Source organism: Diospyros lotus, chromosome 12 (assembly GCF_014633365.1).
Source record: "Diospyros lotus cultivar Yz01 chromosome 12, ASM1463336v1, whole genome shotgun sequence".
Classification (NCBI taxonomy): Eukaryota; Viridiplantae; Streptophyta; class Magnoliopsida; order Ericales; family Ebenaceae; genus Diospyros; species Diospyros lotus.
This window is the reverse complement of record NC_068349.1, coordinates 29,596,667-29,668,755: the sequence shown is the minus strand read 5'-3', so window position 1 is coordinate 29,668,755 and position 72,089 is coordinate 29,596,667. Positions and strand designations below refer to the sequence as shown.

Genomic DNA, 72,089 nt, shown 5'->3' with positions numbered 1-72,089 from the left:
TTGTCAAAACGATTTTATTCACTTGTGCTGGTGTATGTATCTTGTGTCTCTTGTATGTGTATTCTCATGTATAGCTTATAAGTACTTGAACTTGTCTTCAAAGAGCTACTATATATACCAAGAGATATAGATTTGACTGATTACAGCCGTTAGAGACAAGATATTAAAGTAGGTTTCGAAACACAGCTTATTAGTTTCAAAAAAACACAATTTTACACTATGGTTTCGAAACATGCATCACATGTTTCGAAACATCCAAACTTTACAACTGGTTTTCCACTGGGAGACAACATAAGTAAGAGACAAAGATAGATGCTTACCATGATTTTGCTTTGTTCTCTACTTTCAGAATTTGAAATTGAAATTATGGAGATTAAATAAAAAGTAAACTTTTTGAAAAGCTTTTGAATATAAAAAGAATGAACAGAAAAAGTATCGCGGGGTTTTAAATATTCTGCTGACAAAGTCAGAGGTTTTGAAACATGCTATGAAGGTTTTGAAATATACTTTAAAAATTGATTTCAAAACATATTCATCTTAGATTTTAAATGCTATGTTGACAAACTATACAGAGGTTATGAAACATACCATATAGGTTTCGAAGCATATGCTTAAATCTCAAACAGGTTTCGAAATATGGCATATAGACTTAGCAAACATTGAAACCTTTTCAAAAAGCATTTTGAAACAAGTACAGAAACATGGTAGAGCTATGTTTCAAAACATAGATACTAGGTTTCGAAACATGATGCATGAAATCTATATTTTTCAAACATTTGAACATTCGCACCAAACACTATTCATGCATGTTTCGAAATATGAAAAGCTTATTTTGAAATATGAGATTCACATAAAGGATTTTCACATTTGCTCATATATAAAAAAAAATGACACAACAGCTTTGTGTGTATTAGGGTTGTGAATGGAGTCCATGGGTATATAATAATAATATAAAGAGATTGGAGGAAGCAAGAGGAGAAGGCAATTGGAGACTGGGGTGGCGCAAGGAATTAATAAGAGAAGAAGGCAACGACAGAGTAAGGAGGAACAAAGGAGAAGTGGATGCCGCATAGCAATCAACTCCTCGTGCACGCATACCAAGTCGCAAGGCTTGGCCAATAGAAGCAGTAGCAAGACACGAACGCAAACGACATATCTGTTGGACCCACTCTCAACCAGATCTAATTTTAGATCTGGGTAGAGGACTTCTTCCCTTCCTTCTTTTGAGTTTTCGTTTTTTATTTTTCCTTAATTGTTTAGGATTTCAATTATGCAGCAATTCTTGATTGATTTTGAGAATATTTTATTTCTTATGAATGGCTAAATAATTGTTTAGGGTTTTTAAAGGATCCTATGCGTTGAAACTTTATTAGTTTATTAAATTTTTTCTTGTAATTGTTACATCAACTATGTTTATTTTGTTCTAAATTTAATGCTTGTAATTGCTTGATCACCAATTACATGATTTGAGAATTCTTATGATGCTAGACATAGATAAATAAGGAATAGACTTTGAACAAAATAACATATGTTAATTAGGGTAGACATTCACTTGATTACAAGTGCAATTTTTTATTATATTTGTAATGAATATTTTCATATAATGAGTCCTTATGCTTAATGTGTTCTCTAATTCTAATTCATATAGACATATAGTGAGTTAGGTTAGTTGAATAAACTTGTTAGACCTACATAGGCTAACAAATAAATTAGAGTGCTCAATTGACATAGTTCGTAATCTAATCAACCAAAAATTGAGGTGATTTGATAAAGTGGATTTGCTAGGTGAATTTAGACAACCCTAGATCTTAACCAATTGATTTTTAATTCTTAGGTAATTGTTAGTTATACATTAATCAATTATCTAAATATATTTAATTGTGAATAATTTTAGTATTTAAAAGGTTAGTAACCAATCTCCATGGGAACGATATTTTATTCATCACTTTACTTGTCTCGACCGCGTATACTTGCTTGTTATTCGTAGGTTATATAAAACCACAAACATGCATCATCTCACATCTTTATAGATTAATCATAGTATACATTATATGGACTTCTATCTAGTCTTATTCGGTCATTACAATAATAACAAGAAACAAATAGAACGACTTCTTGTGAAATTGAATAACTCCTTATTCAATAATAAATATGATTGCAATTGTCAGTGTACAACATGCTCAACCTGATTGGGTTTAGAGCACCTACACTAACAATTATCAGTGTCGTAGACATCGGCTTGACACCTCTATACACGATAACCGACTGCTAAAGTAGCTCAAAGTAAATCACCTTCCATCAACAGTCTACCTTAGCATAATGCCGTGATAACCATTCCATACCCAGAATGAGATCAAAATCCTTTACATCAAGCACTATTAAATCACCAGGTAATTCCTTGTCGTGCACCCAAATCTCACAATCCTTGAACATTTTATTACCCATCATTATCCCATCTATAGGCGTAGTCACAACCAAGTTATATGGTAGTATAATCCGAGGATGGGGAACAAAGCATATCACATGTCGTGCTATAAAAGAATGAGTGGAACCTGTATCAAAAAGTACGTGAACATCATTATTATGCAAGGAAAAAATACCTTGGATGGTGTCGTCCCCTTTCTCTGGTTCAGTCGCTATCAATGTGAACACTCTTCCTTGAACTTGGGGCCTATCGGTAGCAACAAGACGCGGTGTAGATGGTAAGGTCAATGGTGGGGTCGTTCCCTACACTCTATGTACTGGTGGTCTCCCTAGAGGTCTTTTCCCGAAAGAATATGACACGTTCTTTGATTGATAATGTCCATGAATTCTCTAAGGGACATATATGTACCATTTTGGGGGAAATGGGGTGCTTGTTTTTTCTTTCATTAAAGCATAGTAGGTGAATTCCTTTATTATACTATACTTTCCAGTTTTGAGCCTATTTGATGTTTCAGCATTCTATGGCAAATATAATCTCTTCATGAAGGGAAGATACTTTACTATGAGTTATGCCATTCTTTTCTGCGATTCCAAGATTTTATTGAACTCATAAACTTGAGATGTGTGTTTATAAGATAAAAGAGATTATTGTGGGGTATGGGGAAAAATGAAAATAAAATGTTAGCTATTAAGAGGCATGTTTGGCATATTCCAGTTATCACTAGAATCTGGAAGATATGCAACTTTAATGGAAGTTGCCTATTTTTTTTGCTTAACACACTAGCCATTCATATTCCATTGACTAGCAAATTGAGGCATACTTTTTCTAGTCCCATTGGGTTCTAAAAGAGTTGCTTGAGTCTCATAGATTCTCATCATGAATAACTGTGACAGTTATCCCATTCTAGTCAATCTGGTATTGATTGTATAGTTTGAATAAAATTGGAAGTGTACCTTTGCTACAGGGTTTGATTGTTTTCATAACAATAGCAATATTGAAGATAAAATGTCTTTAAGGAAGGCTGTAACACCCCGTTTTTTCAAGGTGTGTCACTATGTTGGACTCAACATAAAAATATACATTCTCTTTCCACGATACATTTCTTAACACCTCAAGTACCGTATTTCAAAGAAAATCCCTAACATATCATTACAAATGTGGAAGCAAGAATCGAAACCTAATATGGTACATAACCGAATTCACTTTATTCATAACATTGTAATACGTAACGCTCTTACATTTAAGAAGATTGTTCATCAATAGAGCATAAGTTTCTCAACATGACTAAAACATATCCGAATCCTCATGAAAAAGAAAACTACCGGAACAACTTGCCAAACCCATCGGGCACGTCATCATGTGTTGTTATGTGTCATCCACTTCCTTACCTTAACTGCAAGTCCCAACTGGAACGTTTGAATGTTCCAAGAGCATAACCTAATTAAAAGATGAACCTTATAATGAGGGTTTAAAAATAGATCCATGAATGCATAATGCAAAGATATAATCAAACATACGCCCTAATGTAACTTCCCTGGCAATCCAGACCAGCACGGAACCCTAAGTAGACATCCCGGCATAAACACAAAGCAATGGGATACTTCTATACATTGTTCCGACAACATCATTGGGGAATTACGGCTACACTATTAGGGCAACATCCCATTCCATTCAAAAGTATCGATATGCCAACAATATCATGCCAAGTAAAAAATTATAACTAACGATGCAACAATACATGTACAAATATGTCAAGATGCACATAAATTACATATAACTTAGCACCCTTCGTGAATAACATGCTTAATATAGGCAAAACATAACATGTATAAGATTTCGGGAAAAACCACTCACAACAAAACCATTTTTAGGATAGAACCACTCACTTATAACTATCTTGGGGCCACCTGGGAACCTCCACCGACGCCGGATACTTAGTCCCATCACTTGCAGACGCACGACGCATGCATACAGGAGGACATCTCCTCCTCTTATATCAACCAGCTCTTTTCAGAGCCAAGATATGTTATGCCTTTTGACCTATTGATGCATTACCTTTTCCTTACTCTCTTGCTCACTTGAGCGTCGGAGTGCTTGTAGGTGCCAGTCGCCCACCGGACGGATCCGTTGCCAGAGCCCATGCCTTACCGTTGCGATCCCGTCTCCGATTGCTACTTTGGTCAGGAAGGAACATCTGGCACCCATCGTGGGACTCGGTAAAACTTACCTACCCTATAATTTCACTGAGAGCCTTCCAAGCCAATCTCATCGTTGTACCATGGTGCAAACTAGAAGCACCCCCGCCCAAGAACCAAAAGACGTCGATCGTCCTCCGCAAAATCCAACTATCATAGAAGTCTTTCTCCAAACGGTCCAACAACTCCAAAACCAAGTTGCTGAGTTAACCCAAAACTAACAGCGTAACCAATCCAATGAGTGGGTTGATTGCGACGCAGAAGGTAGCCGTCACCAACAACATCAGACCACTCACACCCCCGTTCCTCCACCTTTCATGTCCTTATATTCCCACAGTCACCCTTTCTCAGAGTTCATCATGGCCGTCCCTTTACCTGACAACTTTTGCCTTCCTAACACTCTGGAGCCTTATGACGGCACCACCGACCCTTAGGACCATCTCACCATATTTAGTGCTGCCATGGTGCTAAGTGGAAGCTCAGACCTGATCGTGTGTTGATCATTTCCTAGCACCCTAAGGAAGTCGGCCATGTTGTAGTTCTCGTTCTTGGAGCCGAACTCCATCCATGACTTCCCCGAGCTAGCCACTCAATTCCTTACTCATTTCTCCACTAGCCGAGTTCATCATAAGACATTAACCATTCTTATCAACTTGAAGCAAGGCAAACACGAGCCACTATGGGCCTTCATGAATAGGTTCTTTCAAGAGGCCTTTTAAATCAAGGATCTCAACCCAACAGTCTCCTTACACCCCATCATGGCCGGATTAAGAGCAGCCCCTTCACCAACTCGCTAGCCCGAAAGCCTCCAGCCATCTCGGACGACCTCAGGACACGTGCAACAAGGTACATAAACATGAAATAAGCCTCAATCGCCCGACGCAATGAAGTTGAGCTACAAGCACAACCGCAATCGGTTCCCTAGTCAGGACCTCCCACCAGGCATCAGCACAACCCTGGGAGGGACTCCTACCGAAAACAAGAAAGTTGAGATCACAACAAAGGGCGGAGAGAGCCACCCTAGCTACACTACAATGCATATACTCCTCTCACAACCAAACGGGATCGAATTTTTCAGGAGGTTTACAACTCCAGGGTCATCCCCCTCCCGAATATCAGAGAGCAACAACCCTCTTATGGCAATGCCGACACCAGCAAGTGGTGTGATTTACCACCGTATGTTTGGGCATATGACCAAAGAATATGCTGCCCTAAATGACCAAATAAAGCGCTTTGTTAGGGAAGGTTAACTCCGCCAATATGCTTATAGACCGAATTGAAGGCAGGTCCTCACAAGGTAACTCAGATAGGCAAAGGAGTTGCAGCCCTCAGAGATGGCCCCAAGCAGGCAACAAGCAAAATGCTCGGCCACCCCCAGTGGAATCCAGTAGCTGGGGTCATTGACACCATCTCTGGAGGTTTTGCAGGTGGGGGAGAATCAAGCTCAACAAGAAAATGACACCTCAGGGCTGTAATGTCAATAGATAGCACCGAGAAGAAGCCGAAGAAAATGTCCCGACACCATGCAATCTCTTCATCGATGAGGACTTCGAAGGCATTGATAAAAGCCTCGATGATCTCATGGTAATCTTGGTCGTCGCCGCAAAATTCCTCATAAAAAAAGTCCTCGTGGATCAGGGCAGCTCTGCTAACCTGTTGTACCTGTCAACCCTAAAGAAAATGGGTATCCTCGAAAAGGAGCTAAGACCCTTCCACGGGAACCTGATTAGTTTTTCTGGAGAATAGGTAGGCATTAGTGTTTATGTCGACTTATTGACTTCATTAGGAATGTCTTCCCTCGTCAAAACAATTCGTATTCGGTTTCTAGTTATTGACTCCCAAACACCATACAATGCACTTCTCGATCGCCTATCTCTCAACAACTTGGGCGCAATAGTATCCACTCCCCATCTGGCCATGAAATTCCCAGTGTCAAATACTAAGGTCAGAGTCATTCACACCGATTAGAAAGAGACTTGGCCATGCTTCCATGATAACCTCAGGGTTAGGGGCCTCGAGCTCAGCAAGGACGATAAAGGAAACAGAACCCTTAGAAGCAGTAGACAAGCAGTAAGAACAGGTAGCCAAGCCCTACACCATAGCGTGCACGCGACGAAGCTAGATCAACAAAGCTAACCATCAGATAACCATTGCCAACCCGTCGAAGAACTCCACCCCCAAGGCCTAGGCCCTCGCTTGGAGCATATCGTCCACGAAAAACCTACCTCACTAGATCACTAACAACATTGGCAGCGGAGTTTGCCACTTGGCCCCAAACCCACAAGGAAACCTCTGCCCAGACCATAGAACGCAGCCGATGCGTAGACATACCATAGCTAAGCAACCATCTTTTCAAGGACTCACTGTTATAAGACGCTTCACTAAATCAAAGACAGTTGCTTCCACATATTACTTATTATGTCTTCACATGGGGTAAACCCAAGCTCTTTTTTATGGCAGTCCCTAGGAACCCTCGATATATCCTCGTCTTCCCATCACCTTGGTATCGCCTCAACCTACCTTGTATCAAATAGGCACGACAGACCCTGGATCACCCCGACCCCACTTGACCCACTCAATACAAGACCAAGACATCTGTAATCTTGGCTCACCTAGTGCTCACAACAGATGCTTAAAAGAACCACTGGCCAAATCGACAGGGTAGCAGGGCATTCCAAGGTACTCCTAAATCCCATATTTTACTAAGAAATTCAAATACAAGTATGGATAGGCACACCTCATAGCAAAGTCACGCCTTATAGCAAAAAGGCACGCTATAATTCAAATCTGACCTCGGGCACAGCATCGCCTTTGCTCTAGGCGCCTTGAGCCTAACTCGGCCCTATCGAGCCACGCCTTGTATTAGACAGGCACACATGACCTCTAGCCAGACTCGGTCCTCCTTTAAACTGTGCTCGAGACCCAGACTGACATGGTTAGTCTGCCCCACGTGGACCTCGGGCAAAGCCCCGCCTTTGCTCTATGTGCCTCGAGCCTGCCTCGGCCCTATCGAGCCACACCTTGTATCAGACAGGTGCACAGGACCCTGAGCCAAACTCGGTCCTCTTTTAAACTGTGCTCGGTACCCAGACCGACTTAGTTAGGAGCACAGGACCTCAAGCCAGCTTAAAGTCGTGCCTTGTAGCAAACTAGAACATCAGACCTCGAGTCTACCTCGGTTCGATTCCAAAGTACCTTATATCAGATGCAGCCAAAAAGGATAGGAGACACTATCGCCAAAAGAGCATGCAAGACACAACAAAAAAATAAGGTACCCAGAAGACATCTACATTTCATTATGAAACTTACATCTGATTACAAGCACTATAATAATTTTACGTTACACTCGCTTATCACGTTACAACCGCTACAAGACACAAACATCTAAAAACAGACCCAAAGTAAAAGCAAGGCTAAGCAGCAGTTGTTGTAAGACGCACTCCCTCTATAATCGCCAGTAACAGCTCCCCTCACAGGCCGCTTGGCAAAGGCTGAAACTCTTTCATACCACCTGACATCCTCTCCCCAAAGGAGTCAGATTTCGCCAGCTCAATAGCCGCTCCTGAAGAAAGTCCAAGAAGACCTAGCACCCAAGTGATGACGAGATTTCCCACTTTCAACCTTAGAGCAATCAAATGGCCCTCCCACCTCCAGCCTAGTGATGTTGACATCAAAGAACCAAGTACTCGGATGCCGGAGCACGGTGCTTCCGCCGAAGGTGAACTCCAAGAAAGCCACATCAGACATGTCTCACCCATTCTAGTACTACTCTCACCTAAACATGCTTAACCTCATACCTCTTAACCCCTGTTGCACTGATTTCAGCCCTATCCAAGACGTCGCCGATGGAAATACCCTTCTCAGATAAAAAAACCCTACTACAAACCATCAACCCCATTTCCCTAGTCTCTCAAAAGTAGGGCACAAACGAACATGGACAGCATGGAAAGGAACCAAGGGCTTTCCTTCCCCTATTTTATAGGCGCAATTGCCTAATGGTCAGAAGATCTTCATCGTCTCCTAGAAATTAAATACGGTCAGGCTTCGAAAAATCGTGCCATCAATATGGTCATACCCCTGCCTCGACAATTTAAAGTGCACTCCCACCATGACCAATCAACTCCTTGTAAAACCCCAAATTCTCCCTCAAAGCGTCACCTCATTTATAACCTCAAATCTCACTCCACACGCTCGATTCCCCCGAACCCTTGCAAAACCCCAAATTCTGCACTCCAAAACACTTTCCCGCAAACCCTGAGATCGGGCACCAACCCTAGCTAGCACTTAACTCAGGAACCACTGCGTCAACGTTTAACGGCCCCGGCCCAGTTAGGGAAAAAGCATGGCAGACTAGAATCAAAACAAAGGAGAGGTCTTACGAAGAAGAAAAATAATTAAACCTTTATTTCGATTAGTGGAAAAAAAATAACAGGCCCCGATATCACAAGCTCTAATAAAAATGGGCTACCAAAAAAAAGACTAAAAACCTACACTACTATAAGGGGAGAAAATAGTAAAATCAGCTTGACTCGGCGTGGCGCTTGATGTTGTCGGCAACACCGTCCTCAGCTCAACCCATCTCAATTCTAGGAGTTCCCTTTGAAGTCCTGCGCACGTCTCTTTGGTTGGATAAACAAGTCGGCCCCCCTCGACCCTCATATAGGGCTTGCAAGGTTGCAAGTCTAGGCCTAGGAACAAAGTCTGAATATGGAGTAAGGCTTCCTCGTAACCCTCCAAATAATCATGCCCAGCCTCCAACATCTGAGCCTTGTCGACTTTCGCCTTCAATCAGGTCACCTCAAGCGTCGCTTTCAGATGAGCAACCTCTGCCCTTAAATCATGAAGCTGCACCCTGGCATCCTCGCACTGACGGCCGAGTCGATTTATGACCTCATGACAATGAACCAACGATGCCTCCGCCTCCTCTAGCCGTTGACTTAAGTCGGTCGTCACCCTAGCTACTTCATCCCCCACCTTGCTTTTTGTCACCTCCTAAACGCGTCTTATCTCCTCTCGATGTGACCACTTGAGAGCAGCTGATAAGTGTCTTTTATACACTTATTTTTTGTCTATAAACTTAGCATTTATACATTCAATGAGCATGATTTCTACTTGATTTGGTTCTATATATGGTTATATAGATGTGGAGCATGTGTTGAAGAGAATAGGAGCACAAAGTGATGATAATGTCGCATTTTTGGAGCTAAAATGGCAGTAAAGGCAAAGTCAAAGGTCCATTCAGGATCGAGGTTGATGATGTCGCAAAGAGCCAGAAGAATGATATCATTGGTGAAGTGTTAGAAATCAAAGAGAAACGGCTCACGGTGCTATCAAGCAAAGCATTGCGTGGTAGGGTCGTGGTAAGAATTATTTTCTGTGGCTCACGGCCTTATCGCGGAAAGCATTCCGTGATAAAGCCGTGGTTAAAGAAGTATTATGTGGCTCATGACCTTACTGCGGAAAGCATTCTGTGGTAAGCCCGTGACAAGATTTTCATTCTGTGGCTCACAACCTTACTGCGGAATGCATTCCGTGGTAAGGCCGCGGTGAGGCTCTAAGCTTCGTAAAAAGGCCGTTTTGAGCCAGTTTCCTTTCAAATCAAGTGGAGATGGGCTCTCTCAAGGGGCACGACTTTGAAGACCTAAAAAGCACTATATAAGGAAGGATTCTTGATAGATTGAGGAGCTTTTGGAGGAGGAGAAGATGACAAGTCTAGGAAGAAGAGGGAGATTTTCTTGAAGATCTTCGGTTTGGTTGTATTTTTTCCATTCTTTCTTCTCTCCAGCATCATGAACTTTGTTTGTATTATTCTTTCATTGGTTGAAACTATGCTAGGCTAAGTACTTTGTTGGTAGGGTGATTGATGAAACCTAGTTCAATGATGATTTAACTAAAAGTATTTGGGTTTTATTATATTTTTGTCTTTCGGGTTGATCGTTTGTTATGCACTAATTCTGTTTTGATGCTTGGCCGCCATTAGAACGTGTTTGTGATTTATATTGCTTTCGATAGATTCAATATAGATTAGCACTTGGTAATAAACGACATAAGGTTCAATAATAGGTAGAGATACCGTTATGCCTTGTGAAATCTTATTTTGATGATCATTGTGGATAAATGCATGTTTGTATATTTACAGATTAATTAGAGATAATTAATCTCATATGTAAGCATAGATTCAATCGACCATCGAGAGAGGCTTTTGATTAACTTAGGATCATTGATTTTCAGTTTCAAGCAAGAATTATAAAACCCGATCACTGAAAGATTAAATCAATTAAAGAAATACGGTGGATTCATAAACCCTAGTGCATTAGATTTCTACATTTAAAACCTAAAGAATTATTTTATGTTTTCCATTTAGTGAATTAGTTTTAGTTAATATAGAACTTCCATTGAGTATTATTTTGATTATGTGTGACTTATTAAAGTTAATAATGGTTAAAGTAGGGATTGAAAGCTAATCCTCGTGGGAACGATACTCTATTCATCATTATATTAGTTGTTACGATTCCGTTCACTTGCGGGAAAGAATACGCGAACAGCAGCCATCTCTGTTTGGAACCTGAACTCCATCACACTGCATTTCGCCAAAACCCCCAGAGTATGATCCTCCACCTGGCGGTACACCAATCCCCTAAAGCAGAAGGGTCAAACATGCCCATAGAAGGTGTACCAGCAGATGGCTCAAACCCTCCGGCATCCCTTAGGCATTTTCCAATCAACGATTGCCCTCTTATTGGTAGCAAGTCCCTTGGAATGCAAGGCCAGAATGACACTAGAAGGAGTCGGAAAAACTGGCGCAACGATAGAAGATACCCGATCGACAGTCGAAAGAGTGACATCTCCCTTGCCATTACCGCTAGAGACCTTTCTCTTTCCCTCAAAACTAGCCTTCAACATTTCCCTACTAAGATGGGGAGCCATTTTCACCCAAGAAACGATTATAGAGAAAGACTTAGAAAACAACGCACCTTTAACGCAAGGAAGAAGAAGAAGTAGCAATGGAAAACCCAGAAGAGAGGGGACACACCTTTTATACTGTTCCCATACGTTGTGTCCAAAAGAAAGTAAAACGCCATCAGGCGCTTAGCAAGCGCTAGGGGCATGCCTCTTATCACGTATTCAAAATCTCTCGAAGGAAATCATGAGTCGTCGCTCATACCTACGGCACTGTGTCTCCCTAGTATGACTATCCATACCCCGAAGCTCCACGCGTCGTATACTAGAACATCGAGGGGACTTTCCCCGTCGCCAGATCCGATCCCGATCTTGCGAGGATTGGGAAGTCGACCATAACCAAGGCATCACTCCCAAAAGCGTATTCAATCCTCAATAAGGGTAGCTTAGTCTCTCCCTCTGCCTTCCAAGTCTGGGTAGCAAAAACTGAACGCAACCTTGGCTATGTGCCAAGCACATCCCAGTGGCAGCATGAAACTTTGATGGCCCGCACTCAAGATAAGCTAACCGGCCACAACACCCAGATATCACCTCGGGCCCTCCCAAGCATAACACCTTGAGCCTCGAAACCATGTGCACCACATGCACCATGAATCAAAGCATAAAAGAAATGCTTGACTTCCAACGCCTTTAGAACCAGCATCTGTTCAAACACGACTATGCATTAGCTCAGCCGTTCACCTTGGCTAGGTCCTAATGACAATCCAACTCTCCCAAACTAGTGTATGCAGCAAAATTGCCCAGGCCTCCCTTCTCTAGCTCGAATGCTCGTTTCTCGAGCATCCGACTTGGGGGGTTGTGAACTATCTAAGCCCAACCTGGCCCATCCTTCTCGTCCCAACCTATCTTATCTCTCTCGGCCCAACCTGACCCATATCTCTTAGCCCCATCCTAGTCCTATGCTAGCCTGCCGCAACATCATTGTAGCCTCTACTAGGTATACGTGCGTCTGCCTCAGATCCCATCCTCATTAATGGCGGATCTCATCCACATTAATGGGGGTCCCGTCACCACCATCCCGCCACCTGGGAATCTCCATTGGCGTTGGATACTCAGTCCCATCACCTGCAAGCGCATGCATATAGGAGGACATCTCCTCCTACTATATCAGCCAGTTCTTTTCAAAGCCAATGTATGTTATGCCTTTTGACCTATTGATGCACTGCCATTTCCTTACTCTCTTATCACTCGAGCGTCTGAGTGCTTGCAGGTGTCAACCGCCCACCGAATGGATCTGTCATCGAGGCCCGTGCCCTACCGTTGTGATCCCGTCTTCGATCACTGTTTTAGTCAGGAAGGAATAATATGATATATGTAAAACACTAGTTCTAACACTCCCCCTCAAGCGGGCATATATATATCATATGTGCCTAGCTTGGTATAAATGTAGGCAAGCTATGGACCTCGTAATGCCTTGGTAAGAAGATCATTCAGTTGGTCATTAGAGCCAACATATAAAGTACTAATCTCTACATAAATCAATTTATGTCTCACAAAGTGACAACATATCTCTTTGTGTTTGGTCTACTCATGAAAAACTAGATTAAAGACAATATGAAGAGCAACCTAATTATCACAAATAAGCTGCATATGCCATGAATCTCCAAATTTCAGCTCCATAAGAAGTTGCTTGAGCCAAATCAACTCATATGTGGTTAAAGCTATGGCCCGATATTCTGCTTCTGTGCTAGATCTAGTCACAAAATTTTACTTCTTACTCTTCCAAGACACCAAATTTCCTCCAACTAGAATACAATAACTCGAGGTATAATGCTTATCTATAAAACAACCAGCCCAATTTGCATCATTATATCCAATAACCTACTTGTGTCATTTATGCTCAAACAACAAGCCTTTGCCAGGAGCACTTTTAATGTATCTCAAGATATGCACTAAAGCATGCTAGTGACTATCAAAAGAGGAGTCTAAGAATTAACTTACCACTCTAATAGCAAAAGAGATGTTTGGCTATGTATGGTGAGGTAATTAAGCTTCCCAATCAATCTCCTATATCGCCAAGGATCCTCCAATGGCTCCCTCTATCCTGGTATAAGTTTAACATTAAGATCCATAGGAATATCTATAGGTCGGGAATCAAGCATATCAGTCTCTTCCAAAATATTCCTTAAAGAGATGTACACACCATGGGCAGATTGAGCTACCTCAATGCTAAGAAAATACTTCAACCTGCCCAAATCCTTGGTCTGAAAATGAGAATGCATATGAGTCTTTAACTTCCCAATACCAACCTTATCATCTCCCGTAATAACAGTGCCATATACGTACACCGCCAATAATATGACTCCACTAGGAGAATGTTAATAGAAAATAAAATGATTAGCTTCACTTCTACTCGTACCAAAAGACTGGATAATAGAACTGAAGCGACCAAACCAGCACCAAGGAGATTACTTTAGGCTATATAAGGACTTCTTTAGGAAACAGACCAGTCGAGACTCCCCCTGAGTAACAAAACCAGGAGGTTGCTCCATATACACTTCTTCTTAAAGGTCGCTATGAGGAAAAGTATTTTGAATATCCAATTGATAAAGAGGCCATTGCTGAATAGTGGCCATAGCAAGAAAAACACAAACAGAAGCAATCATAGTCACGAGAAAGAATGGATCACCATAATTTAGGCAAAAAAATTGAGTATAGCCCTTAGCAACCAATCGAGCATTCAAACGATCAACAGAGCCATCCGGACCAACCTTAACTATAAACACCCATTGACAACCAATAATAGACTTCCCCGAAGAGAGAGGAACTAGATTCCACGTCTCAATAGCCAATAAGGCTTTCATCTCCTCATCCATAACACATCGCCCAGGGTGAGAAAGAGTTTTAGCATCTGTCTTGGGAATAGAAACAAAAGAGAGAGAAGATACAGAAGTAGAATAAATAGGTGACAAATGATGATAGCTTACAAAAGTATAAATGGGATGAGGATATGTGGAATGACCCTATTCAGAACAGTGGATGGCATTCAGTTGATCAAATAACTAGAAGTATGAAGAACGACATCCTAAAAGATAATTGGAACATGCATGTGAAGGAGAAGTGTCCGAGCAACCTTAATGAGATGATGATTTTTACATTCAACCACCCCATTTTGTTGTTGAGTATAAGGACAAAAAAATTGATGAACAATACATCGAGATGAGATAAAAGCCTGAAATGCATGAGAAGAATATTCCTTGGCATTATCATTGTGAAGAATTCAAATGGTACAACTAATTGAGTAGAAATTTCAATACAAAAAGAAGTGAATAAAGATTGAAATTCAATACAATCTTTCATTAAGTAAAGCCAAGTACAACGAGAATGATCATCAATGAATGTAGAAAAATAGGAGAAACCCTATTTAGACTTAACTCTACTAGGATCCCAAATGTTAGAATGTACAAGATCAAAAGGACCATCAGCTCGTTCATTAAGACAACTAGAATGAGAAGAATGAACATGTTTACCTAGCTGACAAGACTCGCATTCTAGAACAATCAACGAAGATAATGAATGAATCATCTGTCAAAGAGTAGATAAATGAGGATGACCAAGCCGAGAATGAATTTGAGGAGGAGATGCCCCTGTAGTAGCATAAGTAGATGTCATAGATGACGGTAAGGCAGATGGTAAAGTCCCTCAAACTCATGTCTGATGCCAATCATTCATCCTGTACCCCGATCCTGCATAAGAATAGAATCAGGATCAAAGATAACACAATAATTCAAAGAACGAGTGAGACAACTAATAGAAATGAGACTATATGGACAACTTGGAACATGTAAAACAAAATTAAGAGATAAACGAAAGTGGATCAGCCCTACTGATACTAGTGGGAAGGGTTTTAGACCCATTAGCCACAATGATAGGAGAAAGGGATGTGGAGGAATAAAAAATGAGAGAATAAAGATTTATTACCAGAAATATGTTCTGAAGCAGCATAATCTAGAATCCAAAGACTAAGCTGAGCATGAGTAAGATATATATGAGGAGTACTAGTGGGTGACCGCACAGAAGAAAGAGATCCCCAGGCAATAGAAGCTATGGGGGTTGAGGCTTGCTAAGCTGCTTGAAACTGATAATACTCAACGAACTCTTTAGCAAAGATCGTATATGTAGAAGCTGGTCTCTCAGTAAAGGTACTAGATACCAAGGACTATGTGTATGCACCCTCAAGAATTGCAACATTGGCCTCGAGAGGGAAACCATGGAGTCCATAACATGTATCCTTATAATGACCAAGGCAATGATAGTAATTATAATAAGGGCAGTTACCATTGTGACCACACCCAACACCTTTACCACAACCACCTACAGGATCAATCTTAGAGGAGTCTGAGAGGCAAGTATAGACCGCCCTCCAACTGAAGCCTCAGAAAATGTTTGTGTACTACGAAGGATCTAGGCAAACACCTCTTCCATGGTAGGTATAGTGGGACTACTTAGGATTTGAGTGCGAAAAGCCTCCATATCAGGCCTAAGGCTTGCAAGGGTAAGCACTATAAACAACTTGTCTCTTTGCTTCTTTTGCTCATTGAGATAAGCTTTAACTGGGAGCATAACGTTAAATCTATCACAACAGATTAAATACGACTCAAGTAGGCACATATGAGTCCTCATTTTGAATACTGAACAAATTACTAACGATAGTGTATAAACATACAATATCATTAGTATATAGCTGTTGAACATGAGACCAAATATCAAAACAGTTCTCGTAGACACAAAATAAGGGGATTAAATCAACATCTATTGATTGCCACAACAATGTAGCCAATTGTGCATCTATGCAATCCCATACAATCCTATCTGCTTCAGCGATGTCAGAAAGCTTCGTAGTCAAATGGTCACTAACACCATGCCCATGAAACCACATTTGAACAAACACTGACTATAACATATTAGTCATATAATTCTTACCATTCAATTTGTCAATGGTAATGGATTTAATACCAGAAAAACACGGTATAGGTATAGGAATGGCCACAGGTACAGTTACTGTCGGAGAAAAACTCATCACTCTAGAATTTAAAGAGGCTATAGTGCATAAAACCCAAACCTAACCAGCAATAACACAACCTCGATCAGAATCAAAATCTTACAAACCAAAACATTGTGAACTATATCTAAACCTGATGACCCAAAACAAATTTGAAGCTACTGCAAACCAGATTTGAAACCATAAAGCAAGTAGCTAACGATGATGGACGTGACTAACAACGATAAATCTGAAGCTACTGCAAACCAGATCTAAAACCATAAAGCAGGTAGCTAATGATGATGGACATGACCAACAACGACAGAAGGAGAAACTGTGGCAACAGCTGATCGGCGAGACAGTGGTGACAGACGTGAGATCTGAAAAACTAGACAGCAAATCAATGAAACAACCACGCGAGATCTAAGAAATAGTTGTAATGGAATGAGGAACAACAACAATGGAAGATCGACGACGAAGAGACAGTGATGACAGATGGAAATAGCCTCGCTAGATCTGAGAAACTGGTGTTAGCCAGAGGCGACGATAGCGACATACAAAGGGACTGATGGTGGTAGCGTCAGCTGGAGCTAGGGTTGGGTTAGGGTTTGTCTAGTAGTTCTCATACCATATTGTATTTTGAGAGGAGAAAAGTATATTCTAATATTTTATTCACAATGAGGAAACACCAATCTACAAGTTACAACCATGAGACAACCTATCTTTTTAATATATATGTACAACACTATCTAGCATATATATGATATATGTACAGCATTAGTTCTAAAAACTTTAATTTTGCTTTTATAGGGAGCATATTGTTATATAATGAAAATAAGTATTTTTTAAATTGATATACTAAATTGATATTGTAGAGGGTACTCCTAGTTGCCAAAACAACTTAATGGGGTACTTTGACATGTAAGCCTTGTCATTTGATAATTCACTTAGGGTCGTTCCTCTTTCTGTTAAGTTTGATATGAAATAGCCCTCTGTATTCAAAGACACAATGTGGTATTTTGATTTGCTACTACATTATATTTTATCAAAAGAATTACTGGAAGTTTTGAGTGGTTTAGAGTATGGAAAAGAATTCTAATCCCATTACATTTTAGGAATCCTGGATATGGGCCATGTAAGCATGTGTTACCATATATACGAGTATAGTAAAAACATACCCATACTCTTCCTAAATTATTGGATATGTAAAAACCATGCTAAAACTGATATAATTGAACCTCATGAACAGTTAAATGTATTCTACTTAGAATTTTCTTTTCCTTTCATACCCTTTCTGTTTGGCTGATGTTTGATGAGTGAAATGAATGTGGATTAGAGCCAAAAGTGAGTACTGATACATACAATAAACTCTAATGATAAAAGGACCACAAAGCTTTTGAACAGTCTCCTTGCTTCATGCTTTCTTTTTGTTGTAACGAGCAGAAGACCCAAACAAACAAATTACAAAATATTCCCAAAATCCAAATGCTTCGGCAGAAGAAAACATACACACACTTACGTAGAAACTAAATCGCAAGCAAACCAAAGAAAAAAATACAGAACAGAAAAGTAACACAAAATTTTTACCGTGGTTCACCCCAGAATAGGGCTACGTCCACATTGAGCTCAGGAAGAAAGAGTATACTGCACTATTTCGAGAAAGGTTACACCCTAGTCACATACAATTTGTACATCAATGGTTCTTCTAACAAAATGGCCTCACAATCATCAAATACAGATTAAAAGCAAACATAAGAACCAAAGATTACAACGAGAACAGAAAGCTACAAGAATGAAAGCTTTGCTCACCAAAACAAAAAACCCTTCTCCGATCGTTCTCCCTCTTTCTCTTTTCTTTCTGTGATTTCTCTCTTCTCCTTACCATTCCAAGGCACTGTAGAATATATATGAGATTTGAGCGTCTGAGATTTGATCCGATAAAGGCAACATCAACGGCAATGAAAAGATCGTATAACACGATTAACAGAAAGGCCAAAGGACAAACAAAAGGCATATTGAAAACTGAGGTTACCAACTTTACCCTCCATCAAGACGTCACCATATTGATGCTTCACTCATAATAATCTCCACCTTGAAGCACCAAGAGGAGGATGAACCCAATTCCTAGAAAAATAGTGCAACATGGTTCAATTTTCCACCATCATAACTTATGTCAGTTGATGGATCAACCAACTTCAATGTGCAACAAGCCCAAGCAGTGCTTGAACTTAGTTGCAGTCAGAGCTTTGGTCCCCATATCAGCTAGATTATCCTCGGTTGATACGTTCTTAATAACCAAAGTTTCATTTACTACCATTTCTTGGATAAAGTGATACTTAACATCTGCATTCTTAGTCCTTTCATGGTACACAAGATTTTTACAAATGTGGATAGCACTTTGACTGCTCGAGAACACCACCACTTTGCTTTGAAGCAAATTAATTTCACTGAGGAGGCCTTAAAGCCATATGGCTTCTTTAAAAGCATCTGTAATGGCCACGTACTCTGCCTCAATGGAAGACAATGCAACCAAAGGTTGCAATTGTGACTTCCAGTTGATGCAATTACCTCCCAAAGTAAAGAAGTATGCTGTAATGGATTTTCTGGAGTCTTTATCACCTACAAAATCTAAATCTACAAATCCCACTAGATCAAGTGTATCATATCTTCTTTTATAACACAAACCAATATTGACAGAACCATTAATGTATCTTAACAACTATTTCAAGGCATCCCAATGAGGTTTCCTAGGGTTTGACATAAATCTGCTTAATAAAGAAATTGAGAGGTCGAGCTTGGTACTGATCATAGAATACATAATGGTTCCAATTGCATTTGTATATGGTACATTTTCCATCTTAATGATTTCAGAATTTGAAGTGGGACACTAGGCCTTAGAAAGAAGAAAATGACCAGCTAAGGGGACCGTTACAGATTTACAATTATTCATTCCAAATCTTTGCACTGCCTTTAACAGGTAATCATGTTGCTGTATTTTTAAACTGAAACTGCTTCTATTTCTTTCTATTTTCATTCCTAGAATTTTCTTAGCATGCGCCCTAAGTCCTTCATATCAAATTTCATATTTAACATAGATTTTAATTCACTGATTTTGGACTTGGATTTGCTAATTAACAAAATATCATCTACATATAGTAACAAATAGATAGGAATATCTGAAAGGGAAAAATTGAAGCAATTATCATACTGACTTTTAACAAAACCAATTTCTTTTAGAAAATGGTCAAATTTCTTGTACCATTGTTTAGGTGACTGTTTTAGGCCATATAACAATTTCTTTAATAAACAAATATGCTGAGGTTTGATTGAGTCAATATATCTAATAGGTTGAACTCTATATATTTGTTCATCTAAGTCACCATGCAGGAAGGCAATTTTAACATCTAGTTATTCAAGTTCTAGATCAAAATGTACAGTAACTGTTGTGCCAAAGAAATCGGGGCAAGAAATTAAGCAAAGAAGTTGTGCAAAGCACGCGGCAGTGTGCGGCAAGTTCGCGACACACTGCCGCAAGCCCCTAAATCAATTACATAGGCTCGCGGTAGTGTGCCGCAAGCTCGCGGCACACTGCCGCAAGCTCTGAGCTCGACCGCTTGCTTGCGGCAAATGTCGTGATCTCGCGGCACAATTAGCATTGGCTCGCGGCACAATGAATTGTGCCGCGAGCCCGGTCGATTAAACTCATGGCAATTGCGGCGAGCTCGTGGCACAATGAATTGTGCCGCAAGCCCAACGCTTAAGCTCGTGGCAAAATGCCGCGATCTCGCGGCACCATGAACATGGGCTCGAGGCATAATCCAAGTGTGCTGCGAGCCCAACCTCTTGTACTCATGGCACACTTGCCGCAAGCCCCAAGCTTGTGGCAAGCCAAAGTCATACGCGCCTCACAAGCTTGCGGCGAACCCGACCCTGCGGCACGCTCAATGGTTTGCGGCAGTGTACGTCTCCCCAAAAAAGCCAAGAGCCCCACTCGGTGAGTGCCATGTGTCGACACCAGCCACCCTTGAAAATCGCGCCCTATAAATATCCAGCTAGAAGACAGTGAATAGGACTTCAAACTTCGGTAAATCTTATCACTTTGAATACACTTTGACTATTTTTTCGTGAATATTCATCGAGATTCGGGACTAAATTTGGCATCGGAGGGCCTTCGTGGGGAAGATTCCCGCGAGCCTTCTAACCCATTTTCTTAGCATTAACAGGGTCGAATCCTTGCGGCGAGCCTAGCGGCGAAGCTAGTGGCAAAAGCTAGTGGCGAGAGCTAGCGGCGAGAGCTTGTGGCATGAGCTAGTGACAAAAGCTAGCGGCGAAGCTAGTGGCAAAAGCTAGCGGCGAGGGCTTGTGGCAAGAGCTAGCAACGAGAGCTAGTGGCAAAAGCTAGCGGTGAGGGCTTGTGGCAAGAGTTAGCAACGAGAGCTAGTGGCAAGAGCTAGCGGCGAAGCTAGTGGCAAAAGCTAGCGGCGAGAGCTTGTGGCAAGAGCTAGTGGTGAGAGCTTGTGGCGAAACTAGTGGTGAAGCTTGTGGCAAAACTAGTGGCGAAGCCTTGTGGCAAAAGCTAGTGGTAAGAGCTTGTGGCGAAGCTAGTGGCAAAGCCTTGTGGCCAAGCTAGTGGCGAATCCTTACGGCGAGCATCCTAGCGACAATTTCCCTTGAGGCGACATCTCTTACGGCAACCTAACTTCACCCAACACCAAGCTCGAGTGGACCCCACATCATAAATTTTAATTGTTGTATTTTGGCAACAATAGTAACAACAAGCATTAAACAGATAGTTTTAAACTTGACAATTGGAGAAAAAAATTTATTATAATCTATTCCCTCTCTTTGGGTAAAACCCTTAGTAACTAACCTTACTTTGTATTTAATTGGTTCAGAAGGAGACATACCTTTCTTAAGTTTGTACAACCACTTACACTGAATTAACTTTTGATTCTTTGGTCTGGGAACCAATTCCCAAGTTCCGTTTGCAGCAAGAGATGCCATTTCCTCATCCATGGCTTGCTTCCATCTAACACTGTCTTGAGAGTTGACAGCCTCCTCATATGTAGAAGGCTCACTATTCTTCAATTCATAAACTGCAACGAATGCATAATACACTAAATTCGAATAAGCATACCTAGATGGTGGTCTTACCATCCTCCTGCTCCTATCCCTGGCTAGTTGATAGTCACTAAGATCTTGTTGGGGAGCACTAGTTTGTTCCTCCTCAATCTCAGGGACATCTGTTTGTTCCTCATGATTAGAATTATGATCAGAGGCATGATTAGTAAGGGATGCAATATCTCCCAAATTTGGTTCAAGTATGGCTAGGGCACCAGGCATGTCATTTCCTACAGCTGGTTGCTCCACCTGAATTTGAGTGTCCTCCAGGATAGCATGATCATCTAATTTTCTCTTCTCATTAGGTTCTTCTGTTTTTGTTATCTTACAAGGGAATTTGGCTTCATTGAATATGACATCTCTACTGATGATTATCCTAACTCCACCTGAATGCCTATCCCATAACCTATATCTCTTAGTACCTTCTTGGTAGCCAACAAACACATATTTTTTTGGATCTAGGTTCTAACTTACCTTTAGATTGATGAGCATAAGCCTCACAACCAAAAACTCTTAAGTATTTGAAGTTTGCTTTCTTACTAGTCCATATTTCTTCAGGGCATTTGAAGGGCTTCTATTAATTAGGTGAGAAGCAGTTGAAAGTGCCTCACCCCAAAAGGATTTAGGCATACTTGAGGTAAATAGAAGGCACCTAACCTTTTCAAGTAGGGTTCTATTCATTCTTTCAGCCACCCCATTTTGTTGGGGTGTATTTCTAACTATCATATGCCTAAGTATGCCTTGAGAGTTACAATATGCATCAAATTCCATATTACAGAATTCCAATCCATTATCTATCCTTAACACTTTAATCTTCTTATCAATTTGGTCTTCTACTAAAATCTTCCAGGTTTTAAATTTTTCTAATGTTTGATCCTTGGTTTTTAGCAAGAATACCCAAACTTTTCTAGTGTAATCATCTACAATGGAAAGGAAATACCTGTTACCACCATGGGAGGGAATCTGAGAAGGCCCCCACAAATCAGCAAGTATTCTAGGCATACCTTCACCAGGTGAGCCCCTTGATGAAAACTCAACATGTGTTGCTTGCCCAGAATACATGGCTCACAGAAATCCAAGGATCCGGCAGACGCTAGTCCAAGGTAGCCTTGGTTTTTTAGTGCCTGCAGACCTTTCAGGCTCATGTGACCAAGTCTCAAGAGCCATAAGTATGTCTCATCAGAATTTATAGTGTAAGCAGAATGCATATTAACATAAGGATGATAACAGCCATTTAAAATGCACAAGCCATTTTTCTTGGTACTAGACAAGATTAAATTATCACCTTTAAGAACATGCATGAAACCATTTTTTGCTTTATATGAAAAACCTAACTCATCAAGTGTGCCAAGAGATATTAAGTTTCTTTTTAAACCTGGTACATACCTTACATTAGTTAAAATCCTCATTTTGTTATCATGGAATTTTAAAGATATGCCACAAATTCCTTGGACACTACATGATTGATTAGTACCCATATAAACTGTACCAGTTTCCTTTTGGTTAAAGTTTTGAAACCATTCTCTATTAGGGCACATATGAAAAGAACAATCGGAATCCATTACCCATTCATTTTCGGCAGATGAACTAAAGACAATATGCACTTCAGCTAAATAATTAGAACTCCCTGCATTTACATTTGTGTTTCCCCCCTATTTTTGTTTCCTAAAGAAATCATAACAGTACTTTTTAATGTGTCCCTCTTTCCCACAGTGATAGCATTTTCATTTTGTTTGTTTCTATTTTTGCTTCTTATCCTTTTTTTTCCTTTAGACCCTGTTCCATTAGATTGATCAGTATTTCCTATGTGACTTCTTTTTATCATTTTTAGCTTTCACAAATATATTATTTCCTGATTTCTTTGATGAATTTAATTCGAGTTCTCTTGCTTTAATACCTAAGATTACAAGGTTTAAGCTAGGAATTATACCAGTATATCATAGGGCATGTTTAACAACATCATATTCATCAGGCAAGGAATTCAATAAAATCATTGCCTCACTAGTGTCTCCCAGTGCTTGGTCAGTACCTCTCAACAATAGAGCTAATCTAGTAAATTCATTTACATTTTCATCCATTGATTTAGAGGTATCCATTTTAAAGTTAAACAACATGCCTTTTAAATATACAAGATTAGGTGCAATCATAACAGAAAATAGAGAATCAAACTTGTTCCAGAGATCAATAGGGTTAGACATACCATCTACCTTTCGTATAACGTTGTCACCAAGATGGAGAAATATCAAATTGTAAGCCTCCTCTCTTTTTTCCTCAGTCCGAGCAATCTAGTCTATAGACCATTTTCGATCATCTGATTCCAGTGCTATCAGTACTTTGTGATGAGAAAGTAAGACTCTCATCTTTTTTTTCCAACTATCGAATTCTCCTTTTTTGTCAAATATTTTGATTTCAAATCAAGTGGACGCCATCTTCTCTTTGCACGAAGGTAACCTAAACCTCTAGATTATGACTCACTCAGCACACACCCACTGACAGAGAATCACAGAAACCCTAGAGACACGGTTTGATTTACAGAGCAAAGAATAAAACCCAATCCCAGAAATCGAACAACCCGGATTCTGACTTAAACCCTACAGCACGATTTATATAACCGTGCTTTGATACCACTGTTGTAACAAGTGGAAGACCCAAACAAACAGATTACAAAATATTCCCAGAATCCAAATGCTTCGGTAGAAGAAAACATACACACTTACGCAGAAACTAAATTGCAAGCAAACCAAAGAAAAGAAATACAAAACAAAAAAGCGACACAAAATTTTTACCGTGGTTCACCCCAGAATAGGGCTACGTCCACGTTGAGCTCAAGAAGAAAGAGCTCACTGCACTATTTCAAGAAAGGTTACACCCTAGTTACATACAATCTATACATCAATGGTTCTTCTAACAAAATGGCCTCACAATCATCAAATACAAATAAGAAGCAAACCTAAGAACCAAAGATTACAACGAGAACAGAAAGCTATAAGAATGAAAGCTTTGCTCACCAAAACAAAAAACCCTTCTCCGATTATTCTCCCTCTTTCTCTTTTCTTTTTGCAATTTCTTTCTTCTCCTTACCATCCCGAGGCCCTGTAGAATATATATGAGATTTGATCCAATAAAGGCAGCATTGACGGCTATGAAGAGATCGTATAACACGATTAACAGAAAGGCCAAAGGACAGACAAAAGGCGTTGAGCAGAGGCAATGCCCTGATGGTTTCCAAGTGGCCTTCCATCAGCCGTCCAAAGTTGGCAACTGAGGTTGCCAACTTTACCCTCCATCAAGACGTCGCCGTATTGATGCTTCACTCACAACACTTTTTATTGCATTGTCTCTTTCCTTCTTATTTTTTTTTCTTTTTTGTTCATTTTCTTGGCTTGGCAAGTCTAAAGATGAAACTCATTCCTGCAACTAACGGACTTGTTTCAATATATCTGAATGTTCTTGTCACTCAAATTTGATTATGAACTATATCTTGCTTGAGTGTAATCTTGTGAACACTATTTTTGACATTTCTGTCAGTGACGCCCCTTTGAATGTAATCTACATCCATTTGTTCTCTCAAATATACTGAATGGCTCACACAATCACGTTGACCTGTTACTTCAACCCTGAAATGTTGGTCTTTAATTGTAGCAAACAAAATTTCAGGTTGAATGTAGGAAGTGCTGGAAAGTGATAGTTTCCCCTCAATGTGTAGGTGTCAGAACAAGATGAGGTTACTTTAATAAAGCCCTACAACTTATTATACGTGGTAGCACGGGTGAGAATAATGTCTTACTTTTATTGCAATGCTCATTTCAAGGCAAACTAAACATGGAGGATTTTTATTGTCTTACCACATCTTCAACTGATTCAATACTAGTCATATTTTCAGTAATTTTGCACTCCATTTTGGTGCAAACGGATGCAGTTGTCATTTTATAAAGAAAAAAGAAACAACTAAAATTGCTTTGGACGACAAATGTTTTGTTGTATTTTTGGCATTCCCATTTTGTGATATTTCATATCATAGGCAACAATAGGTATGCTCTCCTCGGCTAGTACAATTCAGGTTATTTCCCGTTACAGAGTTGTGGTCTGTCAGTTTATTAGGTATGCAATTAGAAAGAAGTTCTACCTGGCTTGTTTTAGTTTTTCTTTCTTTTCTACTCCCTCTGTCTATCTGGCCCAATACAGCTATAATCTGCTTAGTTTTGCTCGACACGAAGGATTACTTTCTTTCTGCCATATGTTTTGATGTTTTTTATATTTCACAGGAAATCAAAGCTTATAGTGGCCTTGGAATTTGTTTTCTATCACATAAATCAATGCCTCTTGTTTACTAATATGAGAAATACATGTAATGATGGCCGGTACTCTCCAGCATCTTTTACAGAGTTATGTAATTTTCCACTCATATGTTTGACTTGTTTTTCAACAAATCTCATGCAACTACTTCAACCTCTCATTTATAATTACAATTGCCTAGGAGATGCAATAAACATTGTACTCCTTATCAATATTCTACTAGAAAAGCAAAGACATGCCCCAGACTCCAGAGACCTTTTCGACTTTTTGGTTTAACTAATAAACTAAATATGTTATAAGATGGATATTATCGCCTTTTGAAAAATTTTCTGTCCAGGAGCAAGGATTGCTAAGGGGTCATAAGCTGATTTCCTTTGTTTGAGGACTTCCCAATGTTGTCCAAAGTGAACCCGCCACTCATCCTCTGTTGTGTAGTGGGGAAGATATTGCTTTACGCCTAGGTGGGCTGCCTCACAAAAATCTAGAATCCTTTTGTTCTGGGTTAGTATGTGTTCTAAGCCATCAGTTCCTGTGGAAGAGGGAACTGCAGAAGAGAGGAATGCCACCAGATAGAAAATATCTTCATCTGGAAGAACAACTGAAGTTCTATTGTTCCACCTGAAAGCAAAAAATGCTAATTAGTTATTCGTCAACAAAACTTTTGAGTATTTTGAAAGAAGTTTCTTTATGAACTGTTACTTTGACTTGTTGACCGGGTAGATGAGGATTGGGCCATTGCTTGTGGTCGTTAAAATGTTGCCAAAAACTTCTTCAGCAAAATTGTGTATTTTGCTTCTTGGAATAAGAAGATTGAGCCATGGGTGTGGGACTTCCCACAAGCCTTTTGATCTTAGTTTGACCTCGGATACGTGGACTCTATCTAAGAAGTCTACATATGGAACTTCCGATAGGAAAAGCGTCGATGAAATATAACTTAGTTGAGATAACAAGTTCTCTATTTCCTGCGGGAAGCAAACGAAAGGTGTTAGAATCATTGCATATGCCTACTTTACCATATGTTCTATCAGGTCAATAGTCAAAGACTTGTTGATCATAGCATGCCTTACCTTCTCTATCGTAGCAATTTCATCTGGGTTGAAGTACTTGGCTAATTCAAGACAGAAGAGTGTTTTTCCATCTGACTCAAATTGGCTGGCTTGGACTGGTTCTTGTGGGTTGAAGGTTGATCTCCAGTTGTTTAGGAGACCGGTCCTGTTTATTATTACAAATCCTTCGATGTAATTGAATGTGTTGTCTGCAGATATCAAATGCTCCTGATCCCTTGCAAATTTGGAAAAGTCTGAGTACAGCACTCTTATCCATTTTACCTGTTCAGATGGGATCAATGGTGTGTCAAGAAACTGGTAAATTCTACTATTCTCGAGCTTAATTTCGGAGTTAAGAAAAAAATTGAGTTTTAACCATCTTTGGTGCCGGTCCCAGAGAAATTCTTGCTCGGGTGATTATTCCAAACTGACCAAGTCCTCCAAGGACACCATGAAAGAGGTCTGCATTCTGTGTCTCTGAACAATTAACTATCTCCCCTTTTCCTGTACATAAAACTTGGCTAATAAGTAACATAAATATTGAATCTCTGAGCATATGAACTGTAACCTCCAAGACCAACGTTTATATATCTGCTATGAGAACAAGGTTAGGATCCAAAGGCAGTATATGATGAGGAAACCTGGCAACTTGCAGTTCCACCTTCTAATGAATAAAATATCAGATGCGGAAAAGTAAAAGCATCCAGTTGTATGACTAGTGCATCTTAATGTACGTGTGTCATGTCTTAACCTTGACTTCATTGGATTTGGATGCTTAAAAAAGAGACTTTGTTCTCATATTCATAATGCAGTCCATTACCAAACCATGGTCCTCACTAAAAGTTATTGGACAAACCTGTCACAACCTCCAGCTGATGGACATTACTAATCTGGGGGCCATGCTGAAATGCCTGCCCACTAATCCCTGCGTTTGACAGAGTACCACCAACCGATAGATGTAGGTAATCTGTCCATGATTTTGGTGCTAATCCATACTTTAGGCTCTCGTGCAGGATATTTATCCACAACTCGCCACCAGAGACATCTACATAAGGATCATTTCCAGTGTAAAGGTGCATTTCCGGTCCTCCAAGTGATTCCATGTTGATCACTACTCCCTGGTGAGCTTGTGCCTGGCCGTGGAGTGAGTGCCCACGGCCTCTTGCTGCAACTTTGAGATCTGATCCGGGGCCAAGTTGGAAAATATGCTTAATTGTTGTGGCAATATCGGACACAGACTTTGGATGGAGGACTGCCAAGGGGAGGAAGTGGTACTGGTTGCCAAAGTCTCTGGCTGTATGCTGGATCCCTTCATCAAACCTGAAATACCCGTTGAGAGGGAGTGTCTTTAATGAAGATGGGATACCAGAGAAACAGAGGTCAAACTTAATAGTCAGACAACTTAAGAACAAGATCACGATGCTTCTTATGAACAGAATGTTTTTTTCTCTGAGGAAGCTAAGAGGTTGGTATCCCATTTTTCCTTTTTTTCCTTCTCTATTTGGAAGAGGAAGCAGAAGCTAAAAATGAAGTCTCTAGTCGTCTCTCAGCTGCTTCTTTTGTGAGCAAAAGAAAAGGCAGAGGTGTAGAAGAGTCAAGTAAATGAAGGGTTAAGATGGGAGTTTAAATAGAGAGGCTTGAGGGCCAGGGTCAACCTATCTTCAGTGGTAAGAATCCGTATGAAGACTGCCTACTGAGGTGGGATTGTTTTAGAATTTTCATTTCACTTCCCCTTTTTGTGCTCTTTTGTTTTTATAAGTGAAGCATCATATATGTCAAGTTGAAGAGGTAAAACACAAGCCAAAAGATTTCTCAAATCTTTGCACTTTTTCCTAACAGTTGCATCCACATTCTACCTTTCCAACGAAGAGATGAATCAAAATGCTTTCTTGTTAACCAAAATAGGATACTTTTGCTATTTTTAGAAAAGGTGGAGGATTTATTGGAGCGTGTATTGCTTTCCCTTCGATAACAGTAGGATTATAATTGTGACTTACATTGATTAATGAGCATATTCATGGAATCAATTGTTATTGAAAGCTAGCATTGCATATCTTCTTTCAGATTGGATAAATGAGGACAGGCGGACCAGCTTTGATTTGCTTCAGTTAGCAGAGCATTGATGGGTCCACGGGACACGTGAAGTTCAAAGAAATGTGTGCTTTGGAGGGGCAAGGGCTATGATTAGCTATGTTCGGAACCTCTGGTCCATTGTGATGGCCTAAGGTGGTGAAGAGTGCCCTTGGTGATGACAACTTGGAAGAAACACTGAAAGACCCCTCTTTCCTTCTCAAGCAGTGTCGTGAACCCTCAGTTCCCAGCAATGGGACAAGGTAGAGTTGTCCTTTTCTTTGCATGCTTAAGATCGAGTTCACATTGATAAGATCTAGCTACTATAGTTTAATTGCGGCACTCTACTTTTTGGTTTAATTTGTTAACAAAACCTTTTAGGGTATTCATCGGTACACATGATTAACCTCGGTTTCGTATTTTCTTCGAGTGCTATAACAAATAAAACCGTCAGGTATTATGCACTCATATTAGTAACACGTATGCTTCTGCACATTGCCGATAATTTTGCTGAAACCTAGCTATTTTGTATTGGATGGAGATGAAGTTGAGTTCTTAATTTTGGCAGAGTGGGTGGATGATCTACGGGGATCGCAATCATGGAAATAAAAAGAAAGGTATCTTAGGACGATGGTAAAGACGGTTTGTTACTAGTCTAGAAGAAAATTTTGGTGGAAGGGAGAAAAACTACAGGAAGATGGAGTGGTCGCACTTAGTTTAAGTGACTAATTGGCCACCAGCTAGCTCTCCAGCCATGTGAATTTTTTATAGCTTTTTGTGTGGGGTTGGAGTGTGGGGTTCATTTCTCACTAAGGACCATGAATTCTGGTTTGGATGGCTTCTATTTCCGTAGTCCCTAGGTGGGGTAAAGAGATCTGGAAACCCTCCAAATCTATCCTTGGAACTGTTACTCCAACGCTCTTTATTCTCTCTCTCTAAATATATATATATATATATATATATGCACACACACACATACATATGTGTGTGTGTTTTTCCATGAGATCAACACAATATAAGTGAGAAGCGTGTTTATATGTTGTCCCATTCTCCCCCCTTCATTCTGTCAAGTTAATGGAACCTTTGGGACCATGAAAGCAACATCAAAGCAGATTTGCAGTGAACAACAAAGCATTTTGAATCTACAAGGGTGCCCCACAATGTCTGAATCAAGATCCTAGTTATGTTTTGTTTTTATTCTAAGATTAAGGACACAATAATTAGGGTAAGATATTGCACTCTATTCCTCAGATTATGGGGACTATTTACTAGTAGCTACCTGGTTAGTCCCCTTAATTGATTTGTGGTGAAGAACTTGATCTTCATTACAATATGCTTTTGTAAAAAGAGACCGACCATTGTTAAAGATCCAAAGAAAATGTTATCACCACATTAGGACACGTATGCTGGGTACAATATCTTTTTCGGCCAATGATAGTTTGGCAAATCGGGTAAAATGCCACTTGGCTTGCTGTGATTCGTTGGACTGCTAGGCTGCATTTTTATTGGTGGTGGAGTCCATATAGCAGGGTTGGTAGGATGCACATTGATTACTGGGGTTTAAACCTATGAGATTTCAAGTAATTAATTATCCCATTATTCCATTTTATAATTTTCTCTCCCCCATGTACAACACACACACACACACACACGCATAAATGAACACAAATTCAAACAACTTTTTACCCCTTTTGTTTGTCTTCTCCCTACCCTTTCCTCTTTCATGTATATGCCAGTTGGGAAGAACCACTCACTCATATTGTTTCTTCCTTACTGTATACTAAACAAAAAAAAAAAAAAATTCTCTTTTGCATCTCTTTTCTGTGTGTTTGTTAGATAATGATTTTAAGTTCAAACAAACGATATTGAGGGAGGGGAAGCCCCTCTCTCTCGAACTGTTTCAAATTACCCACAAAGTAAATCATCGTGCACGTTTGCATTTCACCCTTCCCTCCCGACTGTTTTAGACTCCCACAATAGGACAGTTAATGGATCTTTTGTTCGTTTCACTTCTTAATTACTCTAACCAAGCACTTATAGTTTTGCATTCCCAAGAATCATGAATTCTAGGAATTTAAAAACTTCTCCAGTACTAAATGCCCCTAAGTGCTTTGAATGGAATAAAATAAAATAATAAAAAATGTAACAGTCATATCTTCTCTTCACAAAGAGGTTTACCTTCGGACAGTGACTTTCGCCAATCTTTGTTTTCAAACAAGAGAGTAAGACGAAAGTCTAGATACCCTATAAAAAAATAAAAATCATAGGTCACCTTATAAGACAATTTGATAATAAAAATGGGTTGAATTACTATGAGAGAGGTGTGAATTCACATTTTGAGCTTTGTTATATATTGCAATTATGGCCGGCAAAGACATGAAAAAACACTCAAGTAGCAGAACTAATTTATGCTGTGCTGCTCAAAGCAACATTAATTAAATATAGTAATATATATTAACATTAGTTGAAGGTTTCAGATTGGCCCCGTTGAATACTTTTTCTGCTTCTTTAGATAATGCTTCTTTAACTTAATAGTTTCCCTGTGGTTTTGGCTCGGCAGCACCATCATAATGTTTGTTTTCCACTCTTAACTACACTTAGATGCCTTATAATATTAGATTATATTTTATATATGCCTATGCCTATGCCTATTAATTAATTAATTGCTCACACAGGCAGGCAAGATCATGCTGCTGCTTCACTCATCATCCCATTACACATACATGCATCACTTTTGTTGATTAATTAGGGCATATTAACAACTGCTTAATTGTAATTATCGCTTGAGGTGGGGATATATAGTGTCTAAGAATGAATTAGGACAGTCAAACCCTAATTGCAATGTGCATTGGAACCTTCCAATTGACTTTGAGAGTGGGTAATTTCAAGACTCAAATTTTGAGCAGAAGGGTGATTACCTTGCTTCTTCTCTTTCGTCTCTGTCTTTGTCTTTCTTTGCTTTTATTTATTTAGATATTGAATTGTAATATTTTTTCGGGATATTTATATATTTTATGAAATTAAATATATAACATATTAATACGAATAGTATTACAACTAAATATCTAAATAACATTTTCAATATATACATATACACAGTGATGGACCCATGTATGGTCAAGGGCCATTGCCGCTCATCTTGACTTTTTTATTTTTTTTTTAATTAATTAAATAATTATTAAAAAAAATTTAACAAATAACAGACAAAAATCACAAAACGTATTCAACATGACATTCAAAAGTCTTTAATTTTCACGTCTTTTACTTTCTTAGTCTTTTATCATTGTCTTTCATCATTTCCGATCAAGCAAAATTGGTTATTTTCTTCTCGTTTAACATTTCTTTTTATATTTTGGATGTTTTGAAGAGATTTAGCACTCAATTTTATGGCATTTTTAAAGGATTTAGGAATTTAAGATTGGGAATTTTTTTAAAGAATTTAGGGATTGAATTTTGGATCGATTTTGAAGGATTTATGGATTCAGTTTGGGGTTTTTTCTTTAAAGTATTTAGAGATTGATTTTTTTGAAGCATTTTTAAGAATTTTAGAATTGGAATTTGAAGAATTTTGGTATTGTGTTTTGAGGCATTGTTGAAAGATCTTGTTTTTTTTTTTTTTTTTTTTGCATTTAAATTTTATTTTACTATTTAATTTTTACCTCAGATAAAAACTTGTGGCTCCCACTGCATATACATAAATACATACATACATATATCTATATATATATATAAGTCCAAGTCAATCTTTCTCATGAGGAAACTTGAGGGTTTTTGACCAAAGGAAGCAAGCATTTCAAAGACATATTAAAGACCAGGTGATTAACATTATATTTCTCTCTCTCTCTCTCTCTCTCTCTCTCTCTCTATATATATATATATATAAGTACATGAAGTGATCCATTTAACCCAAGACCAAAATGATTAGCTCGTTGAGCAAGCTAGTTCAATATTTAATGATACGAATATAGAGTTTTTAAATTAAAAAAAAGTAAATTACAAAAAATACCCCTAAAATTTTGTAAAATACAAAAATATCCTTGATATTTACGAAATATAAAATTACTTTTTCTATTCTTATAACTCTAACTATACTTTTCTTTCATTATTATTTCACAAATATTACAAATTTTAATATAACAAAATAAAATACTATCACATCTTTTCTCATTTTTTATATATTTTTTCATTTAACTTGATCAATCTCTCGATCTAATTTCAAGATGATTTAACCAACCAAATCAAAGGAAGTGCAAAAAGATCTATAAATTATTATATCTTAACTAATAAAATCATATATTAATGATAATTTAATAATTAAATTTTTTAGCTATTAATTTTGATAAATTCTTTTCATCTTAATTTATAAAAATAAATAGGGCAATGATAATTTGTTTGGAATCTCGTGCAGTTACCACTCAGTCCCTATTCGGTGAAAATGACAATATCTTACTTAGCAAGAGGACTTTGCATTGGGACCATGATTTTAGATAAATTATTAAATTAAGAAATGTGCATGATGTCCAAACCTTAAAAAAAGTAAATATATATATATATATATTAATTGTAATATTATCAAACAAAACCCATAAAGATTATATATTAGGGAAACGGGGAAATGGGTTGAGAGGGACAAGGAAACTGTGGCTTCACCAAGAGCCTCGTTAGTCAAGAAAGGTGGCTGGGTGGGCAATTTACACGGTCTAAATATGTGGCCAAGCCACATCAGCAGCCCTCTCCTCTCTCTCCATCACATGTATTATATATATTATTATTATTATTATTATTGTTATTATTATTATTATTATATAATACAATAATATTTAATAAGTTTCGCAAATAGAGCACTCAAAGTATAATTGGGATGATAAAGGATCGACTGTCATCTCGATGAATCACAAGTTTAAATTTTGAACTTTTGGAAACATACCTCATAATTTATCTTTTTTTTTAACGAAATCAACAAATTAAGCGTTAAAAATCCTAACAAGGAAGGATGCTCCCAAGTTTCGCAAGTAAACCAGGGTGGATATATGGATGGATGATTGAATTAATGCTGTTTATACCAAAAATTAATAATTGATAGCCACTAATTAATGTGATGGCGTGGCCAAGTGACCCGCCCGTGACCGTCGAATGCCAAATAGGCGGCAGCCGCAGCAGCTTCAGCTTAGGCGTACGCAGGCTAGCTAGCTAGGCGCCGTGCACTTGTCAAGTAGAACCACTTGTCCCACGTCACAATGTGAGTTCTATGTACATGTAGGAGGAGCTTTTGGGTAGTTCAATGTCGTTTACTGTTTAGGATCGGATCTAAAATACACAAATTAAGAGAAAATAAACAGCATAAAACGTTTAACGTAGTTGGACTTACAGGCAAAGTTAAAGTACTGTGAATGACAACTCACTTGTAGCTCAATCAGGCTTTGCCACATATAGTGAGAGCTGTCCAACTTTGTCCCACTAACTTTTGCATTTCCCTTCAGTTTTTGCTGCCACTTTGAGAGGTTTCCTTCCTAACCAAAGGGTTGCCTAAAATTGCTAGAAAGGGCAGGTGAAGGGGGTGTACTTTAAAGGGGTGGTGGAATATTCGCACTTGCTAATAGATAGATCTCTATGTAACAGTGGGTTTGGAGAGTTTGAAATATGTTGTTCGAATCAAATTTATATTAAAAATTTGTTTATTTTTAAATCATAATTAAATTATCATATGCTTGAAAATATTCAAACCGTATTTTAATAGTTTTTTCTGTAATAATTACCAACAACTAATAATAAAAATAGGAAATATATCAATAGCAGTGATAGTTTTTTGTTTTTAATTGAGAGTGAGGTAAAAAAATTTATGACATTTTGATTATTTCAAAGGTTTTAATAATTGTGAATCATTAAAAAAAAAAATTTGAATTTGTTAATTTACTCAACAATCAACTAAAATTTGTAGTTTTAAGTGCAACTAAACAAAAAAATATTTAAACTATGAAAAAGTCAGTGTATGTTTACTTGTGTAGAATGTTTTCTGTTTTCTATTTCTAATATTCGTCTTTGATTCCATGTTTTCATTTCTATAGGAAATTAGAAAACATAAAAAATACATTTATTTTTATTAAATATGAAATTAGTTTTAGACTTCAGAAAATGGGAGAAAAATAATACGTGGTTTGAAGGATTCGAAGCAAGGGTTATTTAGTAAAAAATGAGGTTTGAGAAAACAAGATTAAATTTTACAAAAGAAATAGCTAGATGTTTTCTGAAGTCCAGTGCAGATTTCCTTGTTCTTTGAGTGGTTTCCTTCAAACCTCACTAAAAGTGCTAGCTAGCTGGGATTGTTGATGCAGAGGAGTAGGGTAACTTGGGAGTCCTGAGGCCATTAATTATGATGTTAAAAATTAAGTAATTATTATCATTCAAACAAAAGATTGTAAATAAAATTCTGGCATCCACATATATACACATATATGATTGATTAATAGTAGATTTAGAAGAAAAGAAGCCATTAAAGTGGTTTGAATATAATGCATCAGAGATATCATGTTTTTTACCCATTCTTAGCAGATCAAATGGTGTGAGGGAAGTGAAACTATTATTCCTGAGCTTGTTAAAATACGTCCAGCTATTTGATGTTCTAACAACACGTTATTATTAGTTCACTCAAAGGAAGGTAAACGGGGTAGGTAGATTTCATGTCAGTAAGGGTTGGGGGCTACCTTAGCTTCCAAAAGTAGAAAGAATCTTCCACTTTATAGGGCGTCAAATCCTCAACTATATGGAAAAAGAAACCAAAGGGAATAAACATGTGACTCAGAGCTTATGTGTGTTCCATTTTCATCCCCATTTGCAACTTGTCTTCTGCTAGTACTGTTTGCTTGTTCTATTTAGTCAGTGAAAAGTTTCGTGTCAGGCTCTTTCTCTCTCTCTCTCTCTCCCTCCTCACATAATGCAGCCAGCGGCGTCCAGTAGTTCACATAAAGTTCCTTTGCATGACATGGCATGGAACAATATACAGTAGGAACCAACATCAACTTAAGCAGAAAGTGGAAGCCTTTTGCAAACAACTTTGTTTGTTAACTTCCCATCTTTCAGTTACATTGATTGATGATGGAAAACAAAAAGAGAGCCTTTTTTCTTTGTCGATCTGGAGCTTGCTCAGCCTGTGATTGGAACCCTATCCTTTCTTCTTCTTCTTCTCTCTTTAATTCCTCTTCTTTTTTGCCCCTTGTTTTTGCTTTTCCATTTTCAACTACTTCTGCCAATTAAGAAAATTAATTAATATATCCCAGCCCTTCATTGCCTTCTTCAATTAGATACCTACTTGGTAGCCCCTCGATCTTGCATGGCCTACTGGAGTGCCCTAGGGTTTGGCTTGGCCTCAGGTGGTGGTGGTGGCATTAATTGCTTGTGGGATGATTTTTTTCTGTTGCTTTCATGGCTTTCGTTCGTACAGGTCTAGCTGGCCGGCTGGCACATTTTACTGGCCTATTGGAATGCATGTATTATAGCTAGCTAGGGCTGAAAGCAACAAGAGAGAATTATTGTGATCCCGGACGGAGCTAGCAATGACACAAGATATATATTTCCACAAGCAATACACACACATACATATAAAAGTTTAATTTTGAATGGGTCTAGTCAAGGACACATGCACAAATGTCACTGATTCATTCATTCAAAATATTGAGCTCTATAATTAAGATGATTTGTTAAAAGGGATTTGACAGTGATATTGCATTGTTGCTAATTGCTTCTTTCACTTTCGCGAACCATCCATTCGTTGGAATATTATTGTTTTTATTGGCAGTTGAATGGAACTTATATAGATTGTCTAGAATGTGGTTTACATATGGACTAGTTAGGTCTGTGTCCAATTACAAGTGTGCGATGTTACAGCAGGATTGTTATTATTAGTATTATATATATAATTATTAAGATTAGTGGAAAACATGCATGTTCGCTTTCACAAATAATGGAAATGAAATATATATATATATTTGTCACAGAAGGACGAGTCATCTTGACCTTTGAATTCCCCATTATATATATGTGCGCAGTGTGTGTGTGCACTCTTTAATTTGTTGAATGGTTGCTATCTGTGGCTTCTTTTTCTTGACTTCTTTGAACTAATAATGCAGGACTCCGTGACCAGTGTCTTGTGGATTTCCAAGTCATGTGAAAATGAGAGCTTATTCCAAGGTTGGGTTGGCTAATTACCAATGCCCAAAGATCATCTCCAACTAATTCACCAACTTCTCCCAAAGCAATCAATCAAGTGTGTCTGATAATTATGGCTGAAATTTAAATTTGACTCAAATTAGAACATATATATAACTAGATTAGATCATATATATAACTGAAGATTATTTTTTTTTTTGTGCCTCATCTTTTTATTTTATATAAATCCCTTTTTTATATACATCTAAAGATAAGTGATATTTCTATAAATAAGTACTTAATATTCTAGAATTATTGTAGTAATATTATCATAGTGATATATATATATATTTTGCCCATAATTTTTCTCAATTTAGGTTTTACATGTTAAACTTTTGTGTTCATTTATGTGTTTGATGGATAGTTTGATCGTAATTTATTTTCGATCATAAATTCGTAATTAATATATATATTAGGTTCATGTAAGGATTATGGAGGATTAAAACACCCCTGGTTTAGAATTGACACAAGGTTTATTGGACAAAATCTTAAAAACAATTATAGACTCACCATCAGCAAGGCGTCACATTCCTATCCATATTCCTAGGCAAGTAGTCACATTCCTATCCATATTCCTTGCCTAGGATGCCAATTTAGAAGTCATGAGCAACACCATTTGTTGTTTTGTTGACAAAAACAATCTTCCAACCTAGGTTCCTTTACATGCATTTCCCTCCTTGATCAAAACACACTCACAGGCCAATGTACGTACGTAGCTCCAAAGTTGGGTCCAATAGCAATGAGCTAGGTTCCGATCCCTAGAATCTCACTCCAGCTTGACATCCCTTTACCCTTGAGCTTTAGCTAACGCGTAGACAACTCTCCAAAGAAGCCTTTGTTGAAGGAGGGAACCCGAGGGGCAAGAGGCAGTGATAGTCGTAATTACCACCACAACCTCATGGTTCCTTAACAACCAATGCCACCATAAGCCGTCTCACTAACAAATCACTGATAGAAAACAACCGATTTGTGACAGATTTAGTGAAAAAAAAATTAGTTTTCTACAGACTTTGTGATGTAAAAATGCTCGTTGACAAAATTTGTGATTGATTTCTTACTCTCTTGCAAATTTGTAATGAATTGGTTTGTTGCAAATAACATAACTAATTAAGACGATATTCCTGATGGAATTTTAATCCCAAATTTAATTACATTAGTCTTCATATATTTAAGTTTTTAAATTTTAATATAATATATATTATATGTATATTAATAAGTAATAATATTATATTAATTGCAACCAATTTTTGGTCTTGGACTATTTCTAGACTAGGACTAGACCGAAAACTGGTTGAATCCTATAAGTAGAGTAGATCCAAACAGGAATTTAAACACCCTTAATAATAATGCATAGGATAATATAGATAATGTTTCAATAATATAGGTTATAAAAAGGGGTGGAACCAGAAAAAAAGTTGATTGGGGGAGGGGGGGGAGTTGGACAGACTTAGAACAACAAAATTTGACAACAAAAATAATTATTTAAATTGTACTTTAAGCTTATTTTTATAAGCAAAATCATTAATATATAGTTGAATCTATACTAAAGGTTTGTGTAATTTAAGTCTCTGTGAGCGTGTGTGTATCACCAAACTAATTCATGAGAAAGTCATCTTCCAAGACTAATTAAAACTATCTTTTCCCTCTGCCACTTTCAACTGAGTAATTGAAAACCCAAAAACAAAAGTTGCAATCAATAATAAGAAAAGATTTGAAACCGAATAAGAATTGAAATTTAGTGAAGTGAAAAGAAAAGGAAACAACACTTATGCAATTGCAAATCTACAAATTAAGCATTCATCAGTTATTACATAATTGCAGGTGCAATTGTAAAGCTGTTGATTTGGATTTTAGAAGGATTAGAAACACCTAAGAAAACTTGTTTGGAGATAAGAGAAAGAGAAAGGTTGAGTAAAGGAAAATAAATAAATAGAAATGAGATAATAACAAAGAGTAGCAATTAGCAAAAGAAAAAAGAAAAAGAAAAAGAAAAATAAGAAGAAGGGAGAGTGAAAGGCAAAAGAATAATGGAAAATTTAATGGGCTTGGGAAACATTTTGTTTTTAATTTTCTTTTGTAACGTAGCAATCGATGGAATCTCTAGTATATAAATTTTTGGCAGAGATCGTCAACTTCTTCCTTATAATCTATGGGCACTGATCCAAACCGAGCAATTAGACTTGGCTGGGTAACACCGGGTCAAAGATCTATGCTTGTGGCCTCTTGTGTAACAAAGCGATATATATCGCATTATTCAAAATTTGAATACATAACTTTAGTATATCCAACATTTGAATCTCGTGCGATCGACCACTTGAGGTATTCCAAGGGATTAAGAGTTTGGAAAACATTTTACGCTACAAAGAAAAGGGTATTTAGCGATTTTTTTTTTTTTTTTTTGTGTATTTAGCCACAGTTTTGAAAAATCGCCGGTAAATCAGCCGTCTCGGAGCATTTAGCGAGGTTTTCAGCAATCGCTGAAGTAACCGCCGCTAAGTCATATTTTTTGCAGCGATTTCAAAACTATTGCAAAAAATTCCAAAATATTAAATTCTAGTGACAGTTTTAGAACTGCCGTAAAAATCTTAAAATTCAAAAATTTTAAATTCTTGGAAGCCCCCTACACGCGCAGGCGCCCAGCCACCTGCGAGCGTGGGCTCGCGAGCGCCTTGCCCTACGCACCACATGGTGATGTTGAAAATATTCCCCTTCCCCAGTTTCGAACTCCCAACCTCCCCTATGCACGTACACGGGCAAAACCACCCAATCTGCGAAGTCTCATTATTATATATTCGCACATATAAATTATATACTAATCCCACCACTATTTTCCATAATTATATTTTATATTTTTAATATAAATTAAAAAACATAAATTAATTGATTATTTTTAAAAGAATAATGGAATAAATTAAAAATAATTAATTGAATTAAATTAAATTAAATTAATTGATTAAAAAATGAAAAGAAGATTTTATATATTTTCTTAAAAATTCTTTTTAAAATTATTAAAAAAAATTAAATTTCTTTTTATTTTTTTAAAATTAAATTTTTAATGACTTTTGTGGTGATTTTTTAAAATCGTCGAAAATATTATTTAATTTAATTTTTAAATTATTTAATTTTTTTTATAAATTTAGCGACAATTTTTTGAAAATCGCTGCAAAATTTAATTTTGCAGTGATTTTGGGAAATCAAAATCGTAGCAAATGTTATTTAATTTTAATTTTTAATTATTAAATTATTTTTAAATTTAGCAATGATTTCTAAAAAATCGTCGCAAAATTTAATTTTAATTTTTAATTATTAAATTATTTTTGGAATCTAGCAACAATTTTTTAAAAATCATAGCTAAATTAAAATTTTTAATAAATTTTGCGATGACTTGTAAATCACCGTAAAAAAATCGCTGTAAAAAATTAATTTTTTTGTAGTGTTAGAATCACTCTTAATTTAATTAGGTGAAGTCCTTCTAAATACTTCTCTACTCTTTCTAAATAATAAAATGGAGAATATTAAGGAAGGGGGCATGGCCCCCCCGGGAGTTATCTTTGGTTATAAAACGTGTAAATACAAAAAAGTGTATTTGCTTAGTATGTGAGTGATAGAACTAGTGTTTAAACGTACTATGTCTCATTAATCAAAATATGTTATGTGGGACCACAAAAACTGACTTAAGACTAAGTAAGTTTGTTGTGAAAACTAAGATTCTATCTAACCTTTTGCACTAATGATAATATCATCCCCATGCAAGCATTATTTGTATGCACTATAATGCAATCAAACATTAAACAGTAAACAATAATTGTAATTAGAGTACAATAAACAATAAGCATCTAATCAGTAAATAGTATATACAATGCGGGTATCATTATGTAACAGTAAATCAGTATATGCCAATATCTATCCCAGTAGGATGAAAACATTTTATGAACTGTTCAATAATTGGAATCTTTCATTTATAAACCATGAAAGGTAAACAGGTAAAAGTTATTCAAGTGATATTAGTATACAATGCAGGGCACAGAGTAAAACATATATATCGTTTCTACTTAAATAATAGGGAGATCCTATTTATGTTTTAGGTGGAGCTTAAAGGATTTGTCCCCCCCACCCCCGTCCCTTTTTAAGAGCTTATAAGTCTTTCAATTTATAAATTATGTAAAGCTTAAAAATTGTCTAACGTTTATGTTATTAACATGTTTGGATAAATATATTTTAAGCTATCATTTATATAATTATATATTTAGTTTGAAAAAACTAATAATCTATCAAAATTTAACAAAAAATATTAAAATAAACATGTTGCTGAATAATACAAATAAATTTATAAAAATAAATTATAAATTGATATTTAACTGATAAAAATTTTTACCATTATATGTTGATAAATTATATATAATTATTTAAAAAATATTAATATAATACTTTATATTTAAATTTAGGTTTAATTTATAAAAATGTTAAATATATATGTTATACAATGAAAGGCCACTACAAAAAATCAGCGTTTTAATGACAAAAAATTCCATTACTAAAATATCAAAATCTGTCGCTAAATTTTTTAGCAACGGATTTAGTGACGGGTACCTTTTCGTCGCTAAAAGGGGCGTCGCTAAAATTTAGCGACGGGTATTTTTTTAGCAACAGGGGTTGTACTCATTGATAATCAGTGACAGAATTAGCGACAGGTTGACCTCGTCGATAACTTTTAATTTTCTTATTAAATTTTATTTAATTTTTTTATTTTTTAGCAATGGGGTTGAGCCCGTCACAAAATTTTAATTTTATTTATTTATTTATTTTTTATTTTTTAGCAACGAGATTGGCCCTGTGGCTAAATTTTTAATTTTTTTTATTTAATTTTTTTATTTTTTAGGGATAGAGTTGAGCCTGTCGCTAAATTTTAATTCTTTTTTATTTTTTAGTGACAAGGTTGACTCTGTCGCTAAATTCAACCCCAATATTCAAAATTCAACGCGCGTCAGGCCCTGGCCTCCCCTCATGTGCGCCACGTTACTCCCCAATATTATCTTTACTCTTTATCGGATTCAAACCCCCAACCTCTCATGATCAAGTTCCGCACACGAGCCAGCCGATTTGGAAGTCTTATTGTTTATTGATATATATAAAATATATTTATATTATTCTTTTTCAAATATTTTAGAATTATATTTATACACCAAAATTTCTCAAACTTATTTAATAATATTAATTTTAATATTAATGTTAGTAAAGGGAAATGAATATTAATTTTGATTTTATTTCATTATTAATTCAAATAAAACTTTATTAATTATTATATTAGCTGTGAAAAATTAAGTTTTTATTTTGATTTTAATTTGTAATATATTTAAAAATTATTAGTTTAATTTTTACTAATATTAATGTTAGCATTGAGAAATTATGTTTTTATTTTTTTTTAATTTTTTAGTGACAGATTGACCCGTCGCTAAATTTGAATTATTTTATTTAATTTTATTTAAATTTTTTTATTTTTTAGCGGAAGGGTGTACCTATCACTAATTTTTTTTTTTTTTTTTACTTTTTAGCAACGGAGTTGTCCTGTTGCAAAATTTTAATTTTTTATTTAATTATTTTTTATTTTTTAGCGACGAAATCCCTCGTCGCTAAATTTTAATTTTTTTATTTAATTTTATTTAAATTCTTTTTATCTAAATTTTAATTTTTATTTAATATTTTATTTTTTAGTGATGGGATTGGCCTTGTTGCTAAATTTTTAATTTTTTTAATTTAATTTTTTTTTTATTTTTTAGCGACGGGTTAACCTATCGCTAAATTTTAATTTATTTATTTATTTTATTTATTTTTTAGGAACAGGGTTGACCCTGTCGCTAAATTTTAATATTTTTTATTTTTAGTGACAGGATTTCCGTCGCTAAATTTAGTGACATGGTTTCCGTCGCTAAATTAAAAAAATATTTAAAAAAATTAACAATGAAAATTCATTCGCTATCTGTCCTTAATTAGCAACGGAATAATTCTATCACTAAATTCCATCGTTAAAATACATTTTTCATGTAGTAGGTAAGGCGATGGAGGCAATAACCATGATGTAGGCGGAGGTGACGGCGACGGTGATGAAGTGACTAATAACAACGATGGAGGCGATGACAATGAACGAGGCGACGATGGAAATTGAAGGCGATAATGAAGGAAGCTAAAGGTGACGATGAAGAAAGCTGAAGGTGACAATAAATGAGGAGATAGAGGAGACGATAGGGCTGGAGGCGATGGCCAAGACGAGACTGATTGAGGCGGCGAGTTGATGACGAGCAGGAGATGGGAGGAATGACTGTGGAGGTGGTAATGTTTAAGGGCAGAGAAGGAAATATTAGAGTTTTATGAGGGTAAAATGGTAAATATCTTGGTCAACGCAATAAGCTACCAACAGCTTATTTGAAAAAATTAGAGAGTATAGTTTTTCCAAAACACTTGTAAAACAGCTTATAAGCTTGACAGTATTTAGAGGTTGTTTGGCTTACCCTTTTTTTAAGGGGCTTGTAAGCCTTTATACTTATAAGTTATGTAAAGCTTAAAAAATGGATAATGTTTAAATTAAAAAGGTGTTTGGATAAATGTGATTTAAACTATCATTTATATAGTTATGTGTTTGGTTTAAAAAAAATGATAAAGCATCAAAACTTAATAAAAAGATGAAAATGAATATGTTCTTGAATAATACAAATAAAATTCATAAACATAAATTATAAATTGATGTTCAACTGATAAAATACTTACAATTACATGTTAATAAATTATACACAATTATAAAAAATATATATTAATACAATATATATATATATACGCACAGAGATGGGGGAAGGACGTCGACGATGGAGGAGTGTAAGGGCCCACTCTCGAATATTCCCGCTAGCATAGGATATTCGAAAGGAAGTCGTCATAGAGATGATATAGAACAAACCACAATTAAACAAACAACTCATTTCATTCATTAGCAGCGAAAACTATGATTAAGTTCAAGTACACTTCCAATAGCTCAAGAGTTCGGGCTCAACGGCCATACAAAATAGATAAGAGACTCTAATGTTAACTAACAAAATAAGACTCATTTCATCTCAAGTCTCACCAAAATGCTAACAGGATCTTCAAGTTAGGACGCGTTCCCGTATACCACTATCCTTAGGCCTTAGTCCTACTAGACTCGCCCTCAATAATAGCTTTCCCTTTACCTGGAATGGCAAAGAAGATCAAGTGAGCCACAAGGCTCAGCAAGTTCTAGGATAATTGTAACACCTGGTGTAACCAGTGTTAAGAGAACAGGAAAGGAAGTAAGTAAACTTCCAAAAATGCCCTTGAGGAAGTGATGATCCTTGAGATTGAGAATACCCATGAGAAGGATATTTTGGTAATTTGGATAGAGAAATCCAATAAAGGGTATTTTGATAAATTAAAAATAATTCCTATGTGGAATTAGGTGTGTAAGTGAATAAAAATCCCAATTTGGTATTTATGTGGAGATATATGGGATTAATAAATTCACAAAGAGTATTTGGGAATTTTGGAATTTAATTCCATAAAGGAAATTTAATTTTGGAAATAGGGAAAATGGTGGATATTAAATTATTTGAGGAGAATAATTATATTTTCCCTAAGTTGTGAATTAATGTGGTAATGCCACTTGGAGAGATGAGATTAAACTTGGAAGCCAAGGTTAGTGTCTTGTTGTGACACTTGGCATTTTGTGGTTCAAGTATAATTGGGTGAATTAATTAAATGCAAAAGAAATGTTAATTGGTCTTTCAAGCATTTAATGAGAGGCATGATTATATGGATTAAAGTAAATACAAAAGAAAATGGTAAATGGTCACCATTAATGCCTTGAAAAATATGAGAGTTAAATAAATCTAAAGGAAAATGGGAAAATGGTCTCCCATTAATGCTTTGGTAAATTGTGAGATTTATTTAAATGAGAAGGAAAGTATTATGTCTTTCAAAGTGGTCTCTCATGTGATGGTGGAAATTAGTCTCATTTAATTAAAAGAGAAATAAATAAGAAATTCAAGAGATCTAATGAATGAGATGTATTCTTGAAATAGAAAGTAAATCCAATGGTGGGGATTTAAAGAGAAGAAATGGCATGGATTGCCATCCTATTAAAAGAGTGCTTTCTTTAAAAGGTGGAGATTAAGTCTTGAAAAGGCCAAATGATCCAATGGATGAGATTAATCAAGAAAGGAGCACATGGATTGTGCTTTCTTGTGTTTTCTCCAAGAGAGAAGTCTTGTTTATTAAAATGAATGGTTGAAATTTAGTTTTCCCTTAAGCATATGGATTGTGCCTTTAGTGAATGGCTAGGATGCATTCTTGAAATATGAGAAAACTAGTATAAAAGGGCAAGTGTGGGAGACTTATCTCCCTTTTGGCCATTTGTAGAAATGAAGAAGGAAGAAAGAAGAGAGATAGGAAGAAGTCTCTCACGGAGGAAAGAAAATGAAGAAGAAAAGAAGAAGAAGTTAAGATGGGAGAAAGTGATATTGGAAGCTCTCTTGAAGTGAAGATTTAATTATTCAAGAAGAGGTAAGGGATGGCCCCATGGGAGGGTGGCCTTGCAATGGGTGGTAAATATGTTTCAATAATGTATATGTTGCATTTGGCATGTGCTTTTATGTTCATGAGACTTATGGCCATAGGTTAGTTTGAGAATATGGTTGAAATGGTGGGTTGATGCCTCTAACCTTGGAGGGTTGTGAGGGCAAAGAAACCTAGCCACACTTGCATGCATTTGGCATCATATAACTTGTTATGTTCATATTTATTTGGCATTGCACCCTTATTGAGCTTAATAGCTCATGAGGTTTTTATCCTCACATGTAGGTTGTGAAAGCATGGTAAAGTAAAGAAAATGGTGGAATGGCATGTGGAAGCATGGAAAGAAGATTCAAGTGTATGTTATGGCTTATGGAAGCCTATGTTGATATGTTTAATTTATGGAAAGTAATTTCATTTGTTTGATGATAGCTTGTTAAAGCCCAAGGGCATGTGTGTATTTTATATCTTGGAATGTATGTTTTCATTTAGAATGTGAGTTATTGGATTATGGCTTATGGCATGTGGAAGCCTAAGTTTTGGTGAAATCTTATTTTGGAATGTTTTGAAAGCATCAAGGTTGTGGTTTAAGCCTTAATTTTTGGAGAAAAGAGGCTAAAATTGATGGAAGTGTAGTATTTTTATATATTTTAAATTTCTGGGAAATTTGGGTTTTTAAAGCCCCCCCCAAAAAAAAAGAAATAGAGAAGTGAAAATGGCAGCTAGAGGCTGAAGCAGGCAGCAGGAGGCTGCAGGCGAGCGCGCTGGTGCGCGCGGGCGCGCGACCCGCACTGCGGGCGCACCGCGGGGCCCCGGGTGCGCCAGTGGGCCCTGCCGGCCAAATTTTTTTAAAAAATTTAGAATTTTGGGAGAAATTGGGGCATTTTTTTATTGATTTTGGGCCCCGGAGGAAATTTCAAAAATAAAGGGATTTTTCGGGCTTTTTGGAGAAAATGCCGAAATTTTTGGAAAAGTGAAAATTTGAGTTTTTCCTCCAAATTTGGTAATCAATCAATGGATTGATTTAAATGGTGATTTTGTGGAACCCGATAAAAATTCTTGAATGGGAAAGAATTAAAAATAATTGAGAAAACGACGATTGGGCGTCTAAATGAGATTTCCTTCATAGCCAAGGGAAGGACGAGCCTAGTTCCCACCTAAGGCGTTTCGTCTTGAAACATGGTCCACCCTTCGCCAAAGGCCGAGCAGGTGGACAATTCGGGTGATTGTTCACGAGTAACACCCGTAAGTGGGAGCGGGGCGTTACAATAATAAACAATGATCATGAATTACCAAGAATAAGGTGACACCAAAGAGAGTATTCCAGGACTCGACTGATGTATACAAGTATCACAATTTAAGACTTGATCAATTCCAAGTTAAACGTATCATGCCACCATATACTATTATGCAAATGTGCATATAAATTTAATATCAGAATCAAATCTCATAGGCTCACAAGCCATAAATCAACACATGCCAAAGTGTATCACATAGATAAAACCTCACGATAAATATGGAGCCAATCTGCCAGGCTATGGCCACCTCATCCCGTGCCAGGTGCTCTAGGGTACCCTTTCTCCCTCCGCGCAAAATAATAGATGCGCAAAACATATATATATGTAACATGTACATGTATGCATCATGTATGCATTTTCCAACCACATGTATTTAAATTCTTGATTCCGCGATGTTCATACTTTCAACATCACTTACCCACACCGGGTACTTTTCTATCATCAGATAAATTCAACATATCTTACCTCACAACGTTTACCACATTCAAGAAGTAATTTATGACACAGAAATACTTGATGTAATTTATAACACAGAAATAATTGTTTTGAGAGATGTTGTTTAATATCAAATCTCGATTCACCAACTGAGGAGTATTATAAATTTAATAACTAATTTTTCCATCATATGATTGTTGTGATTTCATTTAACTAGTGATAGTATGCATTTACTTGCATTCATGCTCATAGCTCAAATTCATGATTAGGCCTTATGCAATCAAATGACCACACCACGCGAAATTGCTGGCCAAACTTAAACCTGAAATTTTTCTAAGGCAAAGGACCAATTAGAACATTTTTTGAAAATGTCTTCATTTTGAAAAACTAACTCCCGGTAATTTGATAACTAGCATTCATTGTTATAAAAATAATTTTTAATGAATTTTTCAAGAAACGGAAACTACGTATTTCGATGGTGGTAAAATTACAAATTCGTGAATTTGTACTAAAACCAAAATTCTATCTTTTTATTTTTATGGATTTTGATTTTTTTGATATTTTTATTGAATCCAAATGGGGGGTACTTTCTTATTTACATTATTTATTAAAGTAAATGAAAGATAAAATATAAATTAAGGTAAATAGATAGGTTGTGAGCAGGTAGCTCCTATTCAAAGGCTTATGAGAAGAGATTGGGACGAGCTTGAGGTCAAGGCTTATGGAACGAGCTCGAGCTCATGAGTTCGTGGCTTATGGAGGGAGCTCGAGAGAGCTCGCGAAAAGGATAGGCGGAAAGAGCTCGGAATGAACTCTAGGTCATGGGCTGAACAAGAGTTTGTTCAACGAGCTCCCAGTCAAGGGTGGGCAAGAGCTCGCTGGATGAGCTCACACCAAGAGCTCGAGGTTAGGCGCGCGGCAAGAGCTCGCGGCCAAGAGCTTAAGAGAATGAGCTCGCGCAAAAGACAAGCGGGAAGAGCTCGCTGGAACATCAATGAAGCTGTACGTGTATATATATATATATATAATTGGGTTTGCAGAACAGAGCAGGGGCATTCGAACGATTGTTTAAACATGGGTATATGGTGGATTAGCTAGGTAGGGCGTGGATTGAATAAACTTTACAAATCCGTGAGGGGTATCAGCTCGTTACGCATGTATGTATATATGTATTTATAAGTGAGTCTCATATATAGGTGAATAGTATATATATATTTTCAGTTGAGCCTTTTGTTGTTTGCTCCAAATACCTCAATGAGATCATTCAATGGTGACTTAACATTTTACATTCAGACTCAACACTTATATATATATATATATATATATACCAGGGAATGTTCGTGCCTAAAGGCACGCTGTAAATATAATATAAGATTAAATAATATTAAGATTAAACATTGAATAAAAAATTAAAATTAAAATTATTGTATATTTGTTTCCTTTCACTTAATGTTTTATAATAAAAAATAAAAAAAATTAAATTAAAAAAATTAAAATTAAAGGAAACAAATATACAATAATTCTGCTTGCCAATCAAATATAAAAAAAATTAAAATTTAAAATGAACAAATTAAATTAAAATTTAAATATCAAACAATACATATCAGTCAGTGCTATTGCTGCCAATCAAATATAAAAAAATTAAAATTAAAATGCACACCAATTAGTGTTACTATTGCCAATCAATTATAATTACATAAGAAAAATAAACATTATATTGTCATTCACCAAAAAAGTAGGTTAAAATTTTACAAAAAATGTATGCTTTACAAAAAATGTGTCAATAACATATCTTCAAACATGTGTTTGCCCGAACTTCCTCCTCAATACTTTTCAAAAAGTCTTCGTATCAACTTGTATGTATCCCCAATGAAAAACATGCACAATAATCTGGTAATTTGTGAAACAAAAAAAATATAGATTCGTACATTTGTTATACTAATCAAAATATATTTTGAGATTGAAATTACCTTATTACATTCCCATCAAAACAAGGTAGTTGTATTTCTCCTTATACTTTGAGTTGTTAGTCACATAAGAACCAATACATATATTAATGAAAACTCACTATACACATTGCGCACACAAAACTGCAAACTTACTACCCATCTCTTTTGCGTGTAATATTTTCTATTTTTCTTTTCACTTCTCTTGTTATTTCCTTAAAAACTTCTTATAAAAAAAAAAATTTTAAAATGAAGTTTCTTTTTCATCATATATTTGTTTTTTTTCTCTTATATTTTTATATATTATTATGCTATGCTATAAATGCAACATGTGTTTTTCTCTTATTTGTTTTCTTCTATTTTTAATACTTATTTTAACATGCTTCAGATCAATGCTTACTTTAACATGCTTTAAAAAAAAATCTATATAATAAAACACAATAGTTTTTGAAATAATAAATTCGTAAAAAAAACATCTAAATTCATAAAAAAAATTATATGACAATATTTGAAAAATAAACTTCTAAAAATTGTGGAGAAACCATACCACGGGATGGGTATTTTTCTTCCATTTGCCAGAAAAGGTAGCCTTTTCTTTTTCTTTTGTCTTTGCCTATAATAATAAAAAATAAATAGACTATATTTATAATTTTTTTTAAATGATAAGAAAATGCATGTCCATTGTTGAAGTGACTTTCAAGCTTACCTCACAAATGCGAATAGTATTAAGGTCACACTCATCGCGAATAACAACATTAACATTTTTTTTTTGAAGAAATCGAACCTATACATGTAAAAATTTTAGAGTGATAAATAAAACTTTATACACATAAATAAAAAAAATTAGTAAACGAAATCGATATTACGGTTCAGTGTAAGTCTCTGTCCACCTGTAAAGTATGAGAAAAAAAAAATAGATATGATAAGTATTTTTTTTAAAAAAAAAAAATAGGCCTTATATTAAATTTATATTAAGAAAAAAAAATTTACTTGACCAAAAATAGTAATATTGTCCATAACTGTTGCACTTCAACTTAAAAAAAAAAAATTAGTTACTACCAAATCAGATAATAAAAGTAAAAATTTTATTTAAATAAATAACTATCATGGATAGAATAGATGATGAGGAGAAGAAAAAAAAATATAAACCAAAATGATAAAAGGCCAACCCAAATGTTTAAAACATATGTATTTTAATAATCACATTAAAATGATAAAATTAAAACTAAAATCAAATCATGGTATTAATAATTATCACTTGGAAAGTCTAAGAGGAAAATTTGAAAAGTAAAATTAAGGAAGATGACAACCCTGATTTTTTACACCCAATAATTTTTTATAAAAATAAAAATAAAATAACATTTATTATGTTCCGTTACATAAAATTACCATTGATGTTGGGTTAAATGGGCTGATGATGCGGAGCCGATCACCTTCTTCTGTCTCGGACTAAGTACCTGCAAAAAGGGTGGGGACTTGCTCCCTGTGATCCCTCCGACGCTCAAGTCAGTTCATAGGATTTTTGAGGAGTATAATAGTAATAGAAAAATAATATATGAGTCCCTTAGGAGTCAGATCCCCATACCTGTAGAGGTTGCCCTCTATTTATAGATGTCCCGTGGCCTTTCCCTTAGGAGATAAGATATATTTCAAAAAGAGAGGTTGATCCCTTTTCCATGGGGAGAAAAGATAATCTTCCCTAATAGAGATAATTCTTGGGATATTTAAAGATATCATTGGTTGACTTAATCTTCTTCTTTATCTCTTTCTAGTTCAAAATCATAATAAAGATTATAAAGATAAGCGGAGCTCCTAAGTCTTGACACGTGGCAATCGCATATTGGTCTTTACTGGCACACATGGCTCCTAGTTAATGGTAACCTCCCAGGGGTAGTACAGTAAAATTGCCCCCTGTAAATATTCCCTCATCACTTGCCCCCACTCCTTGAGCTGATCGAGTAAGGAGGTTGGGCAGCTGAAGGAGTAGTTGTCATTGTTTTTCTAAGCCTCTGTAAAAAAGTTCTACTAAAAATTTGGGTTAGCAGTCTCAGATGCTGAATTCGCTTTTTAAGTCTCCCGGTGCCTTTTCAGTCTTCCCATGCGAAGGGTGATTAGGTCGCTCGAGGTGATAGTAACGTTCGAGAATTTTCCTATAGTAGAAAAGGGGCCAACTCTTAAATTAGTACATATATATATATTTTTATTGTTATTTTTGGCCTAGGGCCGAGGCTATGCTAGTCGAGGCCGCATTCCTCATCTTCAGGGGCCACTGGCCGAGGTTGTAGTGGCCGAGGCCGCTTGCCTTATCTTCAAGGTCGCTGGCCGAGGCTATGTGCCTTGTCTTCGGGGGCCACTGGCCGAGGCTGCGGTGGCTGAGGCCGCGTGCCTGATCTTTGGGGGCTGCTGGCCGAGGCTGTGTTGGTCGAGGCTGCGTGCCTTGCCTTCGGGGCTGTTGGCCGAAGTTGTGTTGGTTTAGGCTGCGCGCCTTGCCTTCGGGGCCGTTGGCTGAGGCTATGGTCCCCTTTGGTCTTCGTTTGGCGGAGGTTTGTAGCCTCCGAACTGATGCCTTTTGGTCTTCATTTGGCGGAGGTTCATAGCCTCCGAACTGGTGCCTTAATTAGTAGGGGTGGTCCCCTTTGGTCTTCATTTGGCGGAGGTTCGTAGCCTCCGAACTGGTGCCTTAATTAGTAGCGGTGGTCCCCTTTGGTCTTCATTTGGCTGAGGTTCGTAGCCTCCGAACTGGTGCCTTAATTAGTAGGGGTGGTCCCTTTTGATCTTCATTTGGCGGAGGTTCGTAGCCTCCGAACTGGTGCCTTAATTAGTAGGGGTGGTCCCCTTTGGTTTTGAGTTGTCAGGAATTTGAGGATCATATGTGATCCTTTTGTCTCGAGTCGTTGGGAGCTCGAGGCCCCGCGAGGATCACATTTAATCCTTTTATCTTGAGTGTTCGAGGGTTCGAGGCCCCCCGATGATCACATCTGATCATTTATTTTTGAGTGTTCGGGGGTTCGGGGCCCCCCGAGGATCACATTTGATCCTTTCTTTTTGCGTTGTCGAGGCCTTTCGGACCCTCGGTCTTCGTGTGCACGTGCTGGCTTGGATTTGTAGTTGATGACGAGATTTTAAAGAATATCCATATTTTATTTTCGCGGTTCGGCGAAATGCCTACGTCCGCAATTAGAAATAATGTTCATATTTTGTCTTCGCGGTTCGGTCTTGATGCCTACATCCGCCGTCAGAGATAATGTGTGTTCGGGGGTTCGGGTCCCTGCGAGGATCATATTTAATCCTTTCATCTTGAGTGTTTGGGGGTTCGAGGCCCCCCGAGGATCATATCTAATCCTTTGTTTTTCAGTGTTCGGGGGTTCGGGGCCCCCCGAGGATCACATCTGATCCTTTACTCTTGCATTGCTGAGGCCTTTCGGACCTTTGATTTTCATGCACACATATGGCTTGGATTATAGTTGATGACCGAGATTTTAAAAAATATTTGATATTTTATTTTTGCGGTTCGACGAAATGCCTACGTCCGCAATTAAAGAATAATAACATTTTGTCTTCGCGGTTCAGCGCAACGCCTACATCCGCAATCAAAGAATAACAAATATTTTGTTTCTGCGGTTAATGCCTACGTCCGCAATTAAAGAATAATAATATTTTGTTTTCGCGGTTCGGCGTAACGCCTACATCCGCAATTAAAGAGAGTATTTTATTTTTGCGGTTCGGCATAACGCCTACATCCGCAAGTGTATGGGGCGAGCCTTTCGTCTGTTAACGTTATTAATCCCGAACATTTTAACAGAATTAATTAAAATTCAAGTCATTGGAGCATATATATCATGCAATTCAAATTAAAACCTTTTGCCTCTACCTATATAGCTAGCAATTTTCTAATAGATAGTAGTTAAAACACTAGAATGATAAAACAAAGGAAATAAGTTTTAACCAAAGCGACATTAACGGAGCTTCCGTCGCCGCCATTATCGTTGCTTGCTGCGGCCATCTCCTGGCTCATCCATGGCGGCTTATGGGTATATACCCTTTTTCCAGAAAGCCTTCCCCTTTAATATTATAATATAACACCTTTTTTCTTACTTACTCTGCTAGGCTTCTATGAGGAGCTTTTCTCCAACATATATATAATATGAATGTAAATGTGTATCATGTATGTATGTGCGTGTGATCCACAATAATGGCAGAATTACGCTTCTTTTATGTGATTGAACATATATATCCATATATATATATGAATCTTTCGGCCTTCTCTTTCAATTATTTTTACATAAAACAATAATTGAAAAATAAAAACCGTAAGAGGCACAAAATCACGGGCTAAGCGCAAATCTCCCCGCACTTCGCCCGTCCCCCTATCTGTGGGAAACTTCATCATCATATGATATGTGCTTGGGATGGCTCGAAGGGCATTGAGACCAGATCTTCCTAGAATCATGTTGTAAGCTGAAGGCACGTCTGCTACCAGGATGTCTAGCATAACTCGAGAAGTTCGGGAACCTCTCCCTACCGTCAGTGGGAGCTGAATGATCCCTTCTGAGTATACGGCTTCACCATCAAATCCCACCAAAGGGACCCTCGCTGCCCTCAACTGTGTCATTTCATACCTATGCCTAAGAAGGCTTGCCGATACAAGATTTCTAAAGAGCTTCCTGGATCCACGAGGATCCGCCGAAGTTCCCACTTCCCGAGTTCAGCTGTTATCACCAGTGGGTCATTTCGAGTCGTGTATCTCGGGAGGTCCCTATCTGAAAAAGAGATTGGATCCACACTCCTCGATCTTTTCAGCCGGACAGCACTACTCTTTTCGTCCTTCATGACTAGGACCTCCCCTGCTGCGAGTGTATGGAATATCGGAGGCTGAGGATGATCGTCTTCCCCTCGATGTGATCTCTCCCGCTGAGCCCGATTTCGATCCTCCGTGCGGTCCCTCTTGGGGGGGCTTCTCGATCGCGACCGTCGATCCTTTCTCCCCAGAGAATCACTTGTTTTAGCCACGTAGCTCCTCAAGAAACCCCCATTGATAAGTTCCTGAATCTCCTCCTTTAATTGGTGACATTCCTCAGTGTCATGACCATGATCTCGATGAAATCGGCAATATTTACTTCTGTTCCTTTTGTCGGATGGTGCCTTCATCGGCCGAGGCTTTTTCAAGTAGTCTTTACCCTCAATAGTAGCAAGGATCTCTGCTCTCGGGGCATTCAGAGGAGTGAAGCCCGAGGTAATGACACATAGACTGGGGGTCCGACCAAGTTTTCAGCCTGTCAGGCAGAAGAAGCGAAGCTTCGCCCCAGATAGAGCTCGGGCAATCGAGGAGGAGATTGCAAAGTTAGCAGAAGCACGCCACATTCGGGAGGTGGATTATCCAGATTGGTTAGCAAATGTCGTGCTGGTTCCCAAAGGGCAGAGCAAGTGGAGACTTTGTATCGATTTCACCGATCTTAATAAAGCCTGCCCAAAGGATAGTTACCCACTCCCGAGGATTGACGCCCTAATTGATGGAACTGCTGGATGTTCACTCATGAGTTTCTTAGATGCTTTTCAGGGATATCACCAGATTCCATTGCACCTAGAGGATTAGGAGAAGACCACATTTATCACCAACAAGGCAACCTACTGCTACACCGTAATGCCTTTCGGTTTAAAGAACGCAGGAGCCACTTACCAACGCTTGGTAAATAAGCTTTTTCACCAACAGCTCGGGAGAAATATGGAGGCATACGTCGACGACATGCTGGTAAAAAGCCTGGTAGCCGAATGTCATCCGGAGGATCTGGAGGAGTGCTTCAAAACCCTTCGTAAGTTCCATATGAAACTTAATCCTGTCAAATGTGCTTTCGGCGTTTCTGCAGGAAAGTTCCTGGGCTACATAGTACACCACCGAGGGAACAGGCTAACCCACCGAAGGTCACGGAGGCAACAGCTATCCCGAACTCCTCGGAGATGGATATTATTGCGAAATTCTTATCGGGAAAGTTCTGAAGAAGGCGGAAGGGAGATCCCGAAGATCCCTCCATGATCCCTATCCCGAGAAAAGGTAAGAAAAAAAGGTGGGGGATTCTTCTTATCCTCTTCTGGAGGATATAGTTTAAAAGAGACAATTAATCCTCGATTGAGAAAAAACTAACTTGATCATCGGAGATCGACCGGGGGAACAAGTCCCCGTCTCCATTGCAGGTACCTTCGGAGAGGCAAGAAGGGAGCGTGCGGCTACCACTTCAAAAAATCAATCATCATGGGCTTTTGGTCAAATTAGACCTTGATAGAGGATTTGCTTGATTTTTGGCTTGAAATGTTCACTTTTATTTCATGAAAAGACTATTTTTAGTTGTTTAATTTAAATTTACAATTCTTAATGAGTTATAATTTACGTACACTACTCTTATGAGTTACAATTTTTGACTTTAAGCACGGATTATCTCAAATGAGTTATAATTTTTCTCAGAGAAACTTATATAAGATATAAAAGAAATGAGTTATAATTTTTCTTAGAGAAACTCAAATGAGTTATAAAAAAAATAAACACATATATTTAGCTCCAACTCATGAAAAAAATAAAATTATATAAACACATAATTTTATAAGAGTAGGACCTACATAAACACCTGAAAAAAATAAAAAATAAAATTGTATAATTGGATCTAACTCATTTTCATCCCATAAAATTTTTAAAAGATAAAATTGTATATTTGGGTCCAACTCAATTGAACCCAATGTTAGAAATTGTTAAAATTAAAATATTTGGTGCAAATTTTTAAAAAAGTGTACCCAATGTCCTAATTTTTTTCTTTTGTTATATTTTTTGATGCTTCCAATACAAAATTTTCTTTCTCTTGGATGATGACAAAAATTACAATTTATAATTTTTACATGGATATACACACACATAACATTGATTTACAATTTAAATTTAATTTATTATTTAAATTAATACACATACACATGACACTAAAACACTTTTCATTCATTTTAAAACTAAAGTTATATTACATGGAAATGTATATGAATGGATGAGATGAAATTTAATACCTCTTACCAAAGTACTTAATTAAATAACTTTCATTCATTTTAATTGAATTAAAATAAAAACCCTTGAGTTCCTGATCGTAAGTAGTCAAATAAATGAAATAATTATATTTTTTCATTTTATATAGATTATTTTAATTTAAAAATAATTTTATTGTGCCTAAAATAAAAAAAAATAGAATTAATAAAATTAAATTAAAATTAAAAAAAATAAATGAATTCTTTTTGAATATTTGCATAAGTAACTATATGATAGATTAACCAATTTCACACTTTTTAAGGATCAAAGATTCAACACTTAAAGATAAAAATATTAAATTTTGAATTAAGTTTTCTATTTTGATATTATTATTTGAATAAAGTTTTAAACTAAAAACAGCATTTGATCATCAATGATTTAAAAAAAAAATATCTTTTTTGAAATTGAATCATCCATGTCAAATTATTATACATCAAAACTTACATTGTTGGTGTTTTTATTTAAAAAATTTCAAAAATAAGTATTAAAACTTACATGATATTTCAAAAAAAATCAAAAACTTACAATGTCGATATTTAGAATACTTAAAAATTAAGTATTAAATGCTTTACAAATTAAATTTAAAAAAAATAAAAAAGAGTCCATGACCTTGTATACCCAAGACTAACATTCCCTAGTTTTATTCAAAAAAAATTAAAATTCATGAAAGTTTAGCACATAAATCAATTTATCACACAACAAATATTTCACATTCACAATGTTGATAAAGTTATTTTAAATGGATCATTTTTAAACCCATAAACAACTAACCCGTGTGTCTGTGAATGAAAAATAGTTATTTTGCATCCAAGTGGACCATTCTCCACCCATTTGCCTTCCTGCATAAATAGATACATCTATATACACACGCACGCACACACACACACACACGCACGCACACATGCATTTCACTCTCTCTCTCTCTCAAACTACTGCGAGCACAAACCCACCCACCCATCCTCCCCACTCTCTCACTCTCACTCTTCCCTGTGCCATCACCTCTCCACCTCTCTCACCCGCGCAAACCCACCCCCTCCCCTCATCTCTGTTTCTCTCACCTCTCGGGCAAACCCACCCACCCACCATCGCCTCTCTCTCACTCTCACTCTCCCTTGCGTCTCCACCCTCCCTTCTCCCTCTCTCGCTCTCGCCCACACAGTCACGACTTAGAGCTTCATACACAAAGAGAATGAAGATAGCATAACGGAACTAAAACTAAAGCCGTGACTATAAATAACTAAAGGAACTATATACGCACAATGACTATATATGTGAGTTTATATATAAATACACACAGATATACACTCACAAATATAAATACAGTTGCGAGAGATACATACACTCAGATATATAAATGGGTGTGGGTGTGCATGTTTTGCTTTGTTGTGTGAATATGAATGGAGCTATATACATACCGTGCCTTTGAGCAGTGAGATATATACACTGTGTGAATATGAATGGAGCTTTTTGCTATGTGAATATGAATGACTATGAGTAGTGGCTTAGAGCTTCATGCACGGCAGCAGGTGAGTGTATATATAAATACACACAGATATCTACCTTACCTATGAATGAACCTCTCTAAAAACAACCAAATGGCTACCATATATACACTCACATATATAAATACAGTCGCGAGAGATACATACACTTACATATATAAATGGGTGTGGGTGTGGGTGTTTTTCTTTTCTGTGTGAATATGAATGGAGCTATATACATACCGTGCATTTGAGCAGTGAGCTATATACACTGTGTGAATATGAATGGAGCTTTTTGTTGTGTGAATATGAATGACTATATGCATACCATACCTTTGAGCAGTGGCTTAGAGCTTCATGCGCGGCGGCGGATAGAAATGGATGAGATAAGGGATGAGAGAGATATACAGTGAGGAGATACACACTGAATGGAGCTTCATGCGGTGGACAAAGGGAAAAAGAGAGAGTGAGACGGCGAGTGGGTGGGTGGCAGTGACTGAAGGAGTAGGAGAGAGAGAGAGAGAAAGAGAGAGCCGCCCACATGTCCATCAATCAGCCAGCTATTGAGCAGCCACAAATTGGAGAAGGATTGTTGGGCGGGAAATGGTTTAATCTCAACCATCAAATACATCAAAAATGATCCCAGCCATTCAAATGTCTCAAAAGTGAGACATTTTCACAAACCATCCTATTTTATTATATAGATATTATATATAAGAGGCATTTGGATGGACAAGGAACATTCACCTATGGGTGAGAGCTTCCAAATGTGATGCAACATGTACATATATAAATGCCTGAACAGGAGCAATGAGCTAAACAAAACCCAGTTGTAAGGAATAAGAAAAGCCATTCACTGAACAAATATTAGGGTGAATCAAACCCCGCTTGAGACATCAAATGGACTTCACAACAACTAGGGAATTTACACACAAAATAGACACAATGGAAAACATTAACAGCGAGGTGACACAATAAGAAACAGTTTGCAAATCAAGGGAGCTTGCAGTGTAATATAGAATATATCTAAGAGAGAGCTCGCACTAAAAGATAACATGGAAGAGCAGGAGAACTTCCCTGTTGAGAATGCAAAATCAGAGAGAAATTCCACCCGTGCACATGAAGCAAACAGCAGCAGCAGCAAACAGAAGTGATGGAATAGGATGGAGAAGGTGAAGAAGAAGAAGAGCACGGAGATGGACTAAAGGAGCAATGGAACAGTGCATTCAAAAAGTAGGGATACACATTGCACTAAAATAGGAGATTTGTGCACAGAAGCTGTTGGGAAAAAGGGGTGCGTACAGGTCTGCACGCCAGCTCCAAATTTTACTGAAATGACCATCTTTTCATATTACAAACAAAAATATCCAGGGCTTGATTGACAAATGCTACTTAATTTATTTTCTTTTCCCCATTTTCTTATTACACCATCAAACCCACTATTTCCAAATTATTTCTCACCATGGGCCTAAGCCCAAATCACATGCATCCCATGTACATATTTTCTAAGCCCACCGAGCTTAATTTTCTACTTGGGTTAGACATCTCTTTAACTATTTAATTGAGGCCCTTTCACTAAATTTCTAATTCCATGCACTATAAAATAAAGTTGTGCAATCTAAAATTATTTGTGTCACCAAGGAAATTTATCATTAAGCATAAAAAAAAAATACTTAGACTTACATTTTAATTGCTATTACCCTGATATCAAGTATTAAAACACCTAGACCCACTTTAGGGTCGTTACAAGGAGACAGTGAACAAAGGAGGCGCAGGTGGCGGACTATGGCGATGGACATGGAGGAGGCGGACGACGACGACGAATATGAAGGAGGCAGCAATAAAGGTTGGAGGCGACGATCGCTAAGGATGAGTATGGAGGCACCAGTTGATGGGGTTGGGCTAGAAGCTAGAGGCGACAATCAGTGGCCACCATATAGGAGATGGAGACGGGGACGATGGCAGAGAAGCTGGAGGGAGGTAGCAATAGAGAAGGCAAAAGGAGGAAGGAGAAATAATAGAGTTGTAAATACTTGGAATGTTTAAGGGTAAATTTGTAATTTGCTTGGTTAATGAAATAAGCTCAATAAGCTACCAAGAGCTTATTTGGAAAAGCTAGGGGAGAAGCTTATTGAATAAGCTACTAAAATAACTTATAAGCTTGATAGCATTTAAGCTCTTAAATTTTAACAAACGTGTAGCAAAATAAGTCATATAGCTTATAAGCTAAAAGAATAGCTTATAAGTGGTCAAACTGGTAAGCCAAACACCCTCTAAATGTATAGGTCATAAGGTAAGGACTAAATGAAGGGAGATAAAAATACTTGTGTGTCCTAATATGTGCCTATCCAACTCTAGTTCATGGAACTAGAGTGGTTGTTACATACCTTATGTTGATAAGAAACGAATTTGACATTGTAGTATTTGTTAGATTATGCCATCAATTACATCAACATGCCATGCCATGCCATAACTCACTATGTGTAAGCACACAAATATGGGTCATGCAAGGAGTGTATAAATATGTGCATAATGCCCATATCTTATTTTATACTTATTCAATTAATCCATTTACATGTATATATACTTATATATCTATATATGTATGTGTAATCTCAAATGGAATATTTGGAAAATAGTATAAAATTAATAATCATGTATAAGTGGTAAATGACAACATTAATAGCCTCAAAGTTGGTGAATTCATCAGGAATCAAGATTCTGATAGAGTTTAAGTTGTCATCATAGGCTAGCCCGAATCACATATATATTGGGGTTAATTCCAATTGGTCCTAGTAGTTAAGCCAATAAGCTCACTCCCTTAGATCTCATAGCGAAAGTAGGCATTTCGCTGAACAATTTCCACGAAACCTTATCGTAGTGGAAGTAGGTATCCCACCGAACCTCTTCGACAAAACCTTATCATAGCGGAAGTAGGGATCTCGTTGAACTGCTTTGACCAAATATTGATATTTTGATCGCATACATAAGTGGCCTAGGAAAATTTTTGCCGAACTGCGTCACCAAAATAGAGTGCCCCTTGGCTCACTCCTTGCCATTAAGACCCCTGTCCTCTTTACCCAAAACTTTCTTACGAGCCCAACACTCTCGCATCTCAAACAGTCCCATCGCCTTTGGATGCAAAGACCAGTGTCGCTCCCTTAAACCACTGCTCTATTGGCCCAGTGCATTGACACACCAATAGGGGTGAGCAAAAATTCGGTTAAACCAAATTAATCGAATCGAATCGACCGAATTTGTCGGTTTGGTTCGGTTATTTTGGTAAAAATAATCGAAAAATCGAACCAAACTTGTACCAAATAACCCCCTTCACGCAAACCGAACCGGCCCTCCGACGCGGGAGCAACACCCTATGTCTGTACTTCTCTTCATCCTTCTCTCTCTCTCTATCTCTCCCTCGCCATTTTCTCCTCTCTACTTTTGGAGTCTTCATAGATTTGGTCGGCAACTGCCTCATCTCTTCGTCCTCTCTCCCTCCCTCCACCATCTCTCCCCGTCGCCAATGGCGAAGACGAAGGCTCTTTGAGACTTTGTAGATCACTGGCCGAAGGCTCTTCGTCTTGATCTCTTGTCTCTCCCTCCACCATCCCTCGCCATTGCCAATGGAGTGAATGGGGATGGGGATTGCTGCCTTAAGAATGTTGATGGTGTGGGATTCAATCTCGTAGGTGGAAGCAAAGAGGAGAAACTGCACCTTTCGCACCCGTGACGTAGCTTCCACAGTTATATGGAAGACCTTACGTCTATCGTCGTAGAAGAATGTTGGAAGATCTACTAAGCGGGTTGGCTGAAGTCCAGGTATGTAGCCGACCACCTCGTTTCCTCGCTCTATAACAAGTTGAAACCAAATTGATGCACAAACAAGCAAGAACTTTAAATTAACAAAATCAATATTCTATACATAATTTATATACATAAATATTTGTCACTACATCCGGATCCTTTTTGAAATACAACTTCTATTTATATAGGGTTTAATGGTTAATTTGCTCATACCATGACAGATTATTAATTTCTGGAGTTTTAAGTCCACTTGGATGATATAAGCTTGGCTTCTATTTTGTAGCTCCTTAAGTGTTTGATAAAATGCTTACGACAAATTGATCCTAGAATTCTATGAAGCTATAAGCTTCTGACATTAAAATGCCTATATAAAGGCTGCTTCGTCAAATAAAGAATTAAAGTTTCAGCAGTCCATTTTTTCTGCATATCACGTGTTCGATAGAATTCCTCTTTAAGCAATTTTATCCTTTTCCCTTTGTTGCAGCCCCACTAAATCGAACAGTTTAGTTAGAGATCATGTCATGTCAAAAATTCTAGACAACCTAACAATGTTAATCCTTGTGTGCTTTCTTCTCTTTTTCTGTGGGAATTGTGTTTGATTCAATTCTGAGAACAGAGTTATGAGAAAAGAAGCAATAATTGATCAACTAAAAAAGGAAAATAAGGAGGCATCTGTGCGCATTGAACAAACTGAATTCGGTTCGATTTTTGGTTCGGTTAGTTCAAAGTTTAAATCGATTAATTCGGTTTCGGTTAGTTCTGTTAGTGTATCAAGTCAGTTCGGTTCGGTTCGGTTATATCTATAAGGTCGGTTCGGTTCGGTTAGGTAAAATGGTTCGGTTCGGTTATAACCGAATGCACACCCCTACACACCAATTAGTGGAAGGAATAGAGTTGTAAAATATTATTTTTCCTCTATGCAGGTCCACTGGTGCTTACCCCTTCGATTGCACTAGGGTGCCTAGGACCGTGTACCACTTATCGCGGCTAAACCTTTCCACAAAGGAACTTTATGGGTCAATGTCCTCCTTCCCAAATAGCCCCGGGGCACAGTGGCGACATCCTAGCTATAGATGAGACTGGCGAGTAAAAGGCGATCGGTGGACTCGGGCACGCGTCTCACCCTTACTTGTAAGTAGAAGCAGTAGTACTCCCGAATGATGTTAAATGCGGGATATCTCACACTTTACTTTAGACCAATGAATATTTATCTCAAATTCTATATATGTCTTGGGGTCAGGTATTCCCAATTGCCTCGACAGGTATACCGTTACTTTCAAAAGTACTTCATTATCTCTTTCATCATTTTCATAAATTTATATATATAATTGATCCACCCTTTATGAGTTTGAAAAAGAAGCATTCCCCATCTGGGGAGCTAGATTCTCTTTATATGCCGACAGATATATAGGTATTAGGACCTCATTCCAAGAGATGACACATTTTTGATGATAACAATTAAATTATTTTCTTACTTCTTATTCATGCTCCATGCATTCATATAGCTCATGTACATGATAGGCTCTCAATTGGTCATTCAAATACCAAACCCAAAAGATGCTCATTGTATTTGTATCTGTTTAAGTTCTCAAAATATAAAAAGAATAATGAGGCCAAAAAGGCAAAAGAGAGTAAAGAGGGAAGCAATAAATCTTTCCTAAATCAAAGTCCCAAGAAACCTGTCTTCTTGACCAAGAGCTCTCTCTATAAAAACCTTGGTTCATTTTTTCAGAAAAGAAAGTAGGATTTTGGGGTTCATTGATTAGTACACTTCTAGTGGGTGATTTAGAAAAGGGATTTCGTCCCGATAGGTGCTTTACTTCATCACTCTGTCTTTCCCCTCTAGGATTTCTACCCTCTCGATTCTTCTCTTAGTGTTTCTTGGTCTGAGAAAGTAGTCAAGTGCGGTACACCTCCCTCTTTAGTGTCCCTCAGGTCTGAGAAAATGGAAGGCACATTTATTGTCTCCCGTAGTGCCTCTATGTCTAATGGGTTGTACTTTAACTTAATAGTTGAATTATTTCCAAAAGTGAAGTGGCCCAGATGGCTACTTCGATGTATAGGCAAGGCAAAATGAGGGCTTATTCTTTCCTAAACTATGTCTAAAGCCCTTGGCTTAGTTTGCTGACACAACCGAATTGGTTGAGAAAAAGGAAAGCCCAACGACCAACCACTCCTACCCCCAAAAGCGAAGATCGAATAACTGCCAGGTTGTTGAGGACACGATAGTCTCCTTGTTCCGGGTCTTCTCTTCCACTCTATCTGCTTATTTGATTGGTAGGAACAGTCTTTTTTCTAGAGTCTGGCTTTGGTTCATTGGCCCTTGGCCTTTTTCTACTTTGGACTATCTCCCTAAATCGGTGAATTTAATGTTCTCCAGGGCACCTATTGCCTCTATCCCTTAAAAGCCCCTGGGTCAACTGGTGTGTCTAGCTCCAACACATATGAGCTCCATGGACCTGAAGGCTTATCAAGATCCTTCACCTTTTCATTCAAAACTGCCTTAGGTGATATAGGATCAGGGTCCCCAAATAAGCACCAGTTGTGGATATCCCCTATCTTGTCACAAGTGAAGATGCCATTAGAAAAGTCGGTGTCTAGGCGCATTCTCTTCTAAATACTCCCGGGCCAAGTAAAATTCATACTTCGAGAAGCCCGAAGCATATCTTTCTTTCTTCTCATAACGCACCTAGGATGATTGATACTCCGCAATTGTCTTAACCTTAACAGCCTCAATGCTCATCCCCCCCAAGCTAATTGGACAGCTCATCAGCACGCTTTTTTTCCTCCAAAAATTAGGAACGGGCCTCATCCCTTTGTCGTAAGGCTCGTTTTAGTTCAGCGAATAGTTAAAAATTTAACCCTAGCAACAACGCCTCAATCTTCCTAAGATGTTTAACATCCCTCTTCAAGGAGGCATTTTCCTTCTTTACCTCCTCTACCTCCCACTCGAGCCGAGAGCCCTGCCTCTCATATTCCTTGAGGTCCCTGACTTCATGCTATAGGTCCCTCACTTTATCCTGTAAGCGTAGAGCATGGTAGACCATCCAGCCTCTGTCTGCCTTAGCCTTGATCAAGTCAACTTGAGCCTTCAACATGGCCATCGCCTGGTGTAGAATTCCATATTAAGAAAAAGTTCAAATATCATAAGCAACAATAAACATCAGGGAAATGCTAAAATAGAAATTCAAGGTTTTCCATACCTTAATTAAATATTACTCTACCATGTCAAGCTGGCTCAGTGTATCCCTTGAATACCTTGCCTCATCTCATGGCTTTATCGAGGTATACATCAGCCTTACCGCAACGCCTAGATCCAAAACAATATTCATATCTAGGAGCCCTAGGTGGGTCAAAAACTCATGTCTCTCTACTTACTGGTGCCTTGCCTGCACCGCTCCCTGGTAGATGGGCCCCAAGTTGGGAAATAAGGGAGGGTGTTCCCTAGTCTCTGAAGCCAACACTTTCCTTCCCGGTCATTCCATCAACTGTGGAAAAGGTAAGTTGTTAATGATTGGATTTTGTCCATGGTGCCTCTCTAACTCTGCTTGAGCCTTAACATTCTCCTTAGCTTCCCATTCTTCTTATGCAGTCGCCATAGTTGCTTCGACCACAGGGCTCAATGGTTATGCCTCTAGAATCTCTTTCTCCTCAATAGCCATATTAGCGTGTGGGGGGGGGATGGCAGAAGGTCCGCCGTAGAGAAATTAAAGAAATCCTCTGAAAGCGGGTCCATAGAAGTTCCCGTCAAGCTAGGACCCTCTCCATTTGTCCTAGACCTCTTGTTCCTTTGGGCTTGCAAAGTTTCTTCTCCCTTGGATTCTCCCAAAGGAAGGGCTTAGGTGGCTAGCAAGTTTATCCTTTGAAAGGCCTCTTGTGCCCGTTGCTCTAATTCTTGCTGCCTGGCTCGTACCAATCTCTAAAGTCGTCTCATATTTACACAATCAAAAATCAAGTCGTCCGTGCAATTGTCAAAAACTGATATCAAAATGCAAAGTGAAAAGTAAAGGGTCTGGGTGAGCACCCCTAGGATCTGACTCCCCTTCGATTCCTTCCTTTTCTCCAGCCACCTCTGAGTCCTTGATAATTTCTACCTCTTTATCATCTCCCTCATCTCTTTCTTCTCCTTACCTCTCATTATTATTGCTATCTAACAAAGATGACGAGGGGGACACAGCCATATGAGTTTGAACTAGTCCCAAAGGACCCGCGCCATCGTGCCCTTCAACAACTATTCATCCTATCTCAATAAGACGTATATCATCTATTAAATCTAATAAAATTATTGAGCTGCCAGTTTATTAATATCATCTTGGTGATCCTTCACTAATGAATCTACGATTGCCTAATTGCACCTTATGCTCCTCAATCTTTCAGTGTGCCAATATCATAACGACCCTAGTGTCTAGTAAGTAGTGTGACCACTATCCACCTAGTTTCAAAATCATCTATCTTTTGAGGTCCACCCCTAAACAATTTAATCCTAAAATACGTTCGCTGGAAGGACACAAATTCCTTCTCCCCTAAAATTGCATCCCGAATCGGTGTAAGGGAATCTTCAGTCCTACTTGCAAGCTATCTACATGTATCGCTACATCTTTTCCCCTAACGGTAGCAGTAAGTTCTCCTTTCCTAGGACCCCTTGGTTTCCATGACTTTGGGATACAGAATGATTGCCCAAGGTCTTTGGCGTGTTTTCCCTTTACAACCGAGGATCTCATCCGTGAGGAGATGATAATATCAGTAAGAGGATGTTTGAAATCCATTTTACCTCTAAGAGTTAAATTTTTTAGCAAGAGTGAGTCGTCCAGAGAAGTAGAAAATTTTGGGGCCGAGAATAAACAAAGGTTTTCAATACGGTAAGGAGTCTTTGGGAGCTTCGGATGACTCAGGTTCTTTAGGGTAAAAGTGTGCCCCATTTAGGACCACCATATATTTATAATCGCAGCCTTCGATAGGCCAAGCATCGTGAGTCCCTCAAAGACTTTTCCCCAATGAGCCATCAGGCACCCACTTTTATTTTACTCTTCCCTTCACCTTTCAGCTCAAGGTAAGAGTAGGGAGCTATTGTTTTAGGGTGCCCTAAAATTCTCTTAAGTCTCAAAGCAATTTTTGAATATATTCTTCCCTTGAGAGTCTTTGGGACAAAAGCCTCCCGGACCCCTAATGGGTCCCCTAGGATCGACCTAGCATGTATTATTTTTGCTCAAGTCCAATGACACATTTTAGGGTCTCCTGGACCCAAGCCATCTAATGGCCCAAAGCCCTCTTTGAAACCCCCCTAGAGATAGCCATCGAGGTGCCTATTGGGGAACGCCAACTCTTGGCATACCAAATGCAAGGGTTCTCAAATTTCATAAATTTTTTCAAAAAACCAATCAAATGAGCTGCAAAAATAAGGCACAAAACCACCTTGCACGACTCGGTGTCAATCAATCATATGCATAAAACTGAAATCATTCCATAAGGCGTTTAGAGATATACCTTATAGAGATACTAGTTTTAATGTAAGGGCTGAAAACCTCTTCCAATGGAAACAACTCCTTGCTTCCAATAACTCCCGAATAGTGTACCGAGTAGTCTCCTACTTCCTCGAACAGCAAACCAGGTGATTAGCCTGTTTCCTGAAACTACAGGAGACTTAGTTACTCCACGCTCCTCATGTGGATGAACCCCATAGGAAGACCCATGTGCTAGACAAGTCTCCTATGGGTGATTCAAGCTGGATATTGGGTTTAAAACAAAGGATTCCCAATCCAATAAACTCATTATTGGAATCGGATTTCTACTCAAGCAAATAAGGAATGATTGGAGCAACAAGTGGAAACAATGGGCTAGGGTTCTTCGCAATGGAAGAAGGAAGAATGGGCACAATGGCCGAGAGAAAAGAACCTAGCCGCCAATGCCCTTTACCTTGAAACGTTTATGCTTATTCTTCCTTTTTATATTAAAGACCAAAACCCTAAAATGTCTAATATGGACAAATGACCAAAATGGAGGATGAGAGGACAAAGGGGAGACCACCCAGACCTCCAAGGACAAAGGACGTTTTTCTTGTCGAAGCCCTCAGCCACACATCATCCAAATCGGCACATAAATGATAAAGGAGATGTGCTGGTTCATGACATTTGCAACTAAAACTGTCAACAATTCATAAAGGACTGTCGACAATTTCATCTCTTTGTCTTAAGTTTCTCCAAATTGCATCTAAACCCTGCCATTAACTCTTAATGACACTTTCACCATCTCATGATGAAACCTAAACCCCCGTTAACTCTTAATGGCATGTCCGTCAACTCTTGACAGTTACTCCAATTAATTTCAAACCCGATTCGTTAACTTTTAACAGTGTCATCATTAACCATTAATGATGATCATTAATCACAGCTTTAAAATTGCTTAGTCAACCACACTTGGATATGTGTGACCTTTTAGGTTCACCACTAAGTAGCAATTGGGACGCATCAAATACTTTGACACCAACCAACCACTTTGGTCTACAATGAGGATCTTTCCATCTCCTTGAAGTACCCCAAAAGACTCTAAGTGACAACTAGCATTATTTTAGGGTGATCCTACCAGTAAAGAAGTCAAACTTTAATGAGAACCTATTTAGATTTTCAATTCCCGTGTACTATAATCCCTCCATCGATTAACATCTTGATAGAGTGAGAGTCATAGAGTGATCAAACTCACTAACTCGATAGCTATGCCAATATCTAGCCTGGTGTGGTCGAGATGACATATCAGAACTCCTTTCGACATTGAAAACATTTTCCAATCAAGTGTATTCTGGCCAAAGGTTCATACGACCACAACCCTGAACGTATAGGATGTTCACCTCACATTGGAGGTCGACGGATCCCATTACCAATCACCTACCTCCATATGCCATTACACAGAGAGACCACATAGTTTATTTTCCCATCTGATAATTAGCCGGTTTTTAGCAAAGACAAATCTCAGGCACTGATATACAAGATAATTGTGTTGCCTCCAATCTAAGGACCAGTAACACAATCGAATGCTTGTGACAGATCAAAGATCCTCTCAGCCATGTGATCTGTCACATTGTTACATTTAGTAGATGTTCCACTAACATCTATCCACATGTCTTTTATATCCATCTCATGGATTATGTCATGTGACTCACCATCCTTTATCAATAGTATCTCATACTAATCAAATTAGTAAATGTTTGTGCTAGTTCGTACTTGCTTGATTAAAGTCCCCCATTTAATAAAGCTAAGGACTAGGAACAACTTAAGATTTCTTGTACTAAAGACTCTCGTTATCATATTCTTAACAACTTAAAAATGAGATCATTAACAAGAAATCCAGAAATTCATTCATACAAAATTGGAGAATCATGAATGAAGATAAAATATCATTTTATTACATAGAAGAACACATCAAAATGTCCATTTAGATGTCATCTAAATCAAGCATTAGTGCATATCAATAACATTATGGTATTTTTTATGGAAGATTTTCTACTATATTAGAAGGATACACTAAAATTAGAGTTTGTGTTCACCCCCGATATAGGTGTTGTGGCATGGAAAGCAATTAAGAAAAGAATTATTGTTAAATCCACAATGAAATTAGAGGTTGTGGCGCTAGAACTAGCTGTCGATGAAGCTAAGTAGTTAAGAAATTTCTTAACTGACATTCCATTGGGAATGAAACTAACACCTTCTATATCCATGCATTGTGATTCTTAAGCTACAATAGCCACTGCGAAAAATAAGTCTTAAAATGGTAAAAATAGGCACATTAAACTAAGACATGATACCATAAAGTAGCTAGTTAAGGATGGAGTAATATTTATTAATTTTGTAAAATTAGAAATTAACGTGGTTGATCCTCTAACTAAACCTTTAAAGAGCAAGTAAGTTAGTGAAACATCAAGGGGAATCAGACTAATGCCAAAAATAAAGGATCACCAGTGATAGGAACCCAACATATGTGATTGGAGATCCCTAGACGTAGGTTCACTTGGGTAATAACAAGTTATTATTGATTATGTGAACACTATGATAGTTTAAAGGCCATTCCTATAATGTAGATGGTGTTAACGGCATTTTTTTTAAAAAACGGGGAGTTTAATTCTTAATGACTACCATCTGTTATTGGTGGTGTATTTAAAGATAGTTTACACTTGATAGGGTCACCTATATAAGTCTTGAATGGGACCATGATGAATAACACATATGGCAATACGGGTAAAATTAATTTTTTTTTACAAACATTAGATATAGGCAGCGAAAGTAATAAATACATGCCATACACAGTTTGGATATTTAAACAATACATATATTTATCACATGAACAACAATGAATGTATACGTGAAGTCCAATGTCAGGTTGGGTATAGAAACACTTTATATACTAAGACCAGATTCCACCTCACGTTGTGGTGGCCCTAGGTTATCCATACCTAGCGTGCTATCTGTTATTGTTCCGGTCATCTCTTCTCATGCTAGACCAAAGGCTACTCGTATCACTAGCACCTGCATCTCAATTTCTCCTATAACAATCATGCAACTGTCATTTTTGGTGAAAGCAAAAGAAGATGAAGCAAACAAAAATTACAAAGGAAGCTTGTAGTAAAAAACATTTGTAATTTCTTCTTATATACATATGTCCAATTCAATTGTCACCTCACCCCTCAGTCCTCTCAATTTACTACCACGTGTAGCACAATAGAAAGGATGAAGCGATGACCAGGAGTCGACTATCCAGCCACTAGGAGTCAAATTCCACCAGGGAAGAGTCGACTCTCCTGCTTCAGCAAGTCAACATTTGACCCGTTGTTTATCGAGACACATTGCGTGCACAATGTCGATACAAAACACAACACTATATGGTGTGTGACATTCTAGGTTCACTACCTACTAGCAATTAGATAACACCAAAACCCATTTTGGCACCAGCCAACACCTTGACCCATCACCAAAATCTCTCCATATCCCGATGACGATACGAGAGTTCTTAAAAAGTACCTAGTAGAGACTCAGGATAATATAGGTAGCAGTCAAATCTCACTTCAAGTGAACCTATTACAATTGACGATTATTGTGTACTATAATTCTTCCATCACCTAACGTCTCGATTGAGTGAGAATCATGGAGTGATAACTCAGTAACTATGTGTCTGATCTTATTAGAGTGACTAGATGACACCTCAAGAAATATCTTTGCTGATATTCAACATGCCTTGGCCAAGTCCCACCACACTAACAGTAGACCATGTAGGACGTTAACCCCATAAATAATGATGAGGGACACAGATCATATCCCCAACACTTGTCTCCATATGCTAGCAATACAAAATCATATAAATACACCTCGCCACCTCACAATTGGATAGTTTTGGTGAATTAGCAAATCTCACATAGTAATACAAATGACAACCGTGTTAGTTCAAGTCTTAAGGAATAGCTACACAATAGTAACTAAACAACATGACCATCATCCATTATGCCATGTGGCCAGTCATCAACGTCACATTCGGCACATTGTTCTCCCTTACTAGAGACACACATGTCATATGGTATGTGACACACCATCCCTTACCATTAGTAACTCATACTGATCAAGAGTAGTAAACTACGTGCTAGTCCATACTCGACTATTTGAAATGCCTTTCCGAAGAATTTAAGGACCAGGAATCTTTTAAGAAGTCTTGTTACTAGAGAATTTTGTCACATAGTTTCAACATCTTGAGAATAAGATTCTCAAAATAGGAGATTTATGGACTCATTCATGTAAGAACTAAAGAGTTTATGAATGAAGATAAACTTGTCTTTTATTAGTATATAGAAAGATACAACAAATGTATTTATTACAAGTCCGTTAGTTGTCATACAAATCTAGTATTAAGGCATACACTACTAACAATCTCCCACTTGTACTAATGTGTTTGGACTTTTGATGAGACCTAGGTTCTTTTGCTTGTGCAATGTCTCCATTATTGTCACAATATAGAGGTACTGATGATGGATGGAAGGAACAACACCAAAATTTTTGGATTCAAACAGCTTGCTTAGAAGCATCACATATCACCACATACTCAACTTCGATGGTTGAATCCGTTGTGATTTTCTATTTAGAACTTTTTCAGCTCACACCACCACAAGTCAAAAAATATATAAAATCATATGTCGATTTAAGATCATCAACACTCTATTAGAAATCTG

At 37.6% G+C, this 72,089-nt stretch overlaps 2 protein-coding genes across 2 annotated transcripts; both read right to left on the bottom strand.

Moving 5' to 3' along the window:
- Nucleotides 1-25,957: 25,957 nt before the first annotated feature.
- LOC127814007 (cytokinin dehydrogenase 6-like) lies at nt 25,958-28,634 on the bottom strand. Its single transcript, XM_052355214.1, has 5 exons — nt 27,881-28,634; nt 27,401-27,528; nt 27,046-27,306; nt 26,678-26,940; nt 25,958-26,596 (listed from the first exon to the last, which is right to left on the bottom strand). Exons 1-5 carry the CDS (start codon nt 28,500-28,502, stop codon nt 26,272-26,274), a joined length of 1,599 nt encoding a protein of 532 aa, XP_052211174.1. The 5' UTR covers nt 28,503-28,634; the 3' UTR covers nt 25,958-26,271.
- A 25,520-nt stretch (nt 28,635-54,154) lies between these two features.
- LOC127787604 (uncharacterized) lies at nt 54,155-54,694 on the bottom strand. Its single transcript, XM_052315668.1, has one exon. It carries the CDS (start codon nt 54,692-54,694, stop codon nt 54,155-54,157), a length of 540 nt encoding a protein of 179 aa, XP_052171628.1.
- Between the last annotated feature and the right edge of the window lie 17,395 nt (nt 54,695-72,089).

Coding starts and splice junctions, on each gene's coding strand:
- LOC127814007 (XM_052355214.1), bottom strand. CDS start 28,502: ATGGGATACCAACCTCTTAGCTTCCTCAGAGAAAAAAACATTCTGTTC. Junction 27,307..27,400: donor TGGGACCGGCACCAAAGATG/GTTAAAACTCAA, acceptor CCATCTGAACAG/GTAAAATGGATAAGAGTGCT. Junction 26,941..27,045: donor AAATTGCTACGATAGAGAAG/GTAAGGCATGCT, acceptor TGCTTCCCGCAG/GAAATAGAGAACTTGTTATC.
- LOC127787604 (XM_052315668.1), bottom strand. CDS start 54,694: ATGAAGGCACCATCCGACAAAAGGAACAGAAGTAAATATTGCCGATTT.